Source organism: Camelus dromedarius, chromosome 5 (genome assembly GCF_036321535.1).
Source record: "Camelus dromedarius isolate mCamDro1 chromosome 5, mCamDro1.pat, whole genome shotgun sequence".
Taxonomy (NCBI): Eukaryota; Metazoa; Chordata; class Mammalia; order Artiodactyla; family Camelidae; genus Camelus; species Camelus dromedarius.
In genome coordinates, this window is record NC_087440.1 from 680,334 (window position 1) to 743,556 (window position 63,223).

The 63,223-nt window shown below is 42.1% G+C and overlaps 2 protein-coding genes across 4 annotated transcripts; one reads left to right on the plus strand and one right to left on the minus strand.

Moving 5' to 3' along the window:
* Positions 1–9,150: 9,150 nt before the first annotated feature.
* On the minus strand, positions 9,151–20,960 carry CIAO2A (cytosolic iron-sulfur assembly component 2A). The gene is made up of 5 exons (XM_010993529.3): positions 20,641–20,960; positions 16,730–16,894; positions 12,187–12,236; positions 10,305–10,350; positions 9,151–9,598 (listed from the first exon to the last, which is right to left on the minus strand). Exons 1-5 carry the CDS (start codon positions 20,762–20,764, stop codon positions 9,501–9,503), a joined length of 483 nt encoding a protein of 160 aa, XP_010991831.1. The 5' UTR covers positions 20,765–20,960; the 3' UTR covers positions 9,151–9,500.
* A 196-nt stretch (positions 20,961–21,156) lies between these two features.
* SNX1 (sorting nexin 1) lies at positions 21,157–54,104 on the plus strand. Of its 3 annotated transcripts, none has more exons than XM_064485457.1 (15): positions 21,157–21,189; positions 34,211–34,322; positions 38,312–38,439; positions 38,972–39,038; positions 42,611–42,654; positions 44,341–44,482; positions 45,075–45,153; positions 45,626–45,701; positions 47,490–47,603; positions 47,804–47,897; positions 48,993–49,198; positions 51,647–51,790; positions 52,382–52,462; positions 52,959–53,030; positions 53,664–54,104. In XM_064485457.1, the coding sequence occupies exons 1-15, from the start codon at positions 21,175–21,177 to the stop codon at positions 53,712–53,714; spliced, it is 1,425 nt and encodes a 474-aa protein (XP_064341527.1). In that variant the 5' UTR covers positions 21,157–21,174; the 3' UTR covers positions 53,715–54,104. The 3 variants fall into 3 exon arrangements, with proteins under 3 accessions (XP_064341527.1, XP_010991834.1, XP_064341526.1); XM_010993532.3 differs by lacking the exon at positions 21,157–21,189 and adding an exon at positions 22,694–22,892; XM_064485456.1 differs by lacking the exon at positions 21,157–21,189 and adding an exon at positions 23,257–23,292.
* Positions 54,105–63,223: the final 9,119 nt, after the last annotated feature.

The window sequence follows — 63,223 nt, forward strand, 5'->3', positions numbered from 1 at the left end:
GTATATATATGGAGGGTGAAAGAAAGCTAAATATGGCAAGCTGTTAACAGGTGATAAATCTAGGTGAATTCTTCTTGCAACTCCTTTGTAAGTTTAAAATCTTTCAAAATCAAAAATTGGGAGAAGTAAAACATGACATTTATTATGGTAAATTAGCAGGAAAACTAAAAATAGAAATTGTTCAAAGCGGTTGTCGTTGGGGACTAACACCAGGGTGGGCGGAAAGGGAGCCTTCTAGTTTTCATGCTATGTATTTTGAACTTTTTGTGCTTTTGCTATGTTTCTATATTACTTCTATGATCAAAGAAAACGAGGTTAATTAATAAAACATGTACAATTGAAGTTGCTCTGAGAATAGCAAGCTTGTATACATGGATGCCTCTTCATTCCAGAAAAGAATTAATAAGAATTAATATGTTCCTGGTCCATTAATGTGCATTAAGCCTTTAGACCTACTAATGAGTGCAAGGTTCTTAGAGCTCAGTCAGGCTCCCTCAGCCTCATCTCTCCTCAACAAGAGCACTTATTAAAGGGCATTGCATTCTTTCCTCAAAGGAAAAAAAAATACTGCTAAGAGCACTAAACATCACTAATGTGGAGACACATGACAATGCAAATATCCTTCAGAAATGGATGCAAATGACAAAATGAGTAGCATCATTCCTCGATTTTTATGTCCTTTTTTTTTTTTTACTAAGAATTTCTTTGTCAATCTACCTAGCTCCTATTTGGGCCTACAAAATAATTAAGGAAACTAGAAAGTTTCACATTTTATTCTATCTTTTCATTCATTTTGATCAGTGCAGAGAAATGACTTGCCCAAATCACATTGCTGATTATTGGCCAATGCTTAATTGGAAAGCAAGCCTCTTTCCATATACCCTAACCCTGTAGTCTTGGTCCTGATTCCCCCAAGCTGTGTGAGTGTGGACAGGTCACTCAACATCTCCTGGCCTTCGCTTTCTCACTTATAAAATCAAGTAGTGGGATTAGATTGACACATAATCAGCCCCCATGGTCCCTGATGGTAGCCACATATTTCACTTGGAGAAATGAAGGTCCAGCAAGGCTCTGCAACTTGGTAAGTTTCACCCTACAAGGCAACCTTGAACTTGGCACAAGTACTCATTTAATATTGACTCATCTGAACAGACCTCACCTTAATGTAACCAAGGAACACAATGTGACAGTTTCGGGAATCCAGCAACCAGGAAACTCAGCTGATGTGACTCAGTTTAACTCATTTGGCTTAATCAGAGCAACCACCTATGAGCCATAACATTCCTAAGAAAGGAAGGAAGGAAGGAAGGAAGGAAGGAAGGAAGGAAGGAAGGAAGGAAGGAAAGAAAGAAAGAAAGAAAGAAAGAAAGAAAGAAAGAAAGAAAGAAAGAAAGAAAGAAAGAAAGAAAGAAAGAAAGAAAGAAAGAAAGAAAGAAAGAGAAAGAAAGAAAGAAAGAAAGAAAGAAAGAAAGAAAGAAAGAAAGAAAGAGAAAGAAAGAAAAGGAAGGAAGGAAGGAAGGAAGGAAGGAAGGAAGGAAGGAAGGAAGGAAGGAAGGAAGAAAAGAACAACTCAACTAATAAGCTTTGCTAAAGGATAATAATCAATTTTAATTCTGCAGGAATTGACGATTTAGCAACTGTGAACCAAACTCAGGATTAATCACTCCTGTGGTTGTTAATGATGTGAATGAAACCCTGGAAGCCCCCCAAAACCAGGATCCCATGTGTCTTCTAGTAGGTGAAAATTTAATACCAGAAGGTACCTTAGAGATTATCTAACACCTTCATTTACTAGAAGGAGAAAGGAAGCCAAAAGAGGGTAGTGACTTTTAGCCAAGTTCACAGTTGTCTGGGGCAGAGGCAGGGTTAAAGTTCAGGCCTCCTGACCTTGGGTCCAGTGGACATCCCTCTTGGTAAATACCAAAGACCGAAGCCCTTGATAAAGCTGAATCTCCTCATTATGACCTAGCTGAGCCTGAAATAATTCAACAAGAAAACACGATACCCTGAGCTGTGGGGCATAAAGGAAGCATCTAAGAAGATAGGAAATAGGAAACACATTCATGGTAACCAAGGATATGAACAGTGTACTGCAGGACTAGCTCCCAGGAGTTTGGATAAAATCAAAGGAAACTTCCCCAAATACATTTTATTTTATTTATCTCCCAGCTTAAAAAATTTATTTAAAAATGGATTTACAAAGGACACGGATACCGTAAGTTTTTTTTTGCATGTGTGTGTTTTAAATAACTCTTGTTAAGAGTTGTCATAGTATTAAAAAGAAACATCTTCATTGCAAATAAACTTTTTTTAAGGCTTTTTTAAGGCAGAGATAACTACTCTTAAATTTTTAATGTATTTCCCTCTATCCATATTTATATGTAAATACACGCTTTTGTTTTTAATTGGGATCACTTAGCATATATTTGTCTTGTATTTTGCTTTTCTCTCTTAATCTTGAGACTTCTCCTGTGTAATTAAAGTCTTGAAAACATTACGATTCCATTAAATGCGTGTAATATAAGTTATTTCACACTTCACATACTGTTAAACATTAAGTTGTACATTTTTCGTTATGAGAAATAACACCGTGATCATAAGGTTCATAAAGTAGGATTTGAAAAAATGGTCATAGATGAGATGGATTATTCAACAAGTTGTGTCAAGACAATAATTAGCCCTTGGATAAAACTGAGTTGGCTCTAGTCCTCACTGGACACCAGCAGAGATTCCAAATGGCTCAGAGATTGAAATGTTAAGACATTAAATCGTAAAAATATTAAAGGGAAACATAAGAGAAGTGTGTTAGAGTCTTGGAGAGGTGAAGACTTTTCCAAGTATAACAAAAGAATTCAGGACACATAAAATTAAGGTTTGATAAATGCAATCACATAAAAATAAGAACAAATTTCGTGGCAATAAAAAAAAAAGAGGAAAGCCAAAAACAAATGACAAACTGGGGGATAAAAAACTTGCAACACACTCACAAAGGGCTATTTTCTCTCTGATACATAGAGATCTACACATCATTAAGAAAAAGACTAGTAAGAAAAATGGACAAATGATATGAACAAATAGTTCACAGAAAAGGAAATACAAATGTCTCTAACTCATATAAAAATGATGCTCACACAACATTGTAAAGTGTACTTCAATAAAAATGTATTAAAGGAAAAAAATGTTCAACCTCACTCATAACAAGAGAAATACTAACTAAAACTCCAGTGAGGTAAATTTTTCACATATCAGTTTAACAAAAACCCGAAAGTTTGATAAGGCTGCAGTGAAATGGGCACTTTGACACATTGATGGTACGAGCATAAATTAGGACAATCTATAGACAGCAGGTGGGCACTATCTAACTAAGTATAAACACACAGGACCTTTACCCAACAACCCCATTTTAAGGGACTTACCCTAGAGATCCACCTGTACATAAGAGGTAAAGATAAGGTTACCCACTGCAGCATTGTTTGTAATAAAAATAATGGCAAAAAACCTAAATGCCCATGAATAGGAGGCTTATTAAATAAAATATGATATATACAATGGAACACTGTGACACTACAAAATAGTGAAAAAGCTCCTTGTAGATTATTACGGAAATATCTCAAAATACATTGTTAAGTAAAAAAAATGATAAAGTAAGGCATAGAACAGTGGAATCTGGCATAATATATGGTAAAATTTGTGCAAAAAGGGTATGTGTATATATATATTATATATATATATATGCATACATACATATTTGTATTGGATTTTACAGGCATAAAAACTCTCTGGAGCAATAATTAAGAAACTGTCACCCATGAAACTTACTGGGGAAGGGTGAGAACTGGGTGGATAGGGTTGAGAAAGAATATTTTTACTATACATCTTTCTATACTTTTTGATGTTTGAACCACTTGAACGTAATTATTATTCATTCAAAACCTGAATTAAATAATCTTTCAATACGTCCATGCAACCAAAAAACTGGGAAGCATACTTGCAGTATGTATGACAGAAACTGCTAATATTCATACTGTATAAATAGAGTTTTTCTAATGAACATCTTAGAAAAATAAACAAAGGATATAAACAGATGATTTTTTTAAAAATACCAGTAGAAATATTTTTTCAGTGTTTAATCTCAGCAAACAAATGCAAATACAAAATAGACAGCATTTTATTTTTATTTTTATTTTTTAAACACTTTTTTTATTGAGTTATAGTCATTTTACAATGTTGTGTCAAGTATAGACAGCATTTTAAAATCCTCCACCTTGAACAAAGGTTTTTTTAAAATAATAATAATACCCAGTATTAATTAGTGCAGTACAGGGACACAAACCCCCATTCTTGGTGGGATATCAATGGGTTCAATTTCTTCAAAAGGCAGTTCAGTAATCAATATGTGTCAAAAGCCTCAAAATTACTCATTTTTGGCAAAGTAATTCCACATCCAAGAAAGACTTCTGTAATAATCACCCCTGGTCAGAACAAAGGCGCAGACTACAATGCACCCAGTGTGGTGCAGCTGGGTCAGAGAGGTGGTGAGTGTGCCCTGAGGGGGTCCCTAGGCGGGTCCCTGGCTGGTGCTGAGAACACCGGGGCAGCTGACCTCAGGGCTCTTCGTGAAGTCTTGACCAACTGGAGACCTGGAAGCCCACGCTCTGCTGCCATCTAGTGCTTTCCAGGCAACTGCACCCAGCCGGAGAGGAAAGCTGTCACCTCCATCAAGTAACACAAAGGGGCTCTCTCTTCTATTTTTATTTAACAAACATAATAAAGCATTTACCATGTACCAAGCATTGTGCTCAACACAAGCATTCCCTCATAATCCTTATAAAAGTCCTATGAAATGGGTACTTTTATCAGCCTCAGAGAGGTTAGGTAACTTGCCCAAGGTCACATAGCTACTAAATGGCTAAGTTCAGCATTAGAACAAGGTGGCATGCTAGCACCAGGGTCTGTGTTCTGAACCATCGCCTCTGAGGGTCAAAGGTCTGTGTGATACTAATAGTACTCAGAGAGAATCTCACAGCCACACAGCAACGCCACCCTCCCCCTGCCCCTAGCCTTAGCAGGGACTGAGCTCACCTCTGCCCTATAGGACGTCTATCGTGAGTCAAAGACAACCACAGACCCAGGCGAGATCCAGCGGGTTTCTTTTTTTTTAATTTTTCTGTAAAACAGTTCATATATTTAAAAAGATATAAAAGGTAACATAACAGATACTCAGCACCCAACTGCTGCTTAAAAAATTGACGGTTTCCAGTGGTGCTGCATTAGTGATAAGGTTCATCACTCACAGTTCACTGGCTTGTTTTCTGTCACTGTATTAACACATGAGAGACACCAAGAGGGCCATGAATGTGATGCCACTGTTAGAGCAATCCTTTCCCTTCCTAATAGATCGTCCTCCCTCAATTACAGTTCACTGTATCTCACTGGAGACATCTGCAGTTTGGGTCACGCAGCAGTTGCTTCACAGTGGAGCCAAGAGAGCTTCTGATTATTTGTTCTTGTCTAAGTAGATAGTGGCTCCCAACCAAGGCTATGAACCTGGAACTCTGGGGAGTCCTTGAAGGAAGGGGGAGCCCAAGGGCTCAGCTAGCATGATTTAGAGACCAGAGTTACTGACTCCTTAGCAGATCCATGAAAGATCTGGAGGTACTTGCCAAGTTTTACATGAGTGCCTTTTCCCATATCTTTTATACGATTTTTAAAGAGGTCTGAAACCTTCCAAAAAATTTAAGAATCATCCCTACAGATGAAGAGTTGGCAAATAATCCACAGGCCAGATCCAGCCCGATGCTTGCTTTTGTACAACCTACCTGCTGAGGATGGTTTTCATATATTTTAAGTGGCTGGAAAAAAATCAAAAGAATAGTATTTCATGACATATGAAAATTATAAGAAATTTAAATTTGGGTCAATAAATAAGATTTTATTGGAACACAGCTATACTCATTCATTTAATAGTGTCACGGCTGCTTTTGTGGCACAAAAGCAGAGTTGAACAATTGCAACAGAGAGGCAATGCCTAAAAATTTACCATCTGGCCCTTTTCTGAAAAAATTTGCTGACCCTGCCAGAGATGGGAGTAGAAAACACATCTTGTGAATTTATGTACCTCTGTTTTTCACTGGTATGTAGGTGCTGTCATGGTTGATAAAGTACAGATTCATTTCAATATTAACACAGTGGACATTAGTCATTGGACTACGTTAGTTCTCTTGATGTGTTTGGGGAATTCCTACCATATGAGTCTTGTTGGGAGAGAGTCAGCCTCCTCAGACAGAAGGCCAGATACTCCTTTCTCCCACCTCCCTGCAGCCAGGGCATGGACACGGGACTTGGAATCAGCCCATTAGAGACCTCATCTAAGATTTTGAAGCTGGAGTGGGTCACACAAAGCTGGCAGTAGCAAAGACAGCAGTTACAACTTCCAAGAGCAGCGGGGCCAGAAGGATGGGAGTGCCTGAAGCAGTGGCCCATTTCTGGTTGGACTTTCGGTGGTCTTCCTCACCAGACAGTCTCTAACGAATGGTTTTGGTTGTCCTGGTTCTGGCCAGGACAAGCTCAGACACTAGATGAGACAGCCTGCATCACTCACTTCCTGCAGGAGAGAGAGGCTAAAGGCAGAGGTTGGTAAGTATGAACTCCAGGATGACAGACAGCGGATGATCCAGCTTTGTATCTTCAGCATCTAAGGCAGAGCCTGGTACTTAAAATGTGCTCACTGTTGGTGAGAGCACCAGTAAGTGCATGAGCTGCTGAGAGCATACACTAGGGATCTCTGACTTCAATTGACTGCAGCTACATGAAATTGTCAATGAGAGCTTCCCACATCAGGGTCTGGTGAGAAGTGTATAGAAAGAGAGCTTTATTCTTTAAGCCCTAGATAAGGCTTCCTGGGTTTCCCATACCATCAAGGCTCCAGTGATGAGAAATGGCCAGAACTTGGGAATCAGTGTGCATTTGACCCTGTTCTGTGAGCCCTAGAGCCCCCCTGATGATGATTGTCATATCTTTTAGAAGCAGACGGCTAGTCAAAGAGCATGTGTGTGTGCATCTATGTGCACTGAGGGGGAGAATATGGAGCAGGGTGTACACCAGGCAGTCTTAGCTCTTGCCCTGGCCCTGGATCGCAGACTTCCATGAAGCGAGAAACTTAGTGTTGGTCCTAAGGACCGTCTCTGGTGGATTTGCAATTTAGAAATTTTTACAAAGATGAGTAAAAATCATCAATATTTTATTACTTCTGGATCTATTTACATATGCTGGATGATGGATTTTTAAAGATCTGGAAAGAGAGGAGCCAATGAGAAGTTTCATAGCAAAAGATCAGGAATCGACAGTGACATTTCCACAAAGCTGGTGAGCCAACGGCACAAAGTCAGTGGTTTCCCTGGCAGAATTTTTAATAATCTCAAGAGAGGAGGACCACGGGATGAAACTGTGCTGAGACATTCCCACAGTGCAGAGCCTTAGCAAAAGCCAAGATGGTTTTAACAAGACTTGATCTTAGCCAAAAGGCCAAGAAGCAATTAGCAAGACTTCTATAACCAGTACATTGTGTAAGAACTGGGTTTATTTTTGTCCCCCACTATCCCTTGAAACTTTGTTGAGAAGGTATGATCGTCCTCTGCCCATGGGTGAAGATTTGGGCAGACACAAGATTTTTGTCAGATTAAGTCTTCCTGTCACTTTTATTTATTTTTAAAACATTTAAAAATTTTTATCATGTTTATTTTTAAATTATTTTACTTTTTGCTTAGTTCCTGTCACTTTTAATTATACAGTCTCATTGCACTGAATTATCTAGTCAAATGTGACCCCAGAGCATGGTCCATGAGAAACATTCGTGTATGCCTTGCCTCCAGGGCTCTGTCATCAAAGTACCTAGCCTTGCCTTTCTCTCACCCTCCAGACTTTCTGGGCGGGAGTCAGGCCCCAGCCCTCAGCCCATTTCTGCTTGATTTCTCAGACCTGAGTCAGGCACCACTTTTCTGGGTCTCCCAACTGCAGAGAACACATTTCCAAACTCTCTTGAGCTGTCCCCTTGAAATTCCTCTCAGCGATAGCGGTAGAAGGTGTCACTTCCTCACCCTTCTGCCAAAATGGGGGTTGGAACTCAGCATAGCAACAGCTTTATCCAAAGAAATCTCTTCATCAATCTTATTACCAAATCCTCTCTGTTCTCTCAAAACTTATATTCTTGAAGTGGATAAAGGGTTTCAAGAGCCATGGAAAAAGTTCTCATAGTTTCCTCTTAGAACCCTCAATTAAATTTGAAACAGAAGAGTTCCACTCTAATAACTTGTGTATTAGTTACTTACTGCTGCATAACAAAATACCGTAAAACTTAGTGGTGTAAACAAGAAACATTTATTATCGTTCACAGCTTCTCTGGGTCAGGAATTCAGGAGTTCTGGCTCGGGGTGTGTGTGGTTCCAGTCAAGATGTCAGCCTGACTGAGGCTGGAGGATGGCTTCCAACATGGTCCACTTATATGGTTTGCAATTGGTGCTCGTTGGCGGTGGAAGGCCTCCATTCCTCTCCATGTGGAAGTCTCCATGGGGCTGCTTGAGTGTTCTCATGACATAGCAGCTGGATTCTCACAGAATGAGCTACTCAAGAGGTCAAGGTGAAAGCAGCAGTATCTTTTATGATCTAGCCTCAGAAGCTACACACTGTCACTTCTAATTCTTTATTAGTCATGGCAACCAGCTCTGGTTCCATATGGATGCAACTATTCAAGGGCATGAATACCAGGAATCAAGGACCGTGGGGGCTGTTTTGGAGGCTTCCTACCACAACCTACTACGCTTCAAATGACCCTTATCCCTAAAACAAACTTGAACAAAGTCCAAGTAAAGAAGGAGACCAGAAATTTAGATTGGTTTAATCAAAATTTCTTTGGTGACTTCTTGATCTTCAGAATTACATATGTCATCTGGCCTCTCCACATTTGTTCCTTATCTATAAATGGGTCCAGGACTCTTCTTGAAGGAAGGCAGGACCTAGGCCTGATCTTAAGGGTTCTTTTTAGTTCTCCTGTCTCTGTTTCTACATAATAATCGGAAAATAAAGCTTTGGAAATATCTTTTAGTACTGACATTTACACTGAAATTTACAATTCAATAAAAACATTTCAAGGTGTGTATAAGAATCATCTCTGTTTTATTTATTTTACAGAGTAATGATTGAAAGTGAACACATTTGGGCACAGTAAATACTTGACATGAAAATTAGTTGTATCAGGATGGGCATCAGAAAAATAGCAACTCATCTTACACATAATAACTAGAAAATATTTTTCTCTCTGATCATTTAAGCGTTACAAATCCTGAGAATGTTATACACTGAACAAACTAGGTACTACCTTGTAATTAAATCTTGCTTGGAAATCATCCTTTAAAAAAAAAATGCTTTGAGGTACAAATCACCTTTACAAAGAGTTTAACCAAATATATCAAATGATTACAGTTCAGTGGCTCTTGAAACAGTGATTAGTCAGGTTCAAGGACACACTGTTCCACGATTTCCCGTAAATTGGGGTTCTCCATTGCAGCTGCCACTCGCTCTTTGTCATTTATCTGCTTGTTGACTGCAAAACACACAGGCAAAAGTTAGCAGAACTGTGTCAATATACAGCAACAGACAGTATTTTTTATCAGCCTGTTAAAACAGAATTTAACTCCTTGAGAACTTAAAGCTGGTTTTCACTAATTATCCATAAGTTCTGAAAGGGAGACTTAAAGAGAAAAAAAAAAACCAATGATTCCACTTTTGCTTTTCCTGAACCCCACCTCTGCTATTTCTAAATGGCTGCTGCCTTATTTCTCCCTGTTGGCCAGAGATCCTTTATACAAAAAGGGTCCTCTTCCCCCATTTTAATACATTAACCCAGAAAGACAACACCTCTGCCAAGATTCCCTAAAGCTTTACTCGCTAGATCTTTGATTTCAATTTCAAGTACACAGCTCTCTGTCCTGCCACCAAAGAAAAGAATCAAGGTCTCTTTAGAGCTTGTAAGTCGAGGCTCCTGGAGCTGGATATTCTTTACAGATGTGTAGCCACTGGCCTAAACCAGTCAGTATCCACAGGGCCTAACTCTAGTTCACCCAGAGCCCCACTGAAAAAATTTCGTCCTTGATATGCCCAGGTTTCCCCATCTCAAGGAAGAACTAATAACTGATTTTTTAACTTTTTTGCAAATGACTCAGTAGATACTCGGCTGGCAGAATGACCTGGCATCCAAGATACAGTACTATCTGAAGCTGTTTTCTAATAATGGTTCAAAATTCACTTACTGTCTTCCTCAGTTGAGTGAGTTCCTTCAGAAATGTAGATTTCCAACTAGGAAAAAGTAAATTGAAAGCAAAACATTCAGAGCATTCTAAGATGATGGGTGAGTAGGAATGAACAACGGACTCAAGAGTCTAAGGACGAAAGCCGAAGTCCTGTTTCCAACATCAAAGACTTTGAGGATCAATCTGTACGTTCCTCTCTAAAACAAGGGATGAAACTAGTAGGATTTTTCATTTTGGTCATCTGGGGAAGGCCTGCAGGGGGGATTCCCATTAATTACTTTTTTATGAATACAAACATACAATTTTACACGTGTGAGATCTCATACATGTTTCCTTCATGGATATCTCTCCTCTGTACCTCCTCCTCCCACATCAGTATCTAAACTTCCTCCCTGCCCCACCCCACAAGAAAGCCACATTAATAACCCAGGGTAGTTTCTTCTTTATTTTCCTCTGTACCCACATAATCTAACAGATTTCACACCCACACCCACGCAACCCCCAATGTTGGAAGTTTCTTTTTATTGCTTCCTTTACAAAAATGGGATCACAATATACAGTCTTCAGTATCCTCCTTTTCTCATCTATTATTATCTTGATAAATTTATTCTCTAGTACAATATTGGTTAAGCTATCCCTCCTGGCCCTGCTGCATTAACTCCCTCAAATTAGTGAACCTCCAAGAATAAGAGCTTCTGAGATAAACCCACAAAATTGTTGCAAATCTTGTGGAAAATAAGTCACGCTATAGGTCGACTCTTCAGAGAACACTGGAACATATCCTCTAATTCTCATACACTTCTTTACTACTGAGATAAATGTTCTTCATCAGGGAAAAAAAAATCACAGCCTATTATGGCTAAAAGAGCCCTTAGAGATCACCCAGTCCTCTCTTCTTTAAAAGACAAAACACCATATGAACTCTCCTTGTGGTGCAATACTACCTCTTATTCTAAGTAACAAAGTAACAGGCGTAAAGTCACTCTATACTCATTTAAAATTATGTATGACTCGTTATTCTGAAAAATGGTCAATAAAGGAGAAAAGTCAAGTATTTACTCCGCTGTTCCTATGCAAACTGTACCTCAGGGACACTAAACAGTTGGTTTGGTGCGTGGAAGACTCAAAACCAATGACATGTCACCTCACACACCCTGGGGATGGTTATAATGAAAAAGACAGAGAATCGTAGTAAGAGTTGGCAAAGACGTGGAGAAATCAGAACCCTCACACACTGCTGGTGGGAGAGTAAGAAGGTGAAGTGGTTGTGGAAAACAGATTGGCAGTTCCTTAAAAGATTAAATACAGAGTTACCATAGGATCCAGCAAATCCACTCAAAGGTAGAAAAGAAATGAAAACATACGCCCACACAAACACTCGCACACAAATGTTTTACAGCAGCATTATTCATAAAAGACAAAAAGTGGAAACAACCCAAATGTCCATCAACTAATAAAACAGGTAAATAAAATGTGATGTAGCCACACAACAGACTAGTATAAGGCAATAAAAAGAATGAAATACTGATACAAGTATGGATGGGTTCTGAAAATATTATTCTAAGTGAAAGAAGTCAGTCTTAAGAGATCACAAGTTATATGATTCCATTTAAACGAAACACCCAGAATAGGCGAATCTAGAGACAAAAGTACATTAGTGGTTGCCTAGGGATGGGAGAGGGTTGGGGAGAAATGGGGGAGTGACTGCTTATTGGTATGGGGTTTTTTACTGGGATGATGAAAATGTTTCAAAACTGGTAGTAGTGATGGCTGTACAATAATGTGAATATACTAAATACCATTAAATTCTACACTTTAAATAGATGGTTGTATGACATGTGAATCAAATCGCAATAAAGCTGTTTTAAAACATCCTCCTTACCTTATGTTTAAACGGTAAACACCGCTGAAGTTTTACTCTTAAGCACAGCCCTGCGGTGGAAAAAGAAAAAAAAAAAAAGCCCCAATTAACTCCTCTTATTGGTTCTTAAAAAAGCATACAGCTGTGTTCTAGGTGTCTCCATACAATATGGTACCTGAAAACAGCTTGGTAGCAACTTTAGATAAATTCACTCATTAAACTTTACTGAATGCCCACAACAGGCCAGGCCATGCAAATCCTTAAAACCAAGTGAGAGCCATTTAAAAAGAACCACAAGCAATCTCTCAAATTTGGAATCCTCTATGCCTGCAAGGTACAAATAGAGTTGTTTTCCTAAAACAAGCTCCTCTGAAGTTCAGTTTATCACCACAATGCTAAGTCACAGTTCAGTAATTTTTTTTCCCAGTTGAGACTTTTGAGAGAAATTAAAAGTCAGTTTAGAACAGAGCCTCAGTGCCCAATGTTCCACTTCTCCCCCACCACAAAATAAGGAATATAACTTTAACTAAATCTGCACCCCCAGACACAAAAGATAAATCCAACTGCGTTTATTATGAAGAGAAAGTGTTTCAGTAATGAGTTTTCGAAAAATAGAGTCAGAGTGAATTTCTAGTTCTCTGGCTTTGCAGGCATTTATCTGGAGCAATTTATTTCCTCTCCCAACTAATACATAAGGGCTTGTTTGCTATAAGAAACATTTTCTTGGTATTTTGGCTTGATTAAAATAAACAATAACAAAATCCCCAAACCATCCCAACACAGCAAAATATAATTGTTATTAGAGTACCTATCTTTGGGGGAGGTATGAAATTAATTTGCTTTTGGTTTTCTAGGTACCATTAGGTTTTCTAACAGAATCATACGAAAAATTTCAGAAAAGGAGAAAGGATTAGATGAGCTACAATGACACTAGGCCCACCTTAGAGTCTAGAACACAGTAATTCCATAATAAATATTAGGGATTGCTAAAGAAAATATGTAATTTCCTTAAGAAGAGTATCTGCCTTAAAGCTTATCTGGAGGGTTCCCCTCCCTCTGCTCCCACATTGTCTCCTTAATTTGTTACTTGTGTTCCATCTGAGCATCCTCATGTGTTCTAGTCACTGCTGGGAGGTATTTTACCCATAAAGTAAATAATAACTGTTTTACAATTCACAGAACACTTTCTTGAGTTTCAGTACCCTCAAGATAGGCAGGACAGCGTAACTGAGATAGACACTTTGGGTTCAAAAGTGGCTCCACTACATACTAGCTGTGTGACCCTGGGTGAATTACTCAACCTCTCTGAGCTTCAGTTTCCTCACCTGTAAAACAAGTATTATAATAGGACTACTATAAATAAACTGTTATACAATGTGCTTAAAACAGTGGTGACACACATTAAGTATCCAATAAATGTTAGCTATTACTGTTTTATCATTTTCGTTTTACAGCCAGGAACCAAGATAAGTGATATGTTCAACATCACGTGGCTAACAAGTGGTAGAGCTGGAAGCTAAACCTAGACTCTCAATCCTAAACCCTACACATCGGACCACACCTGCCTTCAGCCATTCTTGTCTAAGTTAACATAAAAGATTATCAATTCATTTCTCTGCCCTACCCACTCACATGCTTGAGTATTCCTTGATTTCAAATTACTCACCAGGGTCAATGTGGTGACAACCTAAGTAGTCAGGGTGGAACTCTTATTCAGGTGCCTTTCTCTGCTTAGTACTACCTGCTCATAGGAAATGCCTCCTAACACATCAGCCAGAAAGAGGGCTGTCTTCATCAAGTGTTCCATCACATTGATGGAACACGATTGCTATGATACATCACTAACCTACCCTCTAAAAAGCCACAGGTCTTAACTGAAACCTGTATCAAAAGGGCCAAAAAAGTGACAAAATTCCTTTCAAGAAGTGTACAGATCTGAAAATATCAACCATAGTCTAATCCTGGGACCTTTACATACAGTTATTTTTATTTCTTGTGCTCTCTCAATCTTTGTCCACATAAACACAGTTTTTCAGTAACTGCATCAAAATGCAAATTCAACTTATCATTCAAGTATTTTCATACATTTACCAGATACTTTGATTCCTTGAATATATGCATCACTTTGAACAGAAATATGAAATTCCATGATACTGATGTCATTTCCTTATTAACAGATACTACAGTTTCTTCCAGGCTTCATTATTATAAATTTACCATAAATGTTTTGTACATGCTACTATTTTTTTCTACAGAGTTATTTCCTTAACTCCTGGGTCAAAGAGTATAAACTTTTAAATAAGGATTTAAAATAAATAAATAAATAAATAAATAAATAAATAAATAAATAAATAAATAAATAAATAAATAAATAAGGATTTGCTAATATGTACCTAGAGATTTAAAAATATTTATAACATATGACCCAGTAATCCCACTTACAGGAATTTATCCTGAAGTAATAAGCAGAGATAAATAAAAATATTTACGTACAAAGCTGTTCATCACAGTATTATTTATAGTTGTGGAAAGCTAGAAGTAATCTAAATTGGTTATTAAAATGATGACATATTAATGTGACTAGCATATAATCTATATGACCATATAATATTTTATTTATTTATGTTTGTATTACTTAATTATTTTTAATTTGGGGAGGGAGGTAACTAGATTTATTTATTTTTAAAGGAGATGCCGGGGTTTGAACTCAGGACCTCATGCATGCTAAGCATGCGCTCTACCACCTGAGCTATACCCTCCCCCCAGTATATGACCATATAATAAAGAATAATATCTAAGGAGAAATAAAAAACATACCTCATCTATTTCATGCTTTCTATTACTTAATCCTTACAACTCTGCAGTTACTCATATTATCACTATTTTACAGATAAGGAAACAGGCTCAGAAAGATTAAGTAACTTGCCCAAAGCCATAGAGGGACAGAGCTGATAGAGCTGGAATTTTAGCCTAGAGCACATATTCTCTTTTTTTTTTTTTTAAGAGCACATATTCTTGTGGCAACTCTTTAAAATTTTCTTTACACTTTTGTGGAGTTTCAAAATTATTGCCAGCAAATATTGTTACTTTTATTAATTAAAAAAAGAAAATAAATATTACTTTTTGATAAATCAGCTTGCTATAGGCTCTTAAAGACAGGTAATGGTCCTTCTATTTAAGGACTTATATACCAAAGTATTTTAAGACATGCCCTTCACATCAGGATAGCAGCAGTACTTTCAATATCTGTTGATTCAGAAAATGTCCAATGACAAAAAAATAAATATGCATTCAAAAATGTTTTTTCTAACATTGGAATTTTATAACCATGACAGTATCTATGGATTCACAGACACTCTAGTCCCTCAAGATGTGGCCCATACGCTGGAAACCACTTATGGAGGGATTCCAGGTCCAACAAGTGAGAAGAGAAAGACGGAAATCACAATAGTAGCAGAACAATAATCAAATATATACCTTTTCAATCTTCTTTATAAACTTGTCTATATTTAAATAGATAGTATTCCCAATGTTCAAAAACTTAAAAATATAAAAAGGTATACAGTAAAGTCTCCCTCCCACCTTGTCCCCCATCTGACCAGCTCCCACCATCACTAATGCCCACCCCCTCATTTCTTATGTTTTCTTCATGATATGCCATCAAATATAAATGTATATTTTTGCCTTTCTTTACACAAATATAGCAATATTATTTGTATGTCACAGAAATATTTCCATATTAGTACAAGGAGAGCTTCCTTCATTCTTTTTCATAGCTGCATACTACTCTATTGTTAATATACACTATCATTGATTATTTAATTGATCTACTGATAAACATTTGGCTTGAAATAAACTTTCTGTGTCTTTTTTTTAACAAAGTGTATATTCAAAACATACCTACTGTATATCTTACTGCTAACTAATCCAACATATTGGGAATGCAGCCTCTCAAAAAGAAAACTACCTAAAAAAATACCCTCCCACCAGGACTTCTGCCCATGCCAGAGTACCTAAAAGGAGAAGATGATGAGGGCAGAGTGCTAGTGTGACAACACCCATCCCAGTCTCCAGGACTGAGGAGAGGAGCTGGCCTGCACTCAGCCTCCACTGACTGTAAGCATGGACACCTTAAAGAAGCAGCAGGGTGCAACTAAAGGAGACACACACTTAAAGTCAGGAGAGCTGGGCTGGAGCCTTAGCTTCACGATTTCCTGGCTATATGATTCTGAGCAAGTCACTTAAAGTCTCTGAGCCTTAGGTTCCTCATCTATAAAATTAAGATAATATTAACTTTCTCACAAGCTAATCGTGAGAACTACAGAAACTATTAAACCATAAAGTGTGACACATGATGCTAATTGTCATTGTGGGTCAGTATCATCTAGAATAATTTAAAATTAAAAAACAGCACACATGCTTAGCATGCACAAGGTCCTGGGTTCCATCCCCAGTATCTCCATTTAAAAAAAAAAATCATCAAAGATACCCTCCCCAAAGTTAAATAAATAAAATGGTTTTTAAAAATTTTTTAATTATAATATATATGGATATAAAGTCTTACCAATAAGAGTTGCCAAAGAGCAATGAGGTACTGTTGGCGTGAACCTGATAATAACCAAATAGTCATCTTCATTTCTCTCCTGAACCTCTACACAACTTTCCGTCACCACTTCCAGTTCTTCTAAAGTATTGGGCTTCTCTGGGTCCCGGATAGTTCGAATCAAATCTAAAGAATCGTCAGAGACAAGGTTTTATGTTAAAACATGAATATACTGAATACAAATCATTTTGCCAGTCCTAATCCAAACACTGACTTCTTTTTGTTTGAGCAAAGAGTACAGCCACTCCCCAGATTTCTGAAGGAAATTTCCATGACTAGTCTCCTTTTAAGAAAACCATTTTCTCAGATTATTATTAGATCATGTCCAGTTTCTTGGATCTAAAATTGCAGAGAAAATACAAGAACGGGGAAAGTGTCACAGAAGTTCAAGAGGAAGAAATAACTTTCAGTTTGGGAGAATGTAGTATCAGGATTCATGGAAGTGGAATCTGAATCAAGTCTTTAAAAATGGGTAACATTTCAACATTTGACATTTAAGTTGAAGGAAAGTAAAGAACAAGTTTAGTTTACCAGGAACTCAGCCTAAGTGAAGAAGTTATAAAAGTTTGGGCCTGATCATCAAGGGTCTTTTAGGGCCAGCCAGAGGCAATAGGATGTCCTCCAGAGGTTCTGAACAAGTGAGTGACATGGACAGCATGACCCTGTCAGCTGATAACTCATCTACCAGAAGGCAGACTCAGAACAGAGGAGCAGAGCCAAGGATACCAGCTGAAAAACAAGGACATGACTGACCATGATAACAGAGAGGAGGGGACAGATGAAGAAGTAATTTCAGAGGCAGAATCAACAAAATCAAACACCTGTTTGAATACAGAAGACAAGGAAAGGGAGAAAAGGAATGGCTCAGATTTTAAGTTTAAGTGTCTGGGAGAATAAAGATAGAATGGGAAAAAAAAAGGACAGAAAATAAAAGAAGAAATTTGGGGAGGGGGGAGCTGCAGCAAATGGATTACATTTTATATGTAATAATTCTGAGATGCTTAGGGGACAAACCAATGGGACATTCCAGCAAACACTGAACTGTGGCATGAGGTTTAAGAGAACCAAGGCTAGAGGGGTTGTTGAATTCATGGGATTCACAAAGAACAGTAAGAAGACCAGTAGTTTGCAACCTTGGCTGAACAGCAGAATCATTAGAAATGCTTTCAAACAAAAGCAAAAACAGATGTGGGAGTCCTACCCCCAGGAATTCTGATTTAACTGACTCATAGTATGACCTTGTCACTGAGACTTTTAAAAAATTCCTCAGGTTAATCTTATGTGCAGCTTAGTTGGAGAATCACTAATGTAAGGGGGAAAAGACCCAAGGTTTGTGGGAAGTACCTAATTTAGGGATCAGAAGGAGGAAGAAAAGCAAAAAGAAGCAGAGGAGGAAGAGGGGAGTGGTTAACAACATCAAATGCTGCAGAAAAATTCAGGTTAACGAAAGCTAAAGCGGGTCTTTGATCTGTTACTCAGGAGGTCACTTGTAAGAAAGCATTTTCAGTAGTGAGGTGAAGGTGGAAGCCAGCTCCCAAAAGAGTAAGTGAGTAGGACCTGAAAATGTAATCCGAGGGCTCCAGGAGGGAAAGAGGGAAGGGCAAACAAGGGACAGTGGGTTTAGAAAAAGCTAGAACAATGACAGGGATAAGAGGAACTTGAGTATCCTTTATAGCCCAAGGGGAAGGATCAAATAGAGGAAGAGAGACTGAAAATTTATGGGGGGGGGGGTGTGAAGAGGAGGCCAGTAAAATTAGCAGAAGAGACTGAGACCAAAGATATAGGAGTCTGGGTTGGCCTTGGAGAGGAAAAGATTCCCTTCTTACTCTGAGGTTGTAGAAAAAGATGGAAAACGAGAATGATAAAGAGAAATGGTGAGGTAGAAAGAAGCAGAGGGAGTTCACATAAAATGGGCTTTTTGTTCTCAAACCCGAGGTTTTGTTCTATTATTTATAGAGTACCCCGGTAATCAGAAATGCGGCTGGGAAAAAACAAATCAAACTATCCTCTCCCCGGCACCTTCTGGGCTTATCACTCGATTAGAAACAGCATTTGAAAACAGAGGCAGGAAAAAGAGGATAAGGCTCTCACAAGGCTGTGAAACATGGGGTTCCGGGAAAGAGGGTTTTTTGAAAAGGAATTTGCTCCCCCTCATCCTAGGTCTTTCCCTGTAAGACTTATATACACAAGCTGCATTATGTTGTTTATATGCTACTTAATCCTGAAATTAAATCTCACCCCTTATTAAACTTCTCTACTTTTCTAGTGATTTGGATTTATTTCTTAAGAAAGAAAGCAATGTTGCTCTCCTCACATTACTCCCTTGACTAAAATTCTTCTACTGGCTCTGCACTGATAGTAAATTCTTCATTTATATTTAAACTTTCAGTATGCAATTCCAACCTACATAAAACAATTTTTGACCACACCTCCACCGTTAACTGCAAACCCTATCCTGTAGCCCCGCCTACCTGCATTCCCTACACAAGTTATTTTCTCACCTCCGTAATTTTTCTCTAGTGTCCTCACTTAGTGTGCCCTCTACCCTTTATATGTCCAGATCCTCCTAATTTTTCAAGGCCCAACTCTAGTGACTCCTTCTCCTTAAAGTCTTTCCAGATCCTCCAAGAGATTAGTGTCTCTCCTTCCTCTGAATTTCTGTATCTCTCATACAGGTCTATGGCCTTCTACTGCATATAAGTTTTAAGAATTCAATATAAGTTTGAGGACAAGAATTATCTCTCCTCTAAAGTTGCACCTCCAGTGCCCTGCTGCCCCTAGATGCTGGAGATAGAGGCCTAACAGGACAGGAATGTGTCCATCTGCTTTGCAGAGATCATTCCACTCATATTTATCACTTGACTGAGGTTGATTAAGTCTTGCCCCTAACAGGAGGTAAACTGGATTAGCTTCAAAGGTCTTTAACATCCCAAGCTTTTTTCTACAGGTCTATAATCCTTACCTGCATATTTGTATTCTTGCGGTTAGATTTTTACCCTTCGTCAGCAGAAATCTCTGAACATTAGTTAGATCCAGTCTTTTTAGTTTTCAAAAGCAATACTAGTAAGTCCAAAAAAAGGCAAGTCATAAAGCAATTGTGAAGTGATGAAAAGTGCACTAAGTTTGGAATCAAGAAGACAGGGGCTTTGGTTTTTGCCCTCTCCTTGCTGGCAGTGTGGCCTCCAAGTAGTTGTTTAACCACTCTAAACCTTTGTTTCCTCATCTATATGATTAAGATGGTCCCAGGGGTTGAATAATGGAAATATATATATATATAAATATAAATATAAATATAAATATAAATATAAATATAAATATATAAATAACCGTATGTGAGTATCCCTTTTTTGCACTCCAGGCTTGGGCTTGGCTGTGCTAAGGAATCGTAAGTTCAAGCCAGACTCTCAGGGACCTGTGCCTACTGCCTCTGCAGAAGAGAGTGGCTGTGACCTTGGGCCAGTCCCCAATTTAGCAGTGCCCTCGGCGGTGGCAGGACGTGGAGTTTGGGTCTAGGGGCTAGGCACAGGAAGAAGACTCAAGTAGTGCAACCAGGCCGGCTTTGCTTCCAAACCAAGCACCCTGGACGCTTGCTCTGCCCAGAAGTCTTGAGATGGCCACTAGAACGTGGGGCAGGCAAGAGAAATGAAGCGTCTGAGACCTTCAGGATCGGCTTGCCCCAAGTTTAGCAAGAGCCCAGGTTCTTGAAAGACCCACATGCCCGCGTGACTTAGCACCCCGGAGCAGAAGCTTCCCACGCTCCCGAATGCCATCTGGCAAAACCCCGGGATTCCATTCGCACCCTTCAGGTGAGGCCCTCGTTACCCCCGCCTCCACGTAAACCGCCAAATGCTGCCGTGGGTAAAATTAATTACCATAAACCTCTAGCGCTTTCTCTTCCATGATGCGGGGCTGCCGGGCAGCTCCCCGCTCAAAGAGGCCCGAGAGCCACAGGACCCTGCTCAGCGTCCAGGAGAGCAGTCCCGACACCCGCTCCATCCTCACGCTCCGCCATGCCTGGCGACTGTCCCACCCGAGCCACCGTCTCTCAGCAGCCGAGCCTCGCGATTTATCAACTTCCTGGTCTTCAAATGGGCCAAGACAAGCCTAAAGGTCCAGGAGAGCAGAGAATAGGCGGGACCAGACGGAGCAGCACTGAGAACCCAGGGAAGGGTACCGCAAGGACTACAAGCCCCAGCAAGCTTTGCTTCGTTTCGGCGGGACAGAAAAAAAAAATCATCCTAGCGGCACGTGAGGCGCGTTGCATGCTGGGACATATGGGCGTTTTCCTCGGAAGAAGGAGAGCTGCATCCTGGGACCTGTAGTCTCCACTTGGGAAAGGTGGGGCAGGAGGTAACGGCCTGTTACCCACCACTGACTCCCTCGCTTAGCGCCTGGATAAGCTCAAGATGAATCATGAAGAGGTAGGGGAAAGGAGATCTTGATTTCTAGTGCTGGAGGAGCTTGGGCACGGTCTCTTCGTACTGTTATTTCTCCGAGGGGGCCGCTTCCAGCCCAGGTTTTCTTACTTCCTAGTTAGGCCGGAAGTGAGTTTCCGTTGCTGTGAAACCAGTAGTCTTTGGAGCGTAGTAAGATTAGTTAGGCGTGGAAGGAGGGGGCGGTTCCTTTTTGGTTTTCTCGTCTCGTAGGGACTCAGACCAGCACAACTTTCCTACCACCGCTAAAAATTTCTGACAATCGCCTTCAAAGAAAACTTAGAGAGAGCTTTCCCTGTGTCCAGTGAATCCAATAGTGACATTGGAGATCGCCATCCTAAAAAGAACGTCTTAAGCTGTCTGGAGTTGGTGGCTGTTATGGATGCCAGCAACAAGTTTGATGATGTCAGTTTTATCCATCCATCCCTCCAGTCAAATCTCAAACATTTTTTTGGATAATTTGCCAGACTTGGCCTACAAACAAAGGAAACAAAGAGGCCCCTGCCCTCAAGCAGCTCACGGACCTGTAAGGGAGCCAATCCCTGATATTGAGAGATTTGCAGTTACAAGCAAACTAAACGTTTTTGATGCCAAGTTTCATAGCATCTGAATTGAAAGGGAAGTCAGGATTATCTTGCTGAACTATCTCATGACAACATCCCACTTATCGTTAAAGGTAAAGTTTTGTCTAGCTAATTTAGACTTTAGGCCCGCCAGACAACCAGTGAATAGTTTAGGTTCCAGGAAAATTTTGTTCAGAGTCTAATAATTCCCCTGCCATCTGTTCCACTCCACTTACTCCACAGCAGTTGAGAGGATGATCCTAACTTTCTTGCGACCAAATTTACGACGCTAATGTCTCACCTCTCCCTTGAGGACTCCCGACTTCTCCAAGCAGAACTGATGATCTCTTTCACTGTGTTCCCACAGCACATTATAGCACTGAATATGTTGAATTGTTAATTTACATGCCTGTCTCCTCAAGCGCCTAGCGGACCAGGAGCATTTTTATTTCTCTATCTCAAACGCGTAGCAGGTGCCAGGCACGCAGTAGATGCTCAATATATATTTCTTGAATGAATTAAATGTGAAAAGAATAAATGGCAAAACTTTACTGCATCTGTTCAGAGACTCCAATCAAAAATATTTATTGAATTTCTATGAAGCCACTGTGCTTGGCATGGGTAGGTGGCATGAAGAGGTTTTTAGCCTTCTATGTCCATCTCCTTAAGAAGCCTGTTAGATAAAGCTACCCAACGCACAAAGAGCCCTGCGAACCCGAGCGGCCCCTAGCTCCTCCTCTTCTGCCGCTGTGCCTCCTTGGTTAAGAGCGCAGGGTCGCGATTCTGCGCTCGGATTGGCTGGGCAGGAGCCGCGGGCCGGCCCCGCTCCGCCCCCAGCGCCTAGGCCCCGCCCCGCGAGTCCCGGCGGGTAGGTAGCTGCCATCCCCCTCCGCTCGGCTGGAACTGTTTGCTCGCGGCACTATCTCTCTATAAAGTTGTTGTTGCGGCTTCCGCCGGGGGTGGAGGAAGATGGCGTCGGGTGGTGGTGGCTGTAGCGCGTCGGAAAGACTCCCTCCGCCTTTCCCCGGCCTGGAGCCGGAGTCCGAGGGAGCGGCCGGGGGGTCAGAACCCGAGGCCGGGGACAGCGATACCGAGGGGGAGGATATTTTCACCGGCGCCACGGCGGCCGTGAGTTCGCACCCTTCGGGGCAGGCAGACGGGCGCCCCAAAAGGAAAGAAGAGGCTAAGCGAGGGTCGGGGAGGCTGGGCATAGTGGGCCTGGCGAGATCTTACGTTGGTGACAATAGTCGTGGCTTGGGTCCTGGATGACCACCGAGACGTAGGGCCTGGCTTCCTGGCCGCTCAGCGGACGGTGAGGAGTGAGGGGTGTGGTGGCCTTTCCGTGGAGGTTCCCGACAGCAAAGAGCCGCTGAGGCCGGCATTTGTGATGACCCCACGAACCCGCGGGGCTGTTTTGCTGGTGACTTCCTGCCAAGTTGATTTAATAGATCAAGAGGATGGGGTTCGGACTTTCCTTCCCCTCGCCTCGCTGTTACAAGGATGAATAATGTTATCTGGAGTGGCCCAGGTTTGTGACCCGGGCACAGATCCTTTCGTTATCTCAGTTCTTACGGGTAATTACTAAAGGCCCTTTCTGAATCTTAGTTTATAAGAGTTAGGTTGACTCCTTTGATCTCTAGGAAAATTCTGCCAGAGATCGGTTGAAAGAAAGGCCCTGCCAGATAAATCACTACATAGACCGAAAGCTCTGTCCCTTTTAAAGGGATGTGTTAAAGTGCCTAAGTACCAAAGTGGGAGCAAATCTGTAAATGTGAGGAGGAAATGTTTCCCATAGTAATATCCAGGTTTTTAATAAGAGTTAGGTGTTGGGGAAAACTAATTTTTATGAGTGATATGTGGAAGTCTTATCAGTTCTGGAACCAGTGGAGGTGTTTGGGGCTGTTTTGTAAGTATACTGCCTCATACCACTTGGTAGTTAGTTCAGGCTGAAAATTTCTGCAGTGCTGGGTCCGAATTTATGTATCATTCTGTCTTGGGTGTGTTTTTCTTCATAGTAGCTACTCAGTATATGAATGACTAAATAAAACAGCTTTAACATTCTTTATGCAAGCATGTGTCTGAAGAATTTTGAGGCTGGTCTGTTTATGTTAGAAAAAGGTTAAGTTTCTTGGCAGTAGCTTCTGTGACATCGATTAGAATTTTCCCTGTACTGTATGTAGGAGTTAAGTCCATGATCCCAGCTCAGAGAGTACTTGCTGATGCTAATATAACAGCTCAAACTGTCCAATGAAGTCTATAATTTTGAGAAATAACTCTTGCTGCTAATTTAGTCTTTCTGTATCCCGGTTAAAACAAATCTTTAGTCAATTACTTTAGTAACTTTCTCATAAGCCTTGGAGAACAGCTATTGTTGATAACTGCTGGGAAGGTAGATACTCAGACTCAGCATCTGAAAATAGAGACTCTCGCTTTGAAAGTGATTGATCACATAGGCAAATGTTGATTTATTTTCCAAAAAGGACTCTGGAAGGTTAAGGAGTTATTTTCTAGACTTCTCTAAATAAGTTCAAGAGATTGTGACTTGATTGACATCACCAGATTACTTCCCAGAGGCCTCAATACTTCTCTCTCTCTCTTACAGAGGCCTCAATACTTCTCTCTCTCTCTTACAAGACAGTGAAAATACTTTGCCCAATTTCAGCTAAAGGGAGGAAGAAGGGGTCACAATAAACTTGTTCTACCCCAGAAAGCCAAATTATTTTTATTTAGATTTTGATCCAGGAAAATTGAGTTGGTGAGAGAACTAAAATATCACCTGTAAACCACTTTTTTTGGCAACCTGTCCTGATGTTCATCTTCAGGAAGCCAAGATCTTAAGATTCCTTACTAATCAGGCTGTGAATTTCTTGTTAAATAGGCATTAATACAAATGATATTCCAATAAATGCTTTAGTTGTAAGCCTGTGTAAGATAAGGGATTGCAGTGCTTCAGTAGCTTAAGGAACAAGATTGAAATATAAAGTAACTAAGAAAGTGGGTTTTGAAGGCTGATTTAAATCTAGACTCTGTTAGGTGCTGGCTTAACCTTGGGCAATGTACTTAATTACTCTGTACAATTTCCTCACCTGTAAAATGTGAATAATAATGGTATTTACCTCCACCATTATTCTGAGGATTAAATTAGAATACCTGTAAAACACTTAGAACTTTTGTAAACTAGAATTACTGTAAGAATCAAGGGATGTGGGAGGGTATAGCTCAGGCGTAGAGCAAGTGCTTAGCATGCAGTAGGTCCTGGGTTCAATTCCCAGTGCCTCCATTAAAAAAAATAAATTAAAAAACAAATCTAATTACCTCCCCCCAAAACTCTAAGGATCAAAAAACCCACAAATCGAATAATAGGTTAGGAAAGTTAATTAACCCTAAAAATGGTTAATATGGTTTATCAAAATCAAACTGATAGTAAGATTGATTTCATTAGATAAAAGCCATCAAAGTAGGCACTTAATGATTTCAATGGCATCTTACTAATTTAAGTTTATCTTTATACTGTGTTTTGTTGCATATTGGAGGCAAGGAGAGGGGTAGTCAAGAATTGAGAAGCTGAGGCATGTAAGATTTAAAACTCATTTATGGTATGCAAGTAATTTCCTGGACATTGATGTAACAGCTGCTGCTGTTAATCATCCCATCTGCTCTCTTTTAGAGCCCAAGAGGCTTTCTTAATACAGTAATAAAAATATGACTTGATTTATAGTTGAAAGAGCAGCCCATAATATGCATCTTAAAATCTACAAACCAGTTATTTGAATGGGATAGACTGGAGTTAAAAGAATTATTATAACAAGTCTGAAATCATTGCCTTAAAACTGAAAACCAGCTTGTGGAAGTTCTGATTCTTAAGAATACTTAAGACCTTATCTTCTTTCTGCCTCTTATTTTGAGGACTATGAATAAAAAGGTCTAAAATTCTAAATATATTATCTGAATCTTTGATTGGATATAAATCCTGATATATATCTTTTTAGTTAAAATTTACTTAATTCTAGAATAAGATTAATTTTGCCCTCAATAGGAGGAGAGACTAAATTGGAGCCATTCTTTTGGTTCTCCCTAATTCTTGAAAGTGTTATGTTAAAAAGACTAAATAGCATACAAATTTTTATATCTCATTTGATTTCACTGGTCTTATTTGCATATGTCTAAACCTGAATGACAGAATTGAAGCAAGTTCTTTATATGCCTTCCCAGAAGTTTTTATATGCCCATCTCTTTTTAGCAGTATGACAGGACCACCATTAGATTTGTCCTCTGGATAAAAGAGAACTGTGGTGGCTGTTCTTATACTGAGAAGAAGGAGGAAAACATAGGTACATGATATCCTCAGTTCAGATTTTGGCCAAATCTGGTAACTTCTTTTGATGACATGTTACACCAATTAGATTTTTTTTTCCTTCACTGCTCTTGTTCTTGAATTGAAACCCTCATAAGTAGAGAAATGGTCAGAAAAAAGAAATGGGATAAAGATGGAATAGCAAAGACTTGAAAAGTCATATATTGAAAAAATTGTCTTTGGCTCATCAAGACTTATTTACATATTCCCACTGGTGTTTGGGGCTAAAGAACAATATAACTTGCCTTTATTGGTAGTCAAAAGTCAAGAATAGCAATTGGCTTCTGATTGACAGCATTTTATGGACTACAGAGAATTATATAAGGGTAAGTGATATGTTAACATTTAGACATAAAAGCACATGGTATTTTTAGAATCCAGTCCTATATCTGTAATCAGTATAACATGTATCCTGAGGGAGAAACAAATCAGCTTTTCTTTTTTATTGTGGTATAAAACACACAACAAAATTTACCATCGTAACCATTTTAGATTGTACAGTTCACTAGTGTTAAATATACCCACATTTGTGTGAAACAGATTTCCTGCAGTTCTGAAATTCTAAACCCAGTAAGTAATACCTCCCGTTCTCTCCCTCCCCTCAGCCCCTGGTAAATGCCGTGCTACTTTATGTTTTTGTGAATTTGACTGCTTTAGATAACCTCCTACAAGTGGAATCATACAGTATTTGTCTTTTTGTGACTTGTTTATTTCACTTAGCACAGTATCCTCAAGATTTATCCACGTTGTAGCATGTGTCAAAATTTCCTTCCTTTTTAAGGCTGAATAATATTCAATCATATGTGTATGCCACATTTTGTTTATCCATACATCCGTGAGTGGACATTTGGGTTGCCTCTACCTTTTGGCTCTTGTGAGTAGTGAGGCTGTGAACATGGATGTGCAAACACCTCTTTGAGACTCTTTCAGTTTTTTTTTTTTTTTCTTTTTAAAAATTTTTTTCTTGGTGGGGGAGGTAATTAATTTTATTTGTTTTGTTATTTAATGAAGGTACTAGGGATTAAACCCAGGACCCTGTGCATGCTAAGCATGCGCTCTACCACTGAGCTATACCCTCCCCTCCCCCAGTTCTTTTGAATATATACCCAGAAGTCAGATTGCTGGATTGTAAGGTAGTTCTATTTTTAAGTTTTTAAGGAACCTCCATACTGTTTTCCATTGCGATTACGCCATTATACAATCTTATCTCAGCTCTTTTTGTGACCAGTTTATTTCCTTTTGCGTACTTGTAGGATAGCTTCTTTAGATCTGGACAGAATTTAGTGATTTTATTAAAAGGCCTAAGGAAATGGATAGTTTAGCTGTTATTTTAATTCTGTGTTCTACAGAATGCATGGTGGCTGTTCCCAAAGGTGTAACGCATCCTCAGTGAGTTTCTTGATACTGTCCCTGCTGTGTTCCTAAATCAGACTTCTGAAAGTTACTCTACACAACAGAATTTAAAAACAAAGATTTATTGCTTAGTTTCTTTAGTTAATGGTGTAGTCACTTACAACTAATATCAGTAAATAGTCGTGGGTATGTCTCTAGTGTGTGGTATTTTCTGTAGGCATATTGTCTCAGAACACTTGTTTTTGGAGCTAACATGACATCAAGTGGTCAGGTCTGATCAAAAGATCAGAAGTGGGGGGAGGGTATAGCTCAGTGGTGGAGTACATGCTTAACATGCCCCAGGTCCCGGGTTCAATCCCTGACGTCTCCACTTAAAAAAAAAAAAAAAAAAAAAAAAAAAAGATCAAAAGATCAGAAGTTGAAATTCCACATTTTTCACCCAGGTCAGATACAAATGTTCTTGAAAAAGTCAGCAGTAGTGTGATGTCTAAAGGTTCATTTTAATGCTCAGCTCAAATTGTAAACAATAGTAAGTTTAGATTTTCCTGAAGTACGTAAACTCATTGGTTTCTTGATCATAGACTCGTACTGGCAGTTAACTGAGCTTTCGAGGTAATGGAAGGAATGTGAGAGAAGACTTTTAAAGGTGACTAATAAGAGCCCAACTTAAAATTTTTTGAAAATTAGAGTTTGAGGTGTATGAGAGAGGCAACTAAGGTTGTGATCCGACTTCTATAGGGAGTTGCTGCCCCTTTTCTTACTCACGTGTCAGGGTAGCTCTAGTGACTTCGCCACTTGGAGTCTGGTTGGTTGCGAGGAGAGAGGGGAAAAAGAATACTCTAATTTCTCTCCTTTAGCCCTCAAAGCTTCTTAGCACTCTTGAGTAACTGTTGGCATAAATAAATCATGAGTAATTGATAGTTACTAGAGCAAGTAGCCGTAAGTATCCCATTTCCAGGAAAAGCCTGTTGCTCAACTTTTTCTGGCTTATTCTTTTGCTTAGTCAAATGGACAGCTGGGGCTTCGTTCTGCTTTCAGAGCAGATTTGAACTGGATTTGTTTTGCTTTTTCAGTTTAGAAGATAATGCACTATTCGTACTCTGAGCCTTCTGCGGTTCTGGGCCCTTCTAAGTAATATTAGTTTGAGACCCCCAAAAATTAGTATGGAAATTACACTAGATGATTCAGTAGAATGTCTGTAGCTAAATTTTGGTAACATGGATGGCCTTTCACTTTGAAGTCTGCAGTGTGCTTGCTCATAGTTTTCCTTAACTAGCTCAGTAGTCAGCATCAGGCTCATTTTTCCTACCCTTCCAGCTCCCCCTTTTCCATTTTCATTAATCCTAGGGATGTAGCTCAGAGGTTCTCTACCTTTTTTTATGCCATGGACCCATTAGTAGTCCAGTGAAACCTGTGGACCCATTCTCAGAATAATGTTTTTAAATATATAAAATACATAAGATTACAAAGGAAACCAGTTATACTGAAGTGTAGTTATCAAAACGTTAAAATAATTTTATATTAGTAATGTGCTTAAAAAAATTTTTTTTTAATATCTAGGGCTAGACCTAATAACTACCATAATTTTTAAATCTAGATTAGCAGAAATGGTATTTTGAGATCTATAACAACTATAAATATAAAAATATCTAACTTGTATTAATCATGTGTCAGTTATGCTACTACTCATGGTTTGTTGCCTATTTTTATAGTTAAAGACAATGCTGAATTTCAGAGGTTAGTGAAAATTGAATTTTTTTTTTTGCCTTTCTTTTGTTAAGGGAAGAAGGTAATTAGTTTTATTTAGTTAGTTATTTTAATGGAGGTACTAGGGATTGAACCCAAGACCTTGTGCATGCTAAGCATGTACTCTCCCCCCAGAAAATTGAATTAAATTATGATTTTATTCCCATCTAAATTCATAGACCCCTCCTGAATTCTGTGGCTCATGAACCCCAAGATAAGAATCTCTACTTTAACTCTTTAAGTTATGAGAGGGGGCAATATTGTAAAATCATTTGCCTTAGTCAGAGATTCACCCCGCAGTTTGTGGATTAGGATGCACCCTATTCCTAAATCCAGTGGACTCTGAATGTGCATTCTCATAAGCACAGAAGCTTTTAGTGCATCTGTGCCAATTTTGAAACATGGTGTGGAAGAGGAGTCATGGCCTGTGGTAGGCAGAATAATTGCTGGTTTTCCAATGTGTCTACATCCTAATGCCAGAACGTGTGAATGTTTTAGGTTACAAAGCAAAGGGTAAGGCTGAAGATGGAATTAAGGTTACTAATTAGCTGAGCTGAAGATAGGGAAATTATCCTGGGTTATCTGAGTGGGTCCAATGTAACCACAAGGATCCTTTGAAAACAGAAGAGACAGAGAATGACTACCTTCAGAAGAAAGGCACAGACAGATATAACATTGTTATCTTTGAAGATGGAGGAAGTGGGCCACAGCCAAGGAATTTAGACAGCTTTTTGAAGCTAAAAAGAGCAAGGAAACAGATTCTCTCCTAGAATCTCCAGAAAGGAACACAGCCCTGATGATACCTTGATTTTAGCCCAGTGAGACCTGTATTGACTTCTGCAGAACTATACGTTAATAAATTTGCATTGTTTAATCTGTTAAATTTGTGATAATTTGTTGCAGCCACGATGGAAAACTAATACACTGCCCCACTTTGCTCATTTCTCCCCAGAAGTAAAGGTGGCAAAAGGAGCAATATTTTACGCCAAGGCCTTCCAGGGTAATTTTTAAAGACTTTATCATCTAGGTATAGCTTTTGGGGTTGACTTACCCTGAGTTGTCCTTTCCTTGTCACACAATTCCGTAGCTCCATTTTGCCTTACTAAATTATACTAATTTTCAGAAAATGTGTATGTATGTTAGTTCTCCAGAAGCACTGTTACCTGAGCTTTTCATTTGGAAAAGTGTGGCTCACTTTTAAAAGTACTACCCTTCTGAGGTCCCTTGAACAAAATGCAAAGGTTCTGCCTGGAGCAAAGAGCAGTTGAGCAACTCGAGGAAGATTCACAACTGGTTAACCTAAGAGGAAGTTACCCAGAATCACAGCAGCACTTTTCAGTATGGAATGGCTGTGTCAGCCCTGGAGAACAGCAAGCCCACATCTGTCCTTCCCTGAGCTAAGAAAAGGCATTAGTAGCCTGAGCCTCATGGCTTGAACCTGGTAATTGGCGAGGAATACCTGTTTGCTCTTACCACAAGTGCCCTCTTGCTGGCAGATCTTTCTAGTGCCTTTCTGAGAATCAGAATTAGGCTGTCTGGATGCTCTGGTAATTATGAACAGATGCAGTTGAACTTTTAAACAGGTTTATCAGTTAAACCACCTGCTAGAATTAACAGCCAAAGGGAGTCAGCAAGCATTGGATATCCTAGCCTAGGGTTGTATCACTAAAAGAAAGAATGCTTCCTTTATTAAGGAAAAGAGGGCGGCCGGCAGGGGGAAGTATACAGGGCCATTCTTTGGCTTTATTAACTCCATCACAAACGTTCTCTTTTCATCACAGAAAATAGATGTATCTGTTGCCTAGAAATTTAGCCCCCTTCAGAGTTTTGTGACTTACTGACTACTAAGAGGTTTTTAAAGTACGGATTATAAAGCAAGGCTTATTTTTAGTATTGATTTTGCTACTCAGTGTAGTCAGTGTACCTCCTCCCCGCAAAGTAAGTTCTTCCTAAAATTTAAATTGTTGATTCAAAAATTAGCTTTTTAATGTAAATTATTCCTTAATACTGATGAAAAATTAACCTTTTAACCTGGGGCATAGTATTTGAAATGTGTTATATTTTAATGCCAGGTGGCTCTCAAAATAAATTTTGATAACAAATAAGCTATTATTATAAACTCTAGTCTCGTGGAGGACTTGTTTTCTATTCACAGTCCTGTGTAAATGTGGAATATCACAAGTAAGGGTCCATTCTTATTCTTAAAAATAGTTCAGCTCAATTTCTTTCGAATCTGTTATTTAGTAAAACCTGAGAGTATTATACCTGAGAAATAAGCCAATGCCAATCCAAATCAGTCAACTGAAAATAAATTTGCTAAGGTCAAAAATAAAACAAATGTGAAAAGAGATAAAATTGGGGAGGAGGATACTGTACAATATGCCAGAGAGAGGGTTAACATACTAATGTAAGAGAAATGTACACCTAAGTAATGCTAACTTAGTTAGCATAGAAAAATGGGCAAAGAGCATCCAAACATGACACAGGGATTCACATGGCCAGTAAACATGTGGAGATAAGACAACTTTTGACCAGTTAACCAAGCAAAAATTTTTTAAAGAAGAGAGAATACTTAATGTTGCTATAGGGCTGGGGGATGGAAGGCTAGGGGTGGATGCAAATTGTGATCTTTCTGGAAGAGAGCTTAATAGAGTGTTTGAAAATTTTGTCGAATAATTCTACTTAAGAATCTATTCCAAGGGAATAATCAGATGTGGACTTACATATAAGGATATACATTAGCATATCATTTATGATGATAAAAACCTGGAAACTGTCTAAAATGTCCATCATTAGGGAGATGACTATGTTGTAGTATATCCTATGATAATATATAGTAAAAGAAGGATTTTTGTACAACCTTAATGACATGAAAAACTGACATGCTCAGATGATAGAAGGGGCAAAAACAGAATACAAAGTTCTGCATACATAAAAGATAAATTTTATAAAAGAACTACAGAGGAAAGATTAGTGTAAATATAGTGATCAATCTAACTATCTTCCACTTTCTTAGAACTCAGCCTTGAGTGGTTTTGGGAATGGAGTTGCAGAGTATATCTAAGGAGCAGTTTTCTATTCTTACAGGTAGTTGTTACCTAGCTTACTCAGGGAGCCCAAGTCTTTGTTTTCGTCACAGTTCTAGTCAAGCAGCCTATAGTTTGGGCTTGAAGGGGGTCTGGTGGAGGAGCAAAGACAGGTAGTCTGGCTTTGGTTGTCACTGCAGTATCCCATCCATCTGGGTCTGTCTCTTCTGATTTAGAGAAAGATATAATGCTATTCCAGCATCACTCCAGAAAATATTCTTAATCTTTAAACTTCCAAGTTCAGATGATAAATCACATGGAAAGCTGGCTTTATTATCTCCATATCACAAGAATGGGTTTTCTGGTTGTTTTTTAAAATGGATAAATTCTAATCTGTGCCTTTCCTGTTGCTGTAGTCTCCCTGGTGAGCTACTGGTAAATTACATTTATATACATATATTCTTTTTTTTTTTTTTTTAAGAATAGTAAAGGAGTTAATTAGGGTTTGCTGCTATAGGCAACAGTGAGCCACACAGATGAGAGGTGCCTGTGTGAGCTACATATATTCTTAATGTATCTTGAGTTTTAATCTCTTCTAGATCTCCATCTGAAGGTGACTGGTGTCAGTGGGAACTGAGTCAGATGACTTTTACTGTACAAGAGCAGAAGAGCATGTATAGGGAGGAAGTATATATATAGAAAGGTGATTGGCAGTGTAAGAGGCAAAAGGGAACCATGGGTTTTGGTTTTGCCCTATTATTTGTTGTCTGTGTCTCTGCAGTGATTTTGTTGTTTTTTAAGATTGTGTAAGCAGCTAGAAGGTAGGATCAGTGTGTCTAACAGAATCAGTAACTTTCAAACATACACAGCTATGAGCTCATTACATTTTATTAGCATAGAGAATTCTAGTAGAAACATTGCTTGCTAGTATAAATCTACAAATTGGTAACAGTTTCGTTCCCTAAGGGTGGCACCAGTCCTGGGATGGAGCTGTTTGCGTGACAAATTCAGAGTACCCAATAGATCTGTCCTTTCACTTTGTTGGGTCAGAAAAGGCCTGTCTCCAAGGCACATACTCCCTCAGATTTGTTAAGGAAATGGTTCATAAAAGATTCCTTAAGTCAGGTCTTTTAACTGATTTGGCCTTGGGGTCTGACTTCAAAACCTTCTAATACAACACCATGGCTTTTGAAGCCAGATCCCAGCTTTCTGTTCATTTTCTACACAATCCGGCTTTGTTCACTCTGGTACCGGTCTGTGGCCTCACCCCACCCTTGTTTGTGGCTGATCACTGAGCTTTTGATAAAGGCCATGGACTGACTGTGTTTTCACCATGTGCCCATAGGCTAAGGATGACTGGTTTTTCTTTTGCTAGCCTGACACGGTTGTGGTTGAAAATTGTCTCTATAAGTTAAGGATATAAAGATAAGTTATATTTACAAACAGCATTAGATGTAAAGTGTTACAGCTTCCTTTGCCTGTCAGGAGGTTCGTAATATCCACACACCTGGGCTTCAGGGAATGGTTTAGCCAAGACCACAGAGTAAGTCAGGAGCAGAGCTGGAATTCTGGACTCTAGTGTGTTGTCCTGGTCACTAGAATGTGCCACGTCAGCATTGAAAGAATAAAGATCATCAACTGAGGAGAAATGCATTTGGACAGGTTCTTTTGAGAATTATCTGTGTATACACATACCCACTTTGGTATCATGTGCTTTGGGGTAGGGCATTTCAGCAGGGTTATGATGTTAGAAATTAACTCTAAAATGTATGAGTTTATTTTAGCTCTGTGATCCCTTGGGCCACACCTGCATCACTAATAATGATTTGTTGCTTATTGAACTGGCTGCCTAGTGATCCTGTCTTCCCCTAAACTCCCGGGGGAGCACCTGAGGGATGCCTCAAAAGTCACTTTCTAGGTTTGTTTTTAACAGTGCTGTTTTATTCAGAATATCTCTTTGTTTTCAGAGTAAGCCCCGGTCTCCAAAGAGACTTGCTTCCCTTCTTCCCATCAACAGTGGCTCCAAAGAAAATGGGATCCATGAGGAACAAGACCAAGAGCCACAGGATCTCTTTGCAGGCAAGTGTGGACTCAAAACATAAGCTAGGAATCTTCTAAGTGACTGAGTTAAAGTAAAAAGCGTGCTCTCTCTCTCTCTCTCTGTGTATACACACACACACACACACACACACACACAACACACACATATACATACATACATACACACACACATATATATGTATATTATATATACATAGAAAAAATATATATATGAGAAACACGACTCTATGTAAGATGCTATTGTGGAGGATTCCAAAACATGTAAAAAGCAGTGCCTGCTATCAAGATTCTTACAGGTTTAGGGAGTAGGACATAAATATAGTTATTTAAGGATGTGAGTTAGACACATTGTCAAACAGTAATATAAATGTGGCCAGAGGACAGATAGAAGTATTAAGTCATGGGAGCTCACAGGGTTCTGAGATGAGACTAAAGTAGGGGCTTTAGACTTTTATGACCAAGACTCATAGTAAGAAATACAATTTGTGTCATAATCTAAAATATATATGCACTTGTATAAAACTGAAAGTTATATTAAATGATTTGCCCTTAATACTTTCATAACAATCTGAAATTTTGTACTGTTTCTCTCTTTTTTTAAATTGCTATTTGCAACCCATTGAATCACTGTCATAATTCCCCAATGAGTGACAACCTGCAATTTGAAAAACACTAACGTACAACAGGGTTTCTCAGTCTTGGCACTGTTAACACTTTGGGCCCAATAATTTTTTGTTGAGAGGGCCTGCCCTGTTGTCAACAGGGGTTGATTTGAACCCCACCCCCACCCCCACCCCCACCCCCAAAGCCTTCTGGCAGTGATTAAAGACATTGTTGGCTGTCACGCCTGGGAGTGCTGCTGGTATCTACTCTGTAGAGGCCATGGGTGTGCCTAACACCCTACCGTATGCAGCACAGACCTTCACCAAAAATAATTATCCAGCCCAGAATGTCGGTAGTTCCCTCGTTTGATAAGCTCTGGTCTAGAGTGATCTTGTAAGAATTTTTGGAAGAAGCAAGATTAATGTAGGAAAAAAAGGAGAAAGGATACTAATGGTTGGGCAGGACATACATGGTGTATTTGACAGACAGTCAATAAACTTAGCGGGCTGAAGCAGGCACTTCTTAGAGATGCCAGGAAGATAAGGCTGGAAATGTTTAGGAGGATTTTAGACATCAATAATTATTAGAATTTGAATTTTCATCCTACTGCCAATTAAGAGCCATTGGCAGTTTGGAGTAAGGAAAGTACTATGGGCAAAGTGACGAAAGACTGACCTGGTGGAATTATTATATAAAAAACGGATTACAGTGGACAAAGACTAGAGATGTTAGAATGCAGTCACAAATTAGTTCAAGAATGCAAAGACTGAAGATGAAATAGTGGAAATAGGAAGGGAAAGGTGAAAACGTTTCAAAAGTGAAATCAACAAAATCTCGTGTTGGCAATTGGATACAATGGGTGTCCAAAAATGAGGACTGAAGACAGAGTCAACGGATTCAAGTCCAAGGATTGAGAAAAAAATGGTACCGTTTTGAAAACTATATTCTACAGAAGAAACCAGCTTTGAGTTGGCGGGTAGGGGGAGTGAATTCAGGTTTTAGATACTTAAGATTTTAAATGCAAAGGGAAATGCCCGGAAGGTGGTTTGAACTGTAGCACTCTGCCTGGGGAAGGGGGAAGAATTGGAGGTTGGGAATCAGCTTCCTGGAGGTGGTAACTGAAACTGCCATGTGGATGAGACCCTCCAAGTGGAGAAAGATAAGGAAGAGCAGAGACGAGAGGGTAGGCTCTTGGGAGGACTCTCACATTACACATCTGGTTGGAAAGTTAAAAGACATGAAAGGGAAGAAGAGGTTAGAAGAAGAAATACTAAGATTTCACAGGTTTTCCACTTCCTTCCTCTCTGAAACTTCAGTGCCCACTGTTCATTCTGGTAATGCTTATATTTTGAATAGTTTCTGTAGGAGAAGTGCAGATAATGAATTATCTGGTTATATGGCAGATTGAAAAGGAGGTTTTTCCATCTTTGGGAATGTAACATTTATATGATCTGCCCTTTAAGAAGACCTGAAATCTTTAGCATGACTGAGTTACCCCTGTGGCTGGGTTTTATGTACATGAACATATAGAAGATCTTTATTAGGGATGTATTTATTTCTAATGAAGGTTCTGATTTACTTCATTCCCTAAGTGTTTTCCTAAGCAGCATTTTTGGTTGTCATATGTATACAAAGGAATGCCTACAATGAGTTTAGGACTCAAGTAGTTTCTCAGATGTTTTAAGATATTGACTATGGAAAATTAGATGTTCTGCTATTTTCCACATGATTAGTGATGATCAGGATCTCTGATAGAGTCCAATGGCCTTTCCATTACTCTTATCAAGAATACAGAGAAAAAAAAGCATTTTTAATGTAAGTTTTGGCATATTTGTCACATGACCTTCAATAAAAATTGCACAGCTCTTCTGAACGCTTTTAGAAGTACTCTAGTAAGCCAGTGGTGTTAAATGTTTAAATTCCTGTTTCATTTCCAGTCACATTTATTGGATTGGATAACTTAATTATGTGGGGCCTTCATGAAGTTAATATCTTAAACACACTTTAGCAAGTTGCTTGCTTCAAAGAATCCTACTATCCTAATATGTTCATATGCATACTTTTTGTGTGTTTTGTACTCGTACACGAGTCAGATTATATTACCACCTCTCTTCCTGAGAGGGAAAAGAATCCTGTTAGGATTCTAACAGTCTCATAACGCTGTTTATAGACATGATTCACTTTTAATGATTGTAGCTTTGATCTAGGACTAATTTATGCTTTATATATAGACCCCTCTCTCTCGTTTCATTTTAGCTACAGATGAAAGTATAGAAAAGAAAAAGAAATAGCTTTCTTTATCAGTTCTCTAAGGCTAAAATTGAATACCTACTAATCAGGCAAATGGATATTTATATTTTTCTTTATAAAAAAGAAAAAAATCTGTGCTGTTAATTTTATTTTTTTAACAGAGATACATAATGGGGATTGAACCCAGGACCTTGTGAGTGGTAGTAAGCATGTGCTTTCCCACTGAGCTATATTCCCACCCCCCTAAATCTGTGCTGTTTGGGTTTTGAACTTCTAGCTTCATTGCTTCAAGTTGAAAGTGCATACTTATTGTTTGCCTAAAAGTTTTTAATGCCTAAAAATGGCACATAATGCTCTTTAAAAGTCCCCTCTCTAGAACATTTAGAGAATGAGTTGTTCTGTTCAACTGAGATTTTCCGTGATAGACAAAGGCAGCTCTTAAGCACATTTTTTTTAACTATTTTGATTAGAAAGATTTTCAAATATTACATGTCTTTTTATCCCCCTTGGACAGCATATATTAAACATAACAATCTTTTTGCAAGATGATCTAAAACTATAATTGTGAACACTTCCTAAACTGCTGTAAAACAGTCCTCAGATGTGGCAAACTGCCTTTTCCCAAGTGTTCCTTTGTATCTTAGGTCCATCTTTTCTAGCTTACAGTTTTTGACTCTTCTTTTAGGATCTTTTTTGCTGTCAGTATACCTGCCTCTGCTGTCATATTGGCTTGTAAAACAGATAACCAAACTTATTCTTCTTTTGTAATTATAACAAGAGGAAACAGAGTTTATCGTAGAAGATTTTCAAGGCATACTCCTCAGAGTAAAATAAATTGTCACTCATATTTGACTGTGTAGTCTTTTTGTTTGATACCTAGTTCTTGCCTAAATTCTGGGTAGGAGAGAGGAGCCAAGTACTCTTGTATTTGGAAATGAAAGAGATTGCTCTACTAAGCTTGTGCTGAAAGAACACTTCCCTTACCATCCTCCCCTTTTATCCATGTAAAAATTGATTGACTTGTTCTCTTAGTCTGAGAACCTCTGAGTATTGAGAGTGGTTGCTGTTGTTCTTGTCTCTTAATCTATAGAACTGAAATGTAGCCATCAAAGACCCATTTATGACCTTCATTATAAAATATCAACTATTTTTAGATGCCACAGTGGAGCTATCCCTGGACAGCACACAGAATAATCAGAAGAGAGTGCCCACCAAAACGCTCATTTCTCTTCCTCCTCAGGAAGCCACAAATTCTTCTAAGCCCCAGCCAAGCTATGAGGAGGTGAGAATCTGTGCTATTGGTCTTGTTTCTTCTGGATGTTTAGGGCTGTGCTTCCTGAAGTTCACTTGAATTTGAACCTTGAGAAAATACTTACGACTCTTGAAGAAGATGTTTTTGGTTAATGAACAGCCAGAATCCAATAAAGGACAGTTTCCTAGGTGGAGTATCTATTACCCAGAGGTTAGCACAGAGGCTTTCAATGTCACTAATGATACTTAGTGTCTGACGCTCCCATATTCAAGAGTATAGTCTCTCCTTAGCCTGACAGAGGCAAGTCTTCCAAAACCTAGTCATTATTTATTATGATCATAGTAAGGTTTTAAGAGAATAGAAGTAACAAAGTCCTTTGAGCAGGCTCCAACTTGAAATTGTGGAAGTTGCTTCATTGGGGTTATTGGAAGTGGACAGAGCTGAACACTTATGTGTAGAAGGAAAAATCTTGATGTTATTATATTGGTATAATGTTAATACAGGGTAAAATTAATAGCCTTTTTGGGGGATATCAACTCATGACTTATCTTCTCTTCAAAAGTTAGAGGAAGAAGAACAGGAAGACCAGTTTGATTTGACAGTCGGTATAACTGATCCTGAGAAGATAGGTGAGTATACTTGGGACTTGTGATAATTAGGCTGTGGCAAGTTAGCATAGTTAGCTAATTTTTTTTTTTTTTGAGAGAGAGAGGAGGTAATTAGTTGTACGTATGTATGTACATATTTATTTATTTAATGGAAGTACTGGGGATTGAACCCAGGACCTTGTGCATGCCAGGCATGTGCTCTACCTTCCCCACCACGCTTAGTTAATTTCTAAATGATTACCTTCGAGCTGACCTAGCTACTTCATCACTGTCTTCCCTGTGAAACTCTTGCCCCTTGCAATGCTTGCAAGGCCAGAAACAGCAGTTATCAGTACTTACTTTGGCTTTCCTGGCTTTAGGAAGAAAAATCAGAAAATCAAATACTGTTAGTATCCCTTTTTAAAAGCCCAAACATTGCCTTTTCCCACAGAGTTGTTGAGGCCGTTTTATCCCCTTCTGAGATCATAAATTCCATTTAAGCACCCTGAAAACACATGTTCTAAAATTTGGGAAAACTGGATTTATTTTTCACTCAAGAAGTTTGGATTTCTTGTTACATATCATTTATCATGTACCCTTGATACTCAATATAATAATCTAATAAAGTGGGGAAGTCTGCACCTCTCTTTCATTATTAAAGATTAAAGGACCCTAGTTGAATTTTGGTCAAATTGAAATTAGATTTTCAAAAAGCACAATACTTAACTTTGGCCAGAACATGGGTTTTCAGGACAACCTTCCTGTGACCCAAGCTTGTGAGATTTTAGTGAGTGGAGTGCAACAGGCCTGGACTTCCCTTTCCAGGTGTAGTCCCTGGCAGAAGAGGCTACACAAAGCTTTTTCCTCCTATTAAATAGAGGTAATGTTTGTATGGTTAAGAGGGAAAATGTGATTTCCACCCCTTTGTCTATTCTAAACTAGGAACAGGAATTTACAAAATCTAATTAGACTTTATGCCAAAATGGTTTGTCTTTAAACTATCGAGTTTTCCTAGACTGTGCACTGGTGAGATGTCTACGAGCATCTTTATACAGCTCCGTCATCCAACAGATTGAGAACTAGTAAATGAAATGTCACTTCCCTGTCAGGTCACACTGTACGGTCCTTGGTAGAGCCTGGATCAGAACTTTGGATTACATGTTTCGGATTCTCTCTTGCTTCTCTAATATTTATGAATATTTTGTAAGCACATTAATTTTAGGCTAGTTATTAGCTGTTTTAAATCCTTGGTAGAATAAAATAAAAGTAAATAATGCTAATTGTTTTAACATTTGAAAGTCATGATGTTTGTACCAGGAGTGTGTTAGTTTCTTAGGACTTCTGTAACAAGGTACCACAAACAAGGTGGCTTAAAACAACAGACATTTATTCTCTCAGAGTTCTGGAGACCAGAAGTCTGAAATCATGGTGTTGGCAAGACCATGCCCCCGCTGAAGGCACTAGGGTAGGACTGGTTCATGCCTCTCCTCGAGTTTCTGGAGCCTCAGGCATCCTGCAGCTTATAGTTGGATCACTCCAGTCTCCGCCTCCATTGCCACATGGCATTTCCCCTGGGTGTTTTCACATCATCTTGCCTTTATATAAGTCTGTCTGTCTCTGTGTCCAGAGTTCCCTCTTTCAAGTGGACACTAGTCATATTGAATTACTTTCATCATTTTCACTTGATTATTTCTATAGAAGACCTTGATTTCAAGTAAAGTCACATTCTGAGGTACCACTGGTTAGGACTTTCAACATACCTTTTTTAGGGGAACACAGTTCAACCCATAATGGTAATTTAAATATCCCATGGATCAGATTTATTTAAACAGAAATCGCTTTTGGTGTTAAACCTTCAACCCCCTTGCACCATAGTCTGTATTCCTACTCATGTTGATGCCGAGAAAACAGCTACTGAAAGCATTTGTATATTCAAGGCCTGCCCTTTATGACAGCAACTTCTGTTTGTGTGGGCTGTTTATTCAACATGTGCTTCTCATTCCCACACACATCCAGATAAGTTGGAATCCTGCTTCTACCAGATACTACTTTTTAGAGCCTTGGCAACTTGCATGTGTCATTTTCAACTTTCTGAAATTAACGTAAATTTAAAACTGCTGCATTTCTAGCCCATTGCCATATCTTATGAACTCTGGACATGCAGGTATGTCTCTTTTCTCACATACTGCCTCAATAAAAGCAGCTGATAAGCAGATAAAGTGTCTGAAGAGCCTGCCTTACTACTATGTCTTACGTATGTTTGCACTTAGTCTTCCCTTAATTGCAGGCACTAAATTATGGGATTGGTGTTTTGGACATTTGACCACAACTATCCAACTGTGAATGAAACTTTAAATACTTTTTCTATAAAATAAATTTAGATTTTTTTTTCCTTTTTATCAGTGGTAAGCATCCCTAGTAGTATTAGGCAGTGAAGGTGGTCTGAGTCGTTTAGAAGAGAACTGACAGTGGTAATCAATAGAAAGGTATTTCTGAAGCTCCATATGTGACTCCTATTTTATACAGTGCTCTTTTGGTAGGGCTTGGAGAAGTATAGAGAGCAGGCCCTCTCTTCCTGTATGGTCTCCAGCTTCTCTGTGTTCTTCATAACAGCAGTTATTCCCAGCCATCTCAGTGAGACCAGGTTGTAGGATGTGACCCTGCGGATCTGGAACTGTACCTTCTTCCCCTGGGCCCTCACCCCAGGACCGTTAGGGACGCAGGCACCTAGTAATTGTTGACCTAGGTTTTCCTGTTTGGTGTGGGGAAGAATTGGGGTGAGGAGGAGGGAAACGGAACCAGCCCAAAGCACCAGAGCCCAGCACTGGAGCAATGTCTATCTCAAGTCCAATGTGTGTCTTTTCACTGCTTAGGGAGTCAGTGGTGCCTTTATGTCCCTAAGTGGTCGAGGTCAGGACACTACCACAGAGAAGAACAGTTGCCTGAATCCCAAATTATTTAGCAGTCAAAGGCTTTTTCAGAAAAATAATTCCTCCAGGAAAGAGAGATTTGTGTGACATCAGGCAGCCAAAGTGTCTTCCTGCCAGGCCCTTTGCTCTGGGTGAACATGCTAGCTGATAGGGGTCAGTGTCCCCCAGCACCAGTTGTGGGTGGGGTGGGGCTGGGACAGTATTTCCAAAAGAGCAAAACAAGCCCAGAGCTAGCTTAGGGTAGAACTAAGTGTTTCCTTTTACATCATTTGCTTCCTTCTCCACCTCCTGCTTTATATAGCAAGCGAATTGTTTGGATTTTGACAGATGTGTGTAACCAGCCCAAATATTGGCATGTTAACAACTGATGGATTGTCAGTATCCAGTGCTGCTTTGTGGAGGGTATAAAAGGAGCCTGGCTTTGGAACAGGGGCTGATCTCTCATCTAACTCAAACTGGAGCCCAGCCAGCATCTTCGGGGGCATGATATGCGCCACAGAGGCCCTGAGGCAAAGTAGGAACTGGATTACAGGATAGAATAAAAAGCTTGGAGATGAAACAAGTATCCCTTCTTATACAGGGCTCCTGTGGCTGGCTTATGATGATTCCTGGTTAAATATTAGCAAGATTAGCCCTGCTTTGGTTTACACAATAATCCTCCCATGCTTTCTTGTTCTCCCACAGGGGATGGCATGAATGCCTATGTGGCCTACAAGGTTACAACACAGGTGAGTCCAGGTGACCCTGCTGATGACCACCTTCATAGACTGGGGTGCTTATACCAAGAAGGTCATCATTCAGATCATTTCTGGGTATTTCTTTAGTTTCTTTGCCAACATCTTCCTTCAAGTTTACTCAAGATGGAACAAGTCTGCATCCCTCTGGTAATCTCATCTGAGCCTTTCCACTTTTCTTCCAGAGAGCTAACACTTCAGTGTGAAACTTTGTAAGTTTTATTAAGACATGTGGTGTATCTGATATAATCCCATCCTTCTTAGGAGCTGTGTGGCTTAGAGCTGGTTTGGTGGATTGCCCCAAACTGTACTACCTGTTTAAAAATCATCAGATCTTCTGAAGTTTCCTGTGTGGAGCTTCTTTTAATGCTTTCCCCTAATCTTTTGCCCCTCAGGTCTGGTCTTCCTTTTTTATATAGTATTAGTGCATACAAAACTTACACAATGTTGTATGCAGGTTATGAAGCATAAAAAATGAAGCCCTGAACCTACCACCAGTCTTAAGATGAGTACCATTGAATCCATCTGCGTGTCTCTCCCTGTCCTGTCCCCTACCTTATGCCTTAGAGGCAGCCACTTTTCTGAGTTGTCTCTCATTTCCTTTATAAAAAGCCTTCACAAAAGTATCTCTCAACAATATACTGTTTGGCTTTTTCTTTAGTTTCATAAAGATGGTATCATGCTGAAAATTGCTTTCTTTACTAGCATTGTTCCTCAGACCCGTCCATGTCGTGTGTAGCTGTAGCTAGTCCATTGTGTGATTATGGCATAATGATCTATTTTCCTGTTGTGCTTATTTGGCGTGTTTCCAGTTTTTGTAGTTAAGCGTTCATAAGTATGAACAATCTTGTACATGTGTCTTGATGTACACATAGACTCCAGGGCTTCTCTTGGGTGTGTAACCAGGAGTAGTTCCCCTGGGTCATAGGTAGTGCAGATGTTGAAGAAAATGAATACAAACTTTTTTAAAGTCTTTGTACCAATATATACTTCCACTGGCAGTATGTAAAAGTTCCCGTTGATACACTTCCTTGCCAGCAATTGGCAAGGCCAACCTCGTTAAATTTTGCCTGTTGATTATTAAATGATCTCTCAATATGATGTAGGCTTAGTCTTTTTTTTTGCTAGAAGTTTCCTTTATATTATCTCTCTTACTACTTGTTGGCCTGCCTCCTGTCTTCTAGGTGGCGTGACATGTTGAAGTGTCTGCAGTGTAGACATTTCATCTGATTGATCCTCTCTCTTAGGAGCACTGTTTACTGTTTAATTCCAGCAGCTAATACCCTTAAAAGTCAGTGCAGAGTGAATGGGTTATAGATGACCATAGAATTCTAGTTTTAAACTAGACTTCAACATCTCTTTCCTTGGAGCAAGGGTTCTTAACCTGCAAATGAAACCAAATTTGAATTTAATTAGTTGCATTTGTAACCCTACAGTTGTTATTTTATCCATTTAAAATCATTGCTCTGATAAGGGCTCCACAGACTCCCAGAGACCCAGAGGGGAGTATAGCTCAAAAAAAAAGTTTAAGAATCTCAGTCTTGGAGAAGGTAATTACCAGGTGGCTAAAGGACAGAGTTCTGGGCAAAAGATTCCCCTGATGTCAGCTGGATGACTTTCAAGATATTCATTCATCCTCTGTTTGAAATGAAATCACCTTGTGTTTTTTCTTTCCCCAAGACGAGCTTACCCATGTTCAGAAGTAAACAGTTTGCAGTAAAAAGAAGATTTAGTGACTTTCTGGGTCTTTATGAGAAACTTTCAGAGAAGCACTCTCAGAATGGCTTTATTGTCCCTCCTCCACCTGAGAAGAGCCTAATAGGTAAGACTGTGGTCTTTAATGCTGCTTGGATTTTTTTCTTTGCAGTCTTTCTGCAGTATGCTTTCTACTTAGTATATGGGACTACCCCTAATAACAGTATAGAATCCTGCGGTTAGAAAAGTATTTCCAGCATTTTCCTATAAATCACGTGAGATCTAGAGAAATAGCATGTTTTGACAGTGTGTGTGTGTGTCCAGGATTCTTAAATGGTTACTGTTGTCTCCTTGAAATGCATTGAATGAGGGAAAGAGGGTGGGGCAAGGAAGCTTCCCATTACCATCAGCTCACGTCTGTTAATCTATACTCAAGAGTCCCGTGGCCTCCTTTTAGAAAACACATGCTTTGGAAGTCCCAGAATTTAGAGCCTTCAGCACTTTGAGACTAGTTTTAAAAAATGGCTCTCGTGTAAAGAACCTTTTGTTCCTGCCTGCTCATGACATAGGAGTGCCCTCTGGTTGTGTCTTGTAGTGCTGTCCTTACTGCCTTTGCTCCTGTAGGCTTTTATACAGGTTTATCCTTTTGCTGATGATTTATTGGGGGGGGGGGTTGTTTGTTTGTTTGTTTGTTTGTTGCTTTTTTTATTCCATTCCAGGAATGACAAAAGTTAAAGTTGGGAAGGAAGATTCTTCTTCTGCAGAATTTCTTGAAAAACGGAGGGCTGCTCTAGAAAGGTAAGTACCAGACAGCTGTTCTCTTGAATGCCACAGGAACAAGTGAGAAGCTGAAACTAAGACTTAGTTATCATGAGACTTTAGCGAGAGTTAGTAGTGGGGAAACTTGAGTGAATTACAGATTCCCACCTCCGTGTTGTGTCTAACCTTTCCTAAGTCTCTTACCTTCCCGTTTAGGAACAGAACGTCTGCTTTTTTTTTCCCATCCTGAGTGGGCACACGGTCGTATTCTCCTTCGTCGACAATCAAATGTCGACAATCAAATGTCTGAGGTCTCTTTCTGAGCACTTATTCTTCTTCCCTTTTTGGAAATGTGAAGAACATGAACTTAAATGTGCTTACAGTCATACCTGAGTACCTTATCTGAGGACATTTTAAAGCAATGAAAGACATTGTAACCCTGCCAGCACTGTATGATGCTTGAAACCTTGTGAGGCCAGGTCCACTAACCAGTTACCTGCTTACCCTGTAGGTACCTTCAGAGGATTGTGAATCATCCTACCATGTTACAGGACCCTGATGTCAGGGAGTTCCTAGAAAAAGAAGAGGTTAGTATTGTACAGACTGAATTTCATACTTCTTATCTGCCCCTGTGAAGTGAAACTAGTTCATTCAACACGTATTTGAGCACCCACATACAGCCTAGTCTGAGACTGTATCCTGGCTTGTAAGCCCTCAGATGTGACAAGTATTTTTCAGCCTTTGAACTAGAAGAAGCTCTACCTGCAGTCAGAAGTACCTGGTTGTAGAGGTCAAACTGCAGCCTAGTTTTGTCTTACTGAGTCAATGCAGTGACCTGTTTGGGAAGTCCTTGGCATTGTCTTTCATAGGTTACTGCTTGGCTCAAATTAAGTGCTTATTTTGTGCCAGGAGCTGAGAGGTGTTAGTTCATAACCAGTTACCACAGACCACAGAACTGCCATGTAGCAAAAGTGTTGATTCAAGCAGACAGTCTTTTTAGGCAATGGTAGTCAATAAAACTGGAGACGGCCCAGTTGCTAACAATTGAAGAATTAAGTAAAATATATCAATACAGCAAATGCTTAATTCTCATCATAAACAGAAAGTATACAGAAATTCATTGGAAGCATATATTAAAAGAATTTTTAAAAGTTAAACTTGCAATAGCATATAAATACAGCTGTAGAAACACGTTAATTGTTAAGGGTCAGAAGAAATTAACGCTGGAATAAAACAATGTTGTAGGAAAGGAAACTAGAAGGAAATGAGTGACAGGGTAGGGCTATTGTTTGGTAGTTATTTTTTCATTTTGTTTTTATTTTTAAATTTTTCTTTACGTTGCATATTGTATGTATTACTCTAATGAGGAAAATGGTGCTGAGTATATGCGGTACCCCCCCCACAAAATGAAATTTTTTAATTAAAAATTCTCCAATGCTCTAAATCTTCTCATTTGTTCTCTGGGATCCCTAAATCCATTCTTCCTTTTCATGTCCTCATCCTCACTTGGTACCCCTAGAACAGGGTGTGCCGACAATGGCACTGCTGACCCTTTGGGCTGGATCATTCTTTGTTGTAGGAGCTGTCCTGTGCATTGTAGGTTTAGCAGCATCCCTGACCTCTGTCCAGAAACCCCCCCTCCATTTTAATAACCAGAACTATCTCCAGACATGGCTAGAGGGGACAGAATGGCCCTTAGTTGCAAACCACTGCCCCAAGAGTCCTGGGCACTAAACTCTTTAACTGTTCAGTGTGGTATACTGTATACACTATGGACATCAGCATCCCTTCCGGGCCTTAGGAAAAGAATGGCAAGACCGAACCAGTCAAATTTTTCCAAGTATTTCGCATGCTTGGCTTAACTAGTAGCTAGAAAAGTAGCCTCAGTCTGAATAAATTGTGCTCCTGTCCTTGGACCTTTGTTCACTGAGGAAAGTCAGAATGGAATCACAGCATAACTTCAAAGTGTCTCAAGATTTTAAGTCCAGCTGTGTGCAGAGTATGCTAATCCAAAAGAACTTTTGACTTACAACAGAAGCATGCTTGGTATTTAAGTGGTTCATGCCTGGGTGGGCAGATGGTTTCAACGTGAGGTCACTTGGCCACATAACACTCACACTCTGCTCCCTTTCTGCACACAGTATCAAAAGCTGAAAATTTTTGCTGATTCTATTTAATGTGGTCCTTTGATTTTTTTTTTTCCCCTCAGTACATGCTAGTTAGGGATTTGTCTAACTGCCTTTGAAAATAACAAACTACAGTTCAAATAATTTGTTTGGCAAGTTTTGGGCATGCTGTCTGATGGATACTAATTCTTCTGAACCTAAAATAGGGGCAGCAGATAACTTGCCACCCCCGCCTTCTTGGTCTTGTAGCTGCCACGTGCTGTGGGTACCCAGACTTTGAGTGGCGCTGGTCTCCTCAAGATGTTCAACAAAGCCACAGATGCCGTCAGCAAAATGACCATCAAGATGAATGAATCAGACATTGTGAGTAGCCCTGTGCCTCTCCAGCTTCCCGTACCCCGTCTTAGGGGGCAGAAGCCTCGGGGAGTCCTGAAATTTGAGACTTTCTTTTTAAGATAATTCAGTCCCTTTAAAAAAAGGTAAAATAACAAACTGCTAAGGAAGGACTGTGCTCCACTCCTGCATGAGTAGCCTCCATTAAGCTCTGGGCCTGTGTGTTTCAGTGGTTTGAGGAGAAGCTCCAGGAGGTAGAGTGTGAGGAGCAGCGCTTACGGAAACTGCACGCCGTTGTAGAAACGCTAGTCAACCACAGGAAAGGTAACCGCCTCGGAAATGCACTTGGAGCTGGGGAAAATTGTTGTCTCCAGTGAGCTGGAGATGGGAGGGCATGCTGTTCCCAGCCTCTCAGCCATTCAAGTTGAAATTCTCAGCCCCCCTGCTCCCTGAGGTTCCGATCAGAAAGATACGCCCTGCGTCTCCTGACAGGAAACACGACCCCGCCACTGAAGGCGTTGCACTCTTTAGTGGGAGGGGTGCGGGGAAGGCGCCCCAGCTACAGCTTGACCTGGGACGTGGGCTTCTGTTGCTGTGATTTGAGTTGGTTGCTTCTATCCAAAATGATGTCACAGGCTTTAGCTACATGGTCCAACAAGCAATATGTAAATACTGGAAAACCTTGTGTGTCTCCTAACCCTTCTTCACCTTTCCCTGCTGAGATTCACTTAAGAGCTAGTGAAATTGCCCAGATTTGAATGCTTTCCTTCTCTGCCTTAAGCTTGCTGATAATCAGAAATCTGCACAAACAGAAAACCATTAGAATGAGGTCAGTGTTAGGGTTGGCAAAATATGACCCCGCCCATGGGCCAGATCTGGCCCTGGGCCTTATTGCTGTGAGCTGGGAATGGTTTTTACATTATTAAAGAGATGAGTTGTGGGTGGGTGGGGAGAGGAGAGAGAGACTATGAGACCACGTGTGGCCTGCAAAGCTTAAATACCTGGCTTTTCCCAGAGAAAGCTGTCCTGCTCTAGAGCTTGCCAGACTGCGCAGTGTGCACACTCACTCTCTCGTGCAGACGGGCCTCTTAACATGGGCTCTAATGTGAAAATCAGTCGTTCCTTTGGCCTGTTTATATTAACTGGCCCCTGGTTCTCCAGGAATGTCAGAGCTGCTGCTTCCAAGTAGATTTAACCTAGAGGAACCTAGGACCACAGGAACCTGTGCCTGCTCATGTGACCAGCTGCATTCCTCTCACTTTCTGAATGCAGTTGGCTGTGGTGTAAGTGACTAGGTTGCAGAGCCCACAGTTGCCAGGCATGGAGGGGCCAGCATTACTAAGACATGCCACACAGTGTCAGCTGACTTGTCCCTTTTCCTTGGGGGATCAGAGGCCTCTGCTGTCTTCCTCCTTCCAGAGCTAGCGCTGAACACAGCCCAGTTTGCAAAGAGTCTCGCCATGCTCGGGAGCTCTGAGGACAACACGGCATTGTCACGGGCACTCTCCCAGCTGGCTGAGGTGGAAGAAAAAATCGAGCAGCTCCACCAGGAACAGGCCAACAGTGACTTCTTCCTCCTTGCCGAGCTCCTGAGTGACTACATTCGCCTCCTGGCCATAGTCCGCGTAAGCTTCTCTTTCCTTCCTTCTTTCTCCTCCCCTTGATATAATTTGTCTTTCCTTTGCTCTTTGCCTTCCCAAGACAGTTTCATCCATTACAGCTCAAAATAGGTGTAATTTTTTCTGCTCTCAAAAGAGAAGGTATCCCATGAATCAAAAAAGTCCATTAAACTCTTAGTTATCACTGAGTCATTTTGAGGCCCCAGTTTTTAAAATGAGTTTGGAGAAAAAGACCGGTGTTGAATTTCCAAGTAGGCCCCTCCTTATTGTTGAAGCTGGACAGCTCTGTGCTCGTTTCTTCAACAAGGCTTATTACAGACCTGCTGTCTTGGCCCCCTGGAGCAGTGACTTCCTCAGTCCTTTGGTCTTTGCCTCCTTAACAGTAAGCGGCGGCTTTGCCTTGGTAAGAGCTCTTGCTGGCTTCCACTTGTCCCTCCAATGTGTGCAGTCAGGTAACTACACGGAACTGGCTTGGCGTTGCATGGAGGAGTGTGGCCAGGGGGCTGAGAGAGCTTGTCACCGGGGTCCTCTTTGTGCTGTGCTGGCCACACTGGTAACTACACCACAGCCTGTCCCTCAGGTCAAGCACCTTACCTTCTCACTTGGTGACCAGGGCACTCTGGTTTTCCATGACCTTTTAGCGTGGCCAAGGAAGCGCCACTGGGCAGTGGTATTAGCTCTCGCATGGCTTCCCTGAGACAGGAAAGAGCCGAGAGAGAGCCTGGCGCCTGCCCTAAAAGGGCCTGAGTCTGCCCGATCCAGTTTGGGGCCAGGATGTATGATCCTCTGAGTTGGAACAGAGCCACCCTGCTCCCTATCCCCAACCTCTGACCTGCCAGAGAGCCCCTGTATTGTCAAGAGCTGAGCTGCTCCCAGGGCTCCCATTTCCTCTGTGGTAGAGTTGCTTAATATAGCCTGTGAGATTGCTCATTGTCCTCTCCCTTTGCTATTTGGTTTGCTGCTAACTCCAGAGTGATAAGAGGCTGGAAGAATAACCTGCTTTGGAATTCTTAGAACTGGTCAGGCTACTTTGGCTGGAGAGCCCTCCTGGGGAGGGGTTCTCTGGGGAAGCTTTCAGAGAAGAGCATTGTTTGGGGTCTCTGGAGAGCTCAGCTCTTGGATATGACCCCCAGGCTGGGTGAGCCGGTACAGACAGGGGTGAGAGAGGCCGAGCTGGGGCAGCAGGCATTAAGAGTGCAGAACTGCAGGCTGGTCTCGTCTCAGAGACCCCTCACCTCAGAGACCCTCCTCGTGGTCATGAGCTGGCGATGGGATCGGAGAGATGAGCAGATGCTTCTTTTCTGCTGTTCCCTGAACCTGCAGCTGGGCCACAGTTAGCCCAGGGGCTTAGGCTTGAGTCTTAACTTGGATACGAGGTCACCCTTTACCTAATCCTTTGATGTTGAGCTATTAAGAAATTGCAGGCGAGCAGCAGTGACAATTCAGAGGAAGGTAAATTTGGTGTCATTTTACCCCCTACAGTTCAAGTGTTGGCAAAGGCCTGCACTAAGGCGGCCTAGGAGACATCCAGGGAACTTTTGTAGGGAAGAGGAGCAAAAGGAACAGGGCTGGGAGACTGCCTCAGGCCAGGTCTGTCATCCAGGCCACCTCTTGAATCCTGCAAAGCTCGTGGGTGGCAGGGGAGATGGTTTGGTTAGGTCAAACAATTATCCTCTGGAAATGACTGTGGTCAAGGGACTGGAAACAGGAAAAACCAGCAAGTGGACTTTAGAGAGCTTCCTGGGGGCTGTGATAGCCTAGAGCAGTTGAATGTGGATGCGGTGAAAGCCGTGGGTCCCGTGGTGGCTTTAAGTGTTTATTTAAAGATCTGTTAAGCTAACCCTGTATGTTGTTCGGGCGTCAGTTTAAAGGTCGCTTCCTTAGGTTGGCCTTCCCTGATAAAACTCCCAGGCTAAGCTAGGTCCCCAGTTTTATTAGAGTACCCTGCTTGTTTTCTCTGAACTCTGCATACTTCCAGTCACTTACTGGCAATTATTAATACATTGTCAACTTTTCTATTAGATCATAAGCTCCATGAGAACAGGACCATTTGTTTCACTCCCCACTGTATTCTTAGTTCCGGGCACACGGCAGGCACTCAGGGAAGTGTGGATGGAGACTCCTGGGCTGACTGACCTGAGGGAGGCAGTTCAAAAGCTATAGCGCTGGGCACTGGCATCGGGCCGCCGACTGTGCTCCCCGCCATCCGGCCTTGCGGGTAGCATGAAGCAGCATGGCGTTGGCCCGCTGGAGACGTGGAGAGGAGTCTTATCCAGGCTTGTGCTTCTCAGCGTTAAACTTCCAGCTGGGCACTAACACGTGGCTGCAGGGCCCGCCCTCGCTCTGTCCCACCCGGCACAGCTGCAGGCAGAGCCCCCGAGGCCGAGGCCGAGGCGGAGCCACCTAAGCTCCTGAAGGGCCGCTCCTGCTCTCCCCCAACCCTCGCCCCCACAGGCCGCCTTCGACCAGCGCATGAAGACCTGGCAGCGCTGGCAGGATGCTCAGGCTACACTGCAGAAGAAGCGGGAGGCTGAGGCTCGGCTGCTGTGGGCCAACAAGCCTGACAAGCTGCAGCAGGCCAAGGACGAGATCGTGGAGGTGAGGCCCCCGAGGCAGCCCAGCAGGGGTGTTGTGCCGGCTCCTACCTGAGCCCAGGTCCCAGCCCCTCCGGATGCTCAGAACCCCACAGCAGGCGAGAGAACTGATTGAGTCTAAAGGACGGTGGCTGCTGGAGAGGCCTCAAGTCCAGGCTTGCCCTGAGACCTGGCCCTTTCCTGTTCCAGGCAGATTTGCCAAATCAGAGTCTCTGCAGGAGGGGTCCTGGCTGGGTGTTTGAAGAGCTCCAAGATAATTCAGATATGCCTCCCTGGTGAGAACTAAATTCAGTTCTCTGGGGCTCTCAGCCTTGCTGGTGAACACCTAAACCACAGCCTCTGGGTACCGGAGCTTTCTTAGGGACCAGGCTTGGCCTGGGGCACATGGCTTCTCTTTCTCAGCCAGCCCCAGGGGTGCCCTTCTGCTTATGTGGACTCTGGCTTATGTGTGGAGTCCCCATAGCGAATCTCACCCACAGGGACAGACAGACAGATGACCAATTGAGGTCCCAGATATAGAATTGCTGTTCAAAGGTAAAGACTTAATAGTGATATCGTAATATTAAGTGATCGTTTCTTTCCTCTTTCTTTCCAGTGGGAGTCTCGGGTGACTCAGTACGAAAGGGACTTTGAAAGGATTTCAACTGTGGTACGAAAAGAAGTGATACGGTTTGAGGTGAGATAGAAGATCCTGCTCCTCACCGGTGTGCGGTGCCTTGTTTAGTAGTGTTGTTGGATTTGCCCAAGTGTTTTGAGGAGGGAGACAGATGGTGGTGCCAGTGACTTGGAAGTTATCGTGAACCATTGTGGCCTTTGCGTGTGTGTGTGTGTGTGTGTGTGTGTGTGTGTGTGTTCATGTTCATATGTTTGTTCCTGAGGCAAGTGGCTGTCCTGCACTTGCAGCTAGACACAAAGCAAAGCTTGCAGCTGTCACAGACCCTCTGGTCCCCTGTCCTTTCTCCTCCCATCCCCACTCCCACCCCCCCCCCCCCATCATGCAGGAGAGCCTTGAAAGGCCTTGGCAGAGGCTATTTGGCTGGAAATTGTAGCTATTCCAGTCTCTACTTTCTGAGGCTGTGTTCAGCTTTGGTCAGCAAGAAGCATCGCCATCCTATCAAGAGGGGAAGGAGCAACTATCTGGATGGTCAGTGGAGAACCCTGTTTTTCTTTAGAAAGAGAAATCCAAGGACTTCAAAAACCACGTGATCAAGTACCTTGAGACACTCCTGTACTCACAGCAGCAGGTATGTAACTTATGCACGGCATTCTGCCTCTCCTGCCTGCTCTGAAGGCCGGCTGCCTACTCGTGGCTTTGGTGACTGGGCAGTCTGGCCCTGCTTCAGAGGGCCTGGTCCCTGCTTAATCGATAATTGAAAGTAGGCCCTGTTGCTCTAACTTGGAGCGTCCATTAGGGTGTTTTGCTAATAAGCAGGACTGCCTTAGTCCTATGATGAGTTCATTTTTAAGGACAAACCCCAACTCTCCTCTCCCTGTAACCCCATGTTACCTCCCAGTCCTCTTGAGGCTGCGGCCTCGGTCAGTGTGTGGGACAGTGGCCCCTGCTGTGAGGGGCTAACTGAGCCGGGCCAAGCTGTGGCCCCTCCTCCGGGGCAGAGCCAGGACTGTCTTCAGAGATTGCCCTTGCACTTGCTGCTTCCTTCAGTCTAGAGAGGTGAGGAATGAGGGCAGTGTGGCCGGCTGGCCAGTCTGTCCCAGGGTCACTCCCAGCCTAGCCATCTCCTCAGCTCGGCCTCAGCTCAGCCCTCCCTTTGGGGAGTGGGGAGTGCCGTGGCGCTGTGCTTGCTCGCCTGCCAGGCTCAGGCTCAGGCTCTGCCCTTCGATGGGGGCACTTGCTCACTGTCCCCACTTCTTTGCAGCTGGCAAAGTACTGGGAAGCCTTCCTTCCTGAGGCAAAGGCCATCTCCTAATGGACCAAGGACACCAGAGCCCACCTGCCTGACGCTGTCTTTTTAATACACTGTCCTCTTCCACCTCCGCTGGACCCCAGTGATGCCTCCTGCCTAGCTTGGACTTCACCCCTTCCTCCCTGCCCTCAAGACCAAACTGTCCCCAGTCACTCTAACCATTACTTCATTTAGCTTCCATATATATTTTCTTACTGGAGAGAATAGTTTCTTGCTTTAAGCAAAAGACCTATAATAGGTGGTGGAATTATTGGCTAGGGGTGGAGTATTGATATAAATATATAAATACAAATGTATATTTTTCAGGATGTGGTTAGGAACTGGGAATAACGTTTTCTGTTACTCCTGATGGTGCCATGAAAAGATTATGTAATAAAATACTTTAAAATCAGGTCACCTGACTCAGAATGGTGGTGCTTTTTGCTTTAGGGTACGGAGCAGGTGGGAAGCAGGTCTGGAACGCTCCTGACCGAGAAGCCGCCCAGGAATACTAAGTCTCTCTCCACAAGAGTTCACAGGCTTGTGCTGCTGCTTCCCTGTGGCACTGGAGTTTCTTTTTCTATGTCTACCTCAGCCACCTGTTCTGGGGTCTCTTAATCTATTTAATCCTTATTCCTGTTTCTTTAGGGAAGGAGTTTTTAAGATGTCTTTTATAATAAGAGGAGCAAAACCACTTCTCCTGCAAAGGAGGCAGACTTTCTCTTTTATTCCTGCCCTGTTTCCCTCAGCTGCCCAGGGCTCTGTGAGTCTTGCCTTCTGATAGCAAAGCCTTGTGTTCTGAACTTCTTTTTGCCACCCATCAAAACGCATACTCAGTAGACTGGTTCGCGTTAAAAAATATCAAGGACTGATAAGGATTTAACATTTTATCTCCATAGATGACAGAACCAGGCACTCTGCCTCTAGATAAAGTCATCCAAGGGTCCCTAAACCTTTTCAGTTCCAAGAAGCTTTGCTGTCTGTGCCCAGGAGGGAGCATGCCAGCAAGAGGCCCCAGCCAAGGGCGCTCAAAGGGGTCTCTGTGCCAGCCCGGCCAGGGAGGCCCGATCTCCGATGTGCTGCCACTGGGCTTCCCCTCAGCTGTGTCCACAGCTGCTCCAGCTCACTGGTCAGAGCAGCCTGCGGAGCTGCCCTGTGGGGCGGGGCTGGCAGACTGCCTGCCCGGGAACCTTGCCGCTCCCGGCCCCAGCACCCCCAGAGATGCCCCTGGCTGCGAGCACTCCACGTCTGCTCTGTCAGTTCTCTTTGAGGGGGGCGGGGGCTGGTAAGGTTTGGGTAGGGGCAGCTTGAGGCAAAAGAAGGCAGTAAACAGCAATGATCTCCAGGGTACCAGCCTGACAGAGGAGTGCCTCTGCTGCAAGTATTTTTTTTAAACACATTGATTTTTCTTTTAAGAAAAAGGCACTCAGTCTCTCCCATATATCCCCTAATATCCTTATTACCACCTTTGATTTTATCCTTCCCGTCTTCTTGTATTTTTGCTTTGCATAGTTGTAATAATATACACATAAAATACTTTGTATCCTGCTTTTATCACTCAACACTGTATGTTATAAGCATTTTTTCCTGCTTTGTTATGTATCTTCACAGACTTTATTTGTAAGGCTATGCAATTTTAAGGCTTCCATAGAGTGACTGTACCATAATTCTGACTCATCCCTTGTTGTTGGATTCCTGGTTTGTTTGGTAACTTTTAAAATTTTAGTATGATTTTAAACTTACAGAAAAGTTACAGGAATATCACAGAGAACTCCCATATATCCTTTTATTCACATTTCCCAGGTGTTTACATTTTAATCTTTTTGCTTTATGATTTATGATTTGCTTTATCTATATTTACGTGTTGTATTTTCCAGGTCATTTGAGAATAAGTTGCAGACATTGTATGTCCCCCTTTACCCCCAAATTTCAGTATGCATTCCCTTAAGAACAAGGACGTTCTGTCATAATTTACAACCATAAGTATGCTTATCAAAATCAGGAAGCATACCACTGATACGATACTGATAAAGTTTAACCCCTGCTCTCAGTTTAAATTGTGTCAGTCGTCTGAGTCACGTCCTTTATTCCCTTTTTCCTGGTGCAGGATCATGTGCTACATTTAGTGGTGACACAGGGTTACATGTATCTCGTTTTAATCTGGAAGAGTTCCCGAGCCTCTCCTTGCCTTCCATTACCTTGGCAGTTTGGGGGAATACAGCCAGGGGTTTTGTAGAATGTTCCTCAGTTTGGTTTCATGGTCCCACACAGTCCCACACGGTTAGATGAGGGTTTTGCGTGCTGGGCAGGAGCATCACAGTAGAGGTGTGTCCTCAGCGCATCTTAAGTGTGATGTGGTGTCGGTTGGTCCCATTAATGCTGACATTAACTCTGATCTTTTGGTTAAGTTGATGACTGCCAGGTTTCCCCATTTTAAATTTACTCCTTCTCCTTTGTAATTAAGCAGTTTTCTGTGGGGAGATACTTTTATATCAAGTAAATATTTTGTTCTTCATCCAGTGTGATTTTCTAACTCCATAGTTTCTTCTACATTTATTGGTTAGCATTCTTCTCAAGAAAAACATCTTTCCTCCCTATTTATTAATCTACTTGTTTATCAATATGGACGAATGGATTCCTGTTTTACTCAAAATGGCAAGCCATTGCTTCGATTTGTTTTGATTGTCAGACTGTCCCAGGTATTAACACGCCCCCTTCGTTTTTTCAACACTTTCTTTCTCTCTGGCTTAACAAGATGTTCCAGGTTTATCTTGTATCTTCCCTGCACCAGCCCTGGAATCAGACATTTCTCTAAGGAATCTTGATTCCTTTTACTGGAGAATGATATTTAGAAGTCAAGGTCTGGGTGCTGATCTTGCTACTGGAGTATCATGACTTCTAGGCTCTTGGCAGACACACCAAGGAAACATGGGTATATGGACATACCAAAAGAGGTGAAGATAAATGGCATAAATAAATAAAGAATCAGGTACTAAAAATCATGCATTCACACCGCTATTTCCTGTCTAGCTCCATAGGGTTTATTCTCATCTCCTTTTTGCATATTTGGAACTCTTCTCCAAAGAAACTTAATTTTTAAAACTTCCTCCTCACTTTGTTATATTCCATCCAGTGATCATCTTGATAGAAGTCTGTTTTTGTTATTTCCTTGGGATGGACTCTCCTCTGGTTTCAGAACTTCCTCCTCAGCCTCCTGCATCCCGAGGCAGACAGGGCCGGCTGTCCAGGGCCCGTGCATTTCTGTGCAGAGCTGGCAGACATGGAAGTTAAGAAGGCCAATAGCAGGGTAAGTGCACTGAGCCAGAGGCCGGTGCAGGGGGCTCCACAAAGGAGTCCTTTTACCTGGGGACTCAGGAGGAAGAAATTGGAGAAGGGGATGCTTAAACTGTGTCTCAGAGGCAAAGAGGTGTTTGTTCCTTCTGCTGGGTCCATTCTGCCTCCCTGTGTCGTGGCAGTGGGAGGTGCGCACAACCAGGGAAATGCAGTGGCTCAGTGTGGCCAGAGTCTAGTCAGTGGACGGCCCGCAGAAAGCGGTGAGCAGGAGCTGGATCACACAGTGCCTGTGACGTGTGGGGAGCTCCTGAAGGGACTTGAGCAGAGAATAGCTTGGTCACATTTGTGATGTAGACATATCAGGTGTGAGGTTGGAGGCAAGGAGAGCCAGCCAGAGTGCCAAGGAGCAGAGTAGTAATGGGGCTGGAGCTCGGGAAGAGGTACAGGAGGTGGAGAAGAGCCACTGGGGTCTGGTCACTGATTGGATGAGAGGCCTGAGGGAGGGGGTGGTAGTTAACATGACCTGCAAGCTTCTGGCTTGGATTTCGGGGTAGACAGTGCAGCCCGCCATGACGCAGGTAACACAGGAGGCCAGATGGGTTTGGAGCAGGTGGGCAGGGAAGCAGTGGGGACAGTAGGTGCTGACCGTGTCATATAAGAGGCTTCTCTGCCTGGGAAGGGAGGACTCTGCTGAGAGGTGGGAGAGATACAGAGTGAAGTCAGGCTTTGTTTTATTGAAAGGTGGATCAGACCTAGCATGTTAATAAACTTAGGAGGAGAGAAAGGGACAAGCCATCAGCCATGTCTGGGAGCACAAAGTGCACAGAGCAAGGGGCCTCTCAGCTGGGGCTGGGGGCCAGAGAGTGATGGTCTCCTGCCTGGTAATTAAAATGTCCTCAGACAGGAATGTCTTGTTCACCTATTTTGAGTTAAGTGGTTTAGAGAAGAGGTGTGGAGATGAGTCTGCATTCCCCTACTTCCCCTGAGGTTATGTCCCGTGTGAATCCCTGGGCTCTGGGGTCCTGAAGATGAGGGCTTAGAGCTGGAGGGACCCCAACATTCGATATGAGTATTCAGTGACAGAATAATGGGAGAAGTAGAAATGATCAGAAGTGTCCACATAGAAATTTGTAACATTGAGCTCTTTCCAGAAGATTTCATTCTGAATGCACCTGTAGCTGAGAACTCTTTAAAAAATAAAGAAAGAAAGAATGCCTGTGCAGCTCAAATTTTAAAAAGGTAGAAGATAATGGAAATACTAAGCATGGGGCCAGGAACTGGTTGAGGAGGGAACATGGTGATGGAAGCAGCGTCCTTTGCTGAACATAGGGCCTATATGGGATTGAAGACCATGGATTTTGAGGGGCACCAGCCCCTCACGTGGTGGGATTTTCCCCACATTCCTGGCAGCCTGGGGGCAGGGGGTGGGGAAGGGGGGTCCCTCCTGGAATAAGGAAGGACATACTTTGCTGCGGTTGGCACGTGCCTGATCCCAACATTCTGTTCAGAGTCACTGGCTAAGATTCTCAGCTCCTCGGTGGGGAAGTGTCAGGACTGAGCTCACAGTTAGAAATGGACTAGAACAACTCATCCCAGTCTCCTGGCCCCAGGGTTGGTGCGACATGATCTGCCATGTCTTGTGATGCCACTTGAGTGGTTTAATGTCGGCTCTCCCCGCCCACCAGTCCACTCTCCACAGTGGAACGTCTGTATAACCCCGTGGCCCCCTGAAAAGATCTGGGCTTAAAACAGGTGCCAAATAGATAACAGTTGAATGGTCTCCAGTTGCAGGCTCTGCCACCTGGCCTTCACAGCCTTCTGGGAGAGGACCCCAGCTCGCCTTTCCCCATTTATCTCCTAGTGCTTCACAACAGTGCGCATGCCTCCTGGAAACTGATTCCACATACTCTCTTTCCTTCCTCACTTCTGTGTGGCCTCAGAAGCCTTTATTAATGGGGGACTTTGTACCTGAAGCTCCCTGTCTCAGCCCCCATCCCTCTCTTCTCAGAATGACACCTGCCTGAAACCGTCAGCCTTCACTGTTGTGGATGAGAGTGTAAGTAAACAGAGACGGAGGGCATTGGTGAATGTGTCAGAACACTCACTGGGGATTCCCGTAGACGCTTCTAGAAGCCAAGTCCATGAAGAAGACTATGCCAAGAGGCCCATCATAGCATTGTTTACAGTTGTACAATTTGAAATCAGTCTTCATGTACAGCAGGAAGGGATTAAATGAATTATGGTACATAATACAATTAGATATTATACAGCCATTGAAGGTGGTATATAGCTCTGTTCACTGACAAGAAAAACTCATATTTTTGAGTGAAAAAAAGTAGGTTATAGAATTACATGTATGATATGGTCTGCATTTATATACAATTATATATATGGGAAGGATGCTGATCGAATTGTAAACTATGGTTGCCTCTAGGGATGGAATTTTGCATTTCTTTAAATTTTTATACCATTTTATGTTGCCTGGAATGTCTATGTATTTTTATAATCATAACCATTAAATAAAGCTATTTTCATTATGGGAAAACAAACCAATGCATCCTTTGAGGCCTACTTTATATGTGCATTCTCTGGGAAGCTTTCTGTGACCCATTGTCCATCCCACCCCCAAACTGGGCTGGGAGCCCTGCCTCCTTTTTAGTTATTTGCTTGACACTATCTTTGTCAACCTTTTAAACATCTGGTCTTTCTCACCCTTGCTTGTAATGTTATGGCGAAGAAGATGATCTCAGTCGCCTCCCTGGCTCTGAACTCAAGATCATGGACTGTGTTGTTCCTGCTCATCTCAGTGCCCTCCTCCACTTCCAAAGGCAGCTGAAGGAGGGCAGTGGCTGCCCTTCAGCTCTGGTGATTCTTGCATTACGAGCCTGTTGGCCCACATCTTGGGATTTTTCAAGAGATCCAGAAATCAGGCCTGATTCAGGGTTCAGTAGGCCTTGCTGTGGTTGGCAGGTGCTCAGTGCCCCAGGTGGGGCCTGCAGGCTGGGAGGTGATAGCCACCTGCCCCTGAAGGGCCATCTCCCCTTTGCCTTTGTCTGTTGTGGACATGCCCTTCTGGCTCTGATGCCCAGACCTCTGGGGCAGTAACCCCCTCACTCCCACCAGGGCTGCTCAGAGGAAACTCAGCCTCCACAGGATGCACTGTGTCTGGGTCCAGAAAAAACCCAAAGAAAAACCCTGTCCAATCTGAGATAGGACCTTTCCCTAAAGTGATGTGACGATAGTTTCCAAATGACTGCCCCCTCGTAGCTTCAGAGCTCTCAGCTTCCTCTTCCATTATGAGTGACAGCAGTGATGACCACAGGGGCCCCGTAGTCGGCCTCCTCTTGGGAACATCAGCAACCTCACCAGAAAAAATGGTGAGGCACCTGGCCGCCGGGAACATGTGCAGGGGTGGGTCCAGGCTGCCTCTGATAGTGCCTTCCCACCCTGGGGGTCATAACAAGAGCTGCCGTGCGGTAATCACCCACCCACCTACCCTGTGCCAGTGTGCTCAGGGCTTTGAAACTCATCAGTACCCTGGCCTTGCCAGGTGGGCGTCATTATCTACATTAAAAGACAGGCCTCGAGGCCTCAAAGAGCTTGCCCAAGGTCACACCCCGGAGCAAAGAATTGAACCCAGTCTGCTCGACTCAGCCCCTCTGCCTCACCATATCCCACACGACCCAGTCGGGGATGGACAAGAAGGACCTAAACTCTAACCTACTAAGTTGTTTTCTTAAAGACCTGAAAAAACCCACAGAAATCCAAGGAAAAGTTACCTTCCTGACCTCATAGGCATCTGCCGCTCTCACCCTCTGAGGCTCTCTCCACAGACCTGCTCAGTGTGTGGCCCAGTCCGGGAGCAGGAACAGAAGCTGGAAGACAGAGAAGCACTTGGGTGAGTAGCTGGGGACCAGTAAAGGCAGAGACTAGAAACTGCTTGCTGGGAAACCCCAGACAGCACCCAGGGCTAGAGCGAGAGTAGGGGGCACCTCCATTCTGGACCTCGAGGCCTAGGGCTGGGGTATCCCCACCTCCACCCCACCCCACCCCCCCGCCTTTGGCTTTCCTGTCGTCCTTAGTTCTTGGTCCCACAGTTCTTATCACAATAAACCCCTGTGACTTGAGGGTACCTGAGCCTGTCTGCTCCTTGAACCCTGGTGCTGGCACACCAGCAGGGCGATTGGTTGGCCCACTGACATATCACTCTAAGGGGTGCTAGGAGTTGGAGCACCAGAAAAATCTCCCCGGGCAGCTGTGCTGGGTGGATGCCGGGTTGCTGGGGTGGCCTCTGCAGCTCCCCCTGCTCCAGCCCTGGGTTACGTCGTCTGAGGCAGCTGAGTGCCTCCGTCTTCTGGGCAAGGGCCAGGTGGCTCCTAGGAGTGATACTGCTGGCTGGAGCCTACCTGTCCCCTCAGAAGCAGGGCACCAGCCCAACCTGGAGCCATACTTTGCTCTCAGGGCTCAGGCAGGACATGCTTGTCAGTAATGCCTTCCTAACAGCCCTCTCCACGGCCCACTTCTCCTTCCTCACACCTGTTTCCTCATTTATAAAATGATGTGTTTAGCTCAATAATTTAAAATGTTTTAGCAGTAGAACTATTTTTTTAGACATCTACACCAAAATTCAATACTCATAACGTAAATTTTTTAATTTTATTACTATATTATTTCAAATGTATAAGATGTAGTTATTATAAAGGCAGTTAGTAAGGACTCTGAGGCTGCCAGGATGAATAGGATACTTGCTGATTTACACCAACGTCTGCTTCCAATTCATTTTCTTTACCTTTTTTTGGTTGCACAATATTAAGAAAATCAGGAAAAGCCTGATCACAGAGTTAGTAGTTGGGATAATTACTGGCTTTTTGATTTAAATTTTTTTATTTCGTTTATTTTAGTGGGGTTCTGGGGACTGAGTCCAGGACCTCGTGCATGCTAAGCCTGCAGTCTACCACTGAGCTATTACCCGTCCTCCTTTTTGGTTTTTTTTAAAAGCTAACCTTGAAACCTCAGGATAATGAAGGAATAGAAGAGTTTGTTTTTGTTGTTTCAAAGATGAATCCTTAACAAATATAGGATGAACCATATGTAATTGTCAATACCCCATGGTTTGGGCCTACTGAAACGGCGAACTCGTGTAATTCAGTCAAATAAGAATAGTTAACACTAATTTACTGCGTGCCAGGCCCGGTGCTAAACGCCTTGGAAGCATGGTGTCATTTAGCCTCTACACAGCTCCCCGTGGTACGGACGAGGACCCTGAGGCTCAGGGCGTTGCCCAGGTGACCAGAGCCGCCCCCACCCCCCACCCCCCACCCCCCGCCTCCAGGAGCTGTCCAGGCCCAGCCTCGCCCCCAGCTGCTGGGACCCCAGGCCAGGCCACCTCCAGCCGCGGCAGCGGGCAGAAGAATCCCGCCTCTGTGCCCAGCGGAGCCCGCCCGCCCGCGGCGCAGGAGCTGTTTGTTTTCTTAACGGGGTTAACCAAACCTCCCAGAGCATCGGTGGCCTCCGGAGGCCGAGCCAGTGAAAGGGGCTTTGTGTGCGGGCGGCCGAGGGCGAGGGCCGAGCCAGAGCGGGAGGCGCGGTCCAGCCCACCTGCGCGCCGAGCTGCCCGGCCGCCTGCAGGCGCGGGGGCATCTGTGGGGGACACCTCCAAGCCCCAGCCCATCCTGCCTTCGTCTCCAGGCTCCATGCCTAAACGGTGGGGCGAGAGACGCCCCGCTTCCTGACAGGGATAGTGTGGGAGCCAGGAGACAGGTGTTCACAAGGTGGCCCCCGACCCGGAGCATCAGCATCTGCTTCACCAGCGAACTCGCGCAGAACGCACAGTATCAAGCCCCACGCCAGGACCACGCATCGCAAAATCTGAGTCTGGAATTTAGCTCAGTGTTCATATACTGAGCAGCTCAATGCTTTAACCATACAGGAGAAAACTTTTCCTTTGACTGTAATAACTGCTCTGGAGTGTACATCATGTCACGTGGTCCTCTTTACAGGAAAATATTCTCCATATGTTGTTTTAGCTCGCCAAAGACGTAAATGTCTCCGGGTCAAGGATCTTGTTTTTCTTCACTTGGATCTTCATTCATGTGTTAATGAAATGCTGTGGAATAAGGAACTGCAGGTTTACTACCAGATATTTTACAAGTCAGGTGGTGCATCAAATCTCCCTCTATAACAGGTGATGAAAATCCATTGATTTGAGACTTCTCGGGAACACCTGAAAATTAAACAAA

Coding starts and splice junctions, on each gene's coding strand:
- CIAO2A (XM_010993529.3), bottom strand. CDS start 20,764: ATGGAGCGGGTGTCGGGACTGCTCTCCTGGACGCTGAGCAGGGTCCTG. Junction 12,237..16,729: donor CTCTTTGGCAACTCTTATTG/GTAAGACTTTAT, acceptor TTTCCACCGCAG/GGCTGTGCTTAAGAGTAAAA. Junction 10,351..12,186: donor GTTTACCGTTTAAACATAAG/GTAAGGAGGATG, acceptor ACTTTTTCCTAG/TTGGAAATCTACATTTCTGA.
- SNX1 (XM_010993532.3), top strand. CDS start 22,734: ATGGCGTCGGGTGGTGGTGGCTGTAGCGCGTCGGAAAGACTCCCTCCG. Junction 44,483..45,074: donor ACCTGAGAAGAGCCTAATAG/GTAAGACTGTGG, acceptor ATTCCATTCCAG/GAATGACAAAAGTTAAAGTT. Junction 47,604..47,803: donor AGATGAATGAATCAGACATT/GTGAGTAGCCCT, acceptor TGTGTGTTTCAG/TGGTTTGAGGAGAAGCTCCA.